This window comes from Thermobia domestica, chromosome 14, assembly GCF_964235325.1.
Source record: "Thermobia domestica chromosome 14, izTheDome1.hap1.1, whole genome shotgun sequence".
NCBI lineage: Eukaryota > Metazoa > Arthropoda > Insecta > Zygentoma > Lepismatidae > Thermobia > Thermobia domestica.
The window spans coordinates 174,746,863-174,807,810 of NC_137467.1; the positions used below are offsets into that span (position 1 = coordinate 174,746,863).

General features: G+C 36.0%; 1 protein-coding gene across 1 annotated transcript; it reads left to right on the forward strand.

Annotated features, from left to right (window-relative positions):
- Nucleotides 1-11,262: 11,262 nt before the first annotated feature.
- Nucleotides 11,263-52,903, forward strand: LOC145670751 (nose resistant to fluoxetine protein 6-like). The gene is made up of 8 exons (XM_081739520.1): nt 11,263-11,436; nt 20,378-20,510; nt 23,134-23,323; nt 26,351-26,493; nt 39,420-39,528; nt 40,156-40,206; nt 47,618-47,668; nt 52,754-52,903. Exons 1-8 carry the CDS (start codon nt 11,276-11,278, stop codon nt 52,798-52,800), a joined length of 885 nt encoding a protein of 294 aa, XP_081595646.1. The 5' UTR covers nt 11,263-11,275; the 3' UTR covers nt 52,801-52,903.
- Nucleotides 52,904-60,948: the final 8,045 nt, after the last annotated feature.

Genomic DNA, 60,948 nt, shown 5'->3' on the forward strand with positions numbered 1-60,948 from the left:
TCTTATTAAGTGGACTGCTGGTGACGTACAACTATTTGAAACAAACAGCTGAAAAAGGTTCAGTTAGCCTCTGGAGGTGGTATTTCAAACGATATTTGAGGTAAAATTTTGAATATATTAAATTGAAGGTAATGTTGTAATTGTTAGAACTAGGTATTTTAACCCTCGATTGGTGTAGTGAATTTTTAGTGCATAGTTAGTGACTTGAGGACCATGGGACCCCTTATTAATTATTAAATATAAAAAGGAATACAATTACTTTTGAAAGGCAAACTTGTTTTAATTATACATTATAGCTGCAGGACATAACGCACCATAGATATAATAAAGAAATATAGCAATGTGCATGGATATAACATGCTCAAACCAGTCTGGAATAAATTTTCTAATGTAAATAAAGATAGATTTATATATGACTACACTGACACTGATATACACATTATAGTAAACGAATTCCACAAAAGTATTGACAATGGGAGGCAATACTTTACAGATTTGTGAAATGTTTGAAGTATATATTATTTTCGCCAAATTTGCAAAGGTCTGTTCTACCTTACTTCTCACTGCACCACTTTCACTTTCTGAAACTAACTTTTTTTTCTGTAAATCATTTTCATCAGAAGAAATCGTGTGTAATCAGAATCATACACATTCACAGTAGATGGACCACGTTTGTCAACCATATTGTACGAGAAAAAACTGAATAAAAAGCTTTCCATATTTATAAAATATGAATACTGCCCTCGAATAAAATAGTAACACAATTAGTGACGCGTGGTCTCTCGGATTGCAAAGAAACGTAGCAGTGACGCTTAGACATCTGAACTTTACAGGTACTTGTAACCAATACGAACAAGAAAGGTATTAGGAGTGGCACGTGTTCAAGCTCAATCGTCTGCGAGAGAAAGAAGAAAAGGAGGTGTTCGGTGACCGTGGAACCTCACGTCACTAATTAAGGGTTAAATTAAAGCTATTAAAACGACCTCCTGGCGAGTATCACTTTCGGGAAATTAAAATATCTGATTAGTCACAGTCATCTTATGCAACAGACAAATCCTTTTGTAAGTGAGCAGCTAACGACTCGAATTCAAGATCAAAGAATTCTAAAAACTACAATGTGAGGAAGTCCATGATCATCGCCCGATCATCAGGGAAATTTCTTCTGGTCCAGAAATGATTTAGATGCCGCAAAAAGTAGTAGTCGATTGGAAAGACGTCAATATAATACGGTTGGTGAGGAAGGCTATTATATTATCGTATTTCTCACCCTGGAGATTCTGCATTGTCCTTTATGCTACATTTGGACATCCATTGTCATGCAACATTCGGGACATGTATAAGGGGATCAGCGAATTTAAGAAAGGCTATCAACCTCGTGCTTATATATTAAAGAAATCTGACGGGACAGTTCTCACTGATACGGATAGCCTCTTAAATAGATGGAAAGATTTCTGAAACGAGTTGCTGAACACGCAGCCAAAAACGAATGTGCGTGGAGAAAAGGAGATACACACCGCAGAACCGTATATTCCAGAACCCAATCGAATAGAAGTGGAAGCCGCTATAAAGAAATTAAAGAAACACAAATCTCCGGGTGTAGATGAAATTCCGGCTGAGTTAATTTTAGCTGGAGGCGAAAAATTGTGGAACAAGTTACACAAACTCATTCTCCTTGTCTGGAACAAGGAAGAATTGCCACAAGAGTGGAAAGAACCAATCATTGTTCCAATTCACAAGAAAGGCGACAAAACTGACTGTAATAATTATCGAGGCATTTCTCTTCTGTCAACATCCTATAAAATCCTTTCAAATATTCTGTTAGCAAGATTGACCCCATACGCAGACGAAATTATTGGAGATTATCAGTGCGGATTTAGACGAAATCGATCAACTATCGACCAAATATTTACCATTCGCCAAATACTCGAAAAGAAGTGGGAATACAATACCCCGGTACATCAACTATTTATTGATTTTAGAAAGGCATACGACTCGGTTAGGAGAGAAACATTATACAACGTTCTTACAAAGCTTGGAATACCGAGAAAGCTAATTAGATTAATTAAGATATGTTTAAGTGAATCCCAAAGTAAAGTCCGGGTAGGAAAATTTTTGTTCACGAGCTTCCACGTCGAAAATGGCCTGAAACAAGGAGATGCGTTGTCGCCATTATTATTTAACTTTGTGCTGGAATACGCCATAAGGAAAATCAAAGATAGCAACCAGGGCCTAGAGTTGAATGGCATTCACCAGGTTATGGCATATGCTGATGATGTAAATTTAATAGGGGATGATAGGAGAACAGTAGAAATAAATGCAGAGATATTATTAAACGCTTGCAGGGACATGGGTTTAGAAGTAAATGCAGAGAAAACTAAATACATGGAAGTGCGTCGGGACCGTAATACGGCAAATTGTGGATGCGTTAAAATATTAAATAATACTTTTGATAAAGTGGATACTTTCAAATATTTAGGATCAATATTAACAGACGAAAATCATATTCACGAAGAAATTAAATGTCGACTAAAAGCAGGGAATTCGTGTTACTATTCGGTTCAAAATCTCTTGTCGTCGCGAATTCTGTCGAGGAATTTGAAGCTTAAAATATATAAAACGATAATCATGCCTGTTGTTCTGTATGGTTGCGAAACATGGTCGCTTACTCTGAGGGAAGAACACAGACTAAAAGTATTTGAGAACAGGATCGTGAGAAGAATATTCGGACCGAAGAGGAACGAGAATGGGGAATGGCGAAAGCTTCATAACGAGGAACTACATAGTTTATACGGTTTACCCAACATTGTTAGGGTCGTCAAGTCTAGGAGGCTTAGGTGGACAGGTCATGTAGCTAGAATGGAAGAAAGTAGAAACGCTTTCAAAGTCTTGACTGGTAGACCCATAGGAAAACGACCATTAGGAAGACGTAGGCGCAGATGGGAGGACAATATTAAGATGGATCTCGCAGAGATAGGAATACAAAGTAGAAACTGGATCCAATTAGCTAAGGATAGAAGTCAGTGGAGAGCTTTTGTGAACGCGGCACTGAACCTCCGAGTTCCATAGGCCATAGAGTTAGTTTTTTTTTAGTTAGTTAATTGTCATGCAACATGGATACAATAGGTCAGGACGCCAAGCTTTTATCGTGCATTTTATTGTGTCGAGAGGTGTAACGATCCATAGTAAAATTCAGGTTGGGCTTACCCTATCATAGTGTACCATACCAGCAACAAAACCATTTAAGGTTCAAGAATTAGCTTTGGAAAATGTCCTGCACTCATCATGATCCAACTTCTGTCTTAACCATTTACCGTTAACGTAAATCTAGTTTTTATCTGAAATGCCAATCTGATGCAGGAAAATTTCTAGAAAGTTCTTACAGTTACAGAATTGCACACCACTAGATAGCCCGTCCTTGTTGAGAGGTGTCAATTTATATAACAACCATCAGGCAAAGTTTTTCATTTTATCAACTGCGTGAAACAGCCCAAGAGCTATAGTATGGTTTATAACTAGCTCGTCAACAATTGGAGTCCGCTTTCACGGTATTCCTAAGAAGCTTACTCAAACATTCTGTTGGTCGGTTGTGGCGAAACTTATTTTTCAATGTTGTCTTTTCGGAAGCAAAATGTAAACACCAATGGCTAGTGAAGTAGTGGGTTTATTTACTACTTCCGTCTGAAACGTACTGTAGATATTTTTGCTTCTATATATATACAGAATATCTAATTCGTTATAATTGAAAATTACTTGGAACTGTGTGTTCTACATTGTACAATTTCACATGACTCTCTTCAACAATACTTCTTTCAAACTAATGGGAACTACAACCTGATTTCTGAACATAGTAAAGTGCTCTCTTTTAGGGTTGAGCTAAAAGATGGTACACGAGCATTTTGACTTAATCACCTTTTTATTATAGAAGTTCCTTCTTATATAGAGTAGTAATAAATATTACAGGTAAAACATAAGTTCCTTTTAGGTATTAGTTGGTGAATTTGCAGATACCCACTGATATAGCGTGTTAGGGTGACAGGAACCAAGGTTTCTCTGATCAAGGAGTGTGTAGGTACTAGAAGTGTGCACGGACTCGGGCCTACAAGAAAAACATCACTTCGGGCCCGGGTCGGGCTCGGGCTATAAATGTTTAAATATAAAACCATATTTCTTGGGCCTTTTTGGCCCTAACTTTCTAAATATACTGTACAATGATGTTTATTGCACCGTTCTTTCTGGAGAACTTTTAAAACACAACTGCAAAATTAAACCTCTGATTGCTGTAAATAAAATACAAGTTTGTCTTAATTTTTAAGTTTCTGTAATTCGGGCTTATTTCGGGCTCATTTGATTTATCTCACGAGCTCGGGTCGGGTTCGGGCATAAGTGCTAAAACATATCTCAGATTCGGGTCGGGCATCACATTATAAATTCACGGACCGGGCTAAAAATTCCGGCCCGTGCAGACCTCTAGTAGGTACCTCTCAGAAACCTGGTGTTCTAGAGAGGAGGATAAAGTTCAAAGCCCAGGCTTCTTAGGAAGTTGTGAGATGTTTGCAGAGACCAGTCTTCCTAGAAAAAGGAACTGTCAAAGACAAGATGTCCTAGAGAGTGGTGAGGATAAAGGCTCTCAGAGACCAGACTTCCTAGCAAAAGGAACTGTCAAAGACAAGATGTCCTAGAAAGTGGTAAGGATAAAGGGTCTCAGAGACCAGGCTTCCTAGCAAAAAGGAACTGTCAAAGACAAAATGTCCTAGAGTGGTACGGATAAAGGCTTTCAGACACCAGGCTTTCTAGCAAAAGGAACTGTCAAAGACAAGATGTCCTAGAGAGTGGTAAGGATAAAGGCTCTCAGAGACCAGGCTTCCTAACAAAAGGAACTGTCAAAGACAGGATGTCCTACAAAGTGGTAAGGATAAAGGCTCTCAGAGACCAGGCTTCCTAGCAAAAGGAACTGTCAAAGACAAGATGTCCTAGAGAGTGGTAAGGATAAAGGCTCTCAGAGACCAGTCTTCCTGGCAAAAGGAAGTGTCAAAGACAAGATGTCCTAGAAAGTGGTAAGGATAAAGGCTCTCAGAGACCAGTCTTCCTAGCAAAAGGAACTGTCAAAGACAAGATGTCCTAGAAAGTGGTAAGGATAAATGCTCTCAGAGACCAGGCTTCCTAGGAAAAGGAACTGTCAAAGACAAGATGTCCTAGAAAGTGGTAAGGATAAATACTCTCAGAGACCAGTCTTCCTAGCAAAGGGAAGTGTCAAAGACAAGATGTCCTAGAGCGTGGTAAGGAAAAAGGCTCTCAGAAACCAGTCTTCCTGGCAAAAGGAAGTGTCAAAGACAAGATGTCCTAGAAAGTGGTAAGGATAAAGTGTCTCAGAGACCAGTCTTCCTAGCAAAAGGAACTGTCAAAGACAAGATGTCCTTGAGAGTGGTAATTATAAAGTCTCTCAGAGACCAGGCTTCCTATCAAAAGCAACTGTCAAGACAAGATGTCTTAGAGAGTGGTAAGTATAAAGGCTCTCAGAAACCAGACTTCCTAACAAAAGGAAAACTTAGAGACAAGATGTCCTGGAGAGTGGTAAGGATAAAAGCTCTCAGAGACCAGGCTTCCTAGCAAAAGGAACTGTCAAAGACAAGATGTCCTAGAGACTGGTAAGGATAAAGGCTCTCAGAGACCAGACTTCCAAGCAAAAGGAGCTGTCAAAGACAAGATGTCCTAGAAAGTAGTAAGGATAAAGGCTCTCAGAGACCAGGCTTCGTAGAGGGTAGAGTTGATGATGAATCCATGGGGATTAATGTCTTCTGTGGTGTATTGAGAACTTTTATCCAGAAATACTGCTGACTTCAATGTTTTTTTGTTACTTGACCATCGTTGACAGTGATAGATGACGTCTTCTTCGAGGTTGTTATCTGAAGTGTGTTTACAGCCAGCACATGGTGTTGGGAGCATATGTAGAATCTTGTACCTCCGTGACAATAAGCCATAGGACTATTTTTCCTGTTTGGAATTCTGCACATTGGTTATTGTATACATTGAAAAGAAGCACTAGAACACTGAGTATAAAAGATGAAAAAAAAAAAAAACACTCTTCACATATGCAACTTTAGTCATTACACTTTCACCAAGGTATATGAAAATGAAAGCAAACATCAGCTTGCCCTCTGTCCTAAGCAGAATCTGTAGAATACAGTACATCATCTCCTTCGGAGGAAAGGCTGACGAAGCTTTCAACTAATATTTGAACACCTCGGGGGGAAAATAATTACATCTTATACTGACATGATTTTGAGATAGTTTGAGTACGTATAGTGACACTATTGAGAAACCTGGAAAGAATTGGTCATACCTCTGTGATTTGTTGACCAAATTAGGTAATTTTTCGGCTCTCCACCAGATCCACCAGCATCAAGCAGCATAAGTCTGTTTCACTCAATCTTCACGATTTTGAGCGTTATCATTATTTTGCCCCCAAAGGTCTTCGTTTATATATTAACTCACTCATATTAATAGCCGTAGGATATTGTTGCGAGGTTTACACTTCTTTTGGAGATGTTGAACGAAATAAGTTGTGACGATCGGAAGAAGACGTTTATGCATACTGTAAGAGAAGGTAGTTTTCGTGATATTATCTGCTCTTTGTGACCATTCGCTTGTATAAATAATAAAGAAAGATTTTATTTCGAATTAATAATAAGACAATTAAGTCTGCTATTAAGATTAATGACCAGGGCAAAGTTGTTGATAAATGAAAATTCGAAAAGTGATCAGAAGGTGACTTCTTTCCATGTCGTAGCAACGAATTCATAGTTCGATGAAGATTTCGAAGATTGAGGGTAAACTTGGTATCTCTGGTAACGGAAAGATGCCTAAATTCAACTGTAAAATTAGCTGTATGGCTTGAAGGCAAATTTAAGGTGTCCCTAATCACTATTTCAAGGTCTTTGTATTTGAAAAAAGTATGTAGATGAAAAATTATCACCATCTGCAAGAATTGCATGATTTCGATGCCTTGTAATTTTAACTGGCCCCTTTCTGGTTCTCAGATGGAGTCCAGTTGGCAAATTAAATTCTTTATTTTCAGAGAGTGTCAGTGTCTTGAATTTCTAAATGTTAGATCGATAAGCAATCAGTTTTTTTTTTTTTGCGATCTTAATCTAGATTGGGTCTTACAAATAGATTATATAGGGTGAGGTTGACTGACATATAGAGAAGTTCAATTCGTAGATTCCTTAATCAAAATAGCATAATTTAGTATTTTAGGGCGGATAAAGACGGTGTCGCTTAAAAGTTTGTTATTAGAGATTTTGTAGAGCATACAATGATCCTGGTTGTTTCTGACAGGAGTCTGAATATTCACATCCAAATTTGCTAATGATGAGTCAAATGAGATAAGTCTTCGAACATTGGTAGAAGAAGCCTAGGTCGATCTCGACTAGCGAACCATGTAAATTTGGATTATTTTCAATCATTTTCCGGACAAGTTCTGGTTTGATCAAGACGTCATTGGCGTTATTCTGCAGTAGGCCCTGTATGAGGGAATCGAAATGGTAGTCTAAAATTTGGAAATTTAATAAAGTAATTAAGAATCTATCATTTGTAGTAGTGATGCATAGCAGCTGCAGAAACTCATGTCCAAAATTATTGTCGCATGTCTATAAATATGTTGTTGTAGGAATATAATTTGATATCGAATTCGCCCTGTATTTCTTATAATGTCAGTATGTGTGCGGAAAAGACATCTATGTGGCAAATTTCACGTCAAAAGAGCAGTAAATAATAACAATAAAACGAAAAAAAATCTTTTTTGTCCGTTTAGGAACATTTTGTTTTACTCATTTTAATTTTCGTATTTATCATTCTTTCCCCATGAAATTCACAACAAATATACATTTCCCGATTATACACATAGTATTAGTATTAAACGTACCCTGTAAAATCATTATCAAATTATATTCTTACAAGAAGACAGTTCTAGATATGCGACAATCATTTTGGAGTGTACTTAAGATAGTACTTTTTTTTAAACAGCTACTATAAGTTTATAACTAAGTGTGTGAATTCATAATTATTTCCTTGATTTGCCTATTTAAATACTGATTTTATGTTCGCATTTGATTAATTGCCGATTTCAATTTATGAACTTTGTGTAGGCTAAAACTATTGAGGTCGAAAATTCGCTGGTCTGAGCAGTAAATTAGAAATGAAACGTTTAGAACATTGTTTCCGAAAATCTCCAGGAATGATATCTATAAACTTGACAATAAAGTTCCTCTTTTTCGTGTAATCTTTTAAAGAGGTTCCCAAATCCACTACAAGGTTAGTTCCTAAGTTGTACCGCTGATTCGTAGAATTCCAATAGCAATTTTGTAACTTGAACAATGATATACCATGATTTTTGTTCTTTCAAATATCGTATTTGATTATTGTTTACATTTTTCTGATTGAACTTGAGTTAAGATACTCGTGAAAGTCTCAAAATGAAATGAAGTCTAACAGCTTAATGTCCCACGATTTGGCCCTTTTGGTCAAGGAAGACGATTATTAATGCAAGTGGAAGATGATGGAATGAGAATGTGGGAGGAAACGGGGGGGTAACCGAGAAAACCCACGGACACGATGTTGTCCACCACAAACTTACTTATTCGGGGATCAAACTAGGGGTCCCACGCACCAGAAGTAAGCACTCTATCACTGCGCTACTGTGCTCCCTGAAATTCTCAAGTTTCTTTGGGGTTGTCTTACACAACACGCCATTGGGCACTCATGGAATCTGCGACTGAAAATACCAAACATTTTATTTTATCGAAATGGCTATTTTAACTCACAAACATGTCCGCGTTGTTTAGAAACATCGTATATAATAACAAAAAAAAAAGGGTTGAGTTGATTTTAGTTTAGCGTCCCTTTTCAGCAGCGAGGCTATATGAGACGTGGACCTACTGATTAACGTGGAATCCGAACCACATGAGCTCCCGCCGGGAATCGAACCCGGGTCTCCCACGCCAAAGGCGCGACCGCTAACCGCTTAGCCACGAGGAGCTCAAATAACTAAAAGAGAAACACTCAATTTCTCCTTACTTAAAAGCGGTACAGCAGTATTTATTGTAAGTACATTTTCTTTATTTTTTAATACATCATTTAATTTGAGTTTTCTTGAATTCATCTTTCAGAATTACTCCTGCATTAGCTGTGCTGCTGTTGATTGCGAGTACATTACCATATGCTTCCTACGGACAATATGGCCTCGTCTTTCTAAATGATACAACTCTTCGCTGCCGAAAGCAATGGTGGAAATATCTGTTATATATGAATAACTACTTGCATGAACCATATGCGAAACAGGTAGTCAAAATTTTACGTATAATTAGTAAAATTAAAATTTTCAGAAACAGAAAGACGTAATGTCCATGCCTTTACTAAAAAAAAAAAAAAAAAAAAAAAAAAAAAAATGCACACACTTGTACACATTTCTAATTCAGCCTTTTTATACCTAGGTACAAACTTTCGGGCTCTAAATTGAATGTAACCTTTTTTTGAAAACATACATGTCTACGGGATCATGGGAGAAATGACTTCAAAATTAGATTACTTGAAATGCCCCTTATGCCAGTGATGAAAGTGTTCAAGTTGAACACATTTCTAATTGTGCTTTTTATACAAATTTGAGGATACTGAATCCAATACAACTGTTTTCAACCTGCATCCTTCCATTGATACAGCAGAACCGTGGGCCCTAATCTATTAATATTTGTGTTTAATGATGTATTAATTTTGAGATATTTTTTTTTTCATGATCCTAGGAGCGGATAAGTTAAAATATAAGACCCTTAAGATTTAGCATTGTCAACTTAGTATTTAAAAAGAGCAATTTGAAGCTTATTCAAGCATGTGTACTTTTTACTAATGGTATGAGCATTAGTTTTACAAAATCACTAAACTAAATAAGGCGAATTGGAAAATTAAGTATAGCAAGAATACATTTAACATTTTTGCTTGAAAACATAATGCGATATTTCTTTTATGCAGTGTTCGAAGTGGAAAGAAAGCAGAGGCAGTATGTCTTATTACGATTTTGACTCGACATACCGGGTATCTATATGTTGAAATACAGTGAGGACATGTTGCCTAAAATATTGCATTTCTATTTATAAAATATAATGACTGAAAAGCTTTTCTGAAGTTACGGGGGGATATGGAGAGACTTTGATCCCCGCCAACAACTTTCTGAAAAAAAAAAATAAAATAAAAATATCACTTTATTTTGTATTATACAGAATTGTACACGAAAATCCTCAAAAACTGAGTTTTTACATTAACAATTGCCTGCGGGAAAACTCCCGGACCGTCCACTCGACTGAGGGATATTCCAAACATCTGGGAGATTCGTCCCTACAGCCAGGGCCGGATTTCCCAATAGGCCCGGGCCTATGGTCGCAAGCTCCCAGGGGGCGCACGGCCGACAGAAAGAAAATAAAAAATATCTAGAAATAAAAATAAATAGCCATAACTTAACATATTTTTTGAATTGATTTTAAAAAATCAGGCTAATAAAGCATTCTGATTTTGAAGTTCATTGGAACAACAAATAATTGTTGGTAAAGTTAAAGATAAAATTGCATCGTGGAGTGGTGTTTAAGCAATTAACATATAGGCCTGATATAATTTTTTAATGAAGGTTTTTAAGAAAGTAACTTTAACCAGACTAGGGGCGGAAAAAATTATTGGGCCTAGGGGCGCCAAAATGCTAAATCCGGCCCTGCCCGCAGCAGACAACCACTAAATCCGTCCATGCTCAAAACACCATGCATTAAGACAAGAAGACATGCACATACATAAGAAAGAAACAATTCAATATGGTACATCAAAATACATATAAACTAGATGAACTTCTTTGAAAACATCTTATTTTTAAAAACAAAAGGTAGGAAAAAGATAACAAAAATATCGGTGTTGTCAACTTAGAAATTATTTCTACATATGAAATAAGATATTTTTACATGCAAATCTATTCGTCAATTACTGTGTATAAAACTGAATTTACTAAAGGTATTTAGCATTGATGGTAAGTCTTGATCACTGAGAAACCAGAGGCGGTATGCCTTCATCATACAAAAACCAAAGGCGGTATGGCATACTACCGCATACCGTCTCGCTTCGACCACTGCTTTTATGAATATGTATACAATTATATCAAAAATAAATAATGTGTATTGTCTATATTATTGATTGTTCGATTATTTCTCCTCAGTGCCTAGGAACAACGTGGAGTTTGCCTGTCGACATGCATTTGTTTTGGTTGTCTCCTTTATTTCTTTATCCTCTGAAGAAATGGCCAAGGATAGGATTGGCTTCGATTTCAGTCGCAATCATTTCGTGCAGTTGTGTTCTGTTTTACATAGCATTTACTGAAAAGGCACCAATCACAATTATGCCACTGCTAAAGTGAGTATCATGTAATTAATCTGTACTTGTTAATATTGAAGGTAAATGTTTGGTAAGAATTTCCTATAGGTATTTCATTCAATTGAGTCGCTTAATGAACGGGTTCTTTGCGAATCGGTTCATTGAACGATTCAATTGAATGAAATGCCTATAGGAAACTCTTGCCTATTTTTTTAAATACAGTACAATAATTAGGTATGTGTTGCATGTTAATAAGACACACGTACCTATTTCCATAACTTCATTTCGTAGACAAGTGAGTTTCGTTTCACGTTGCGAAACCTCCAAAGTAAGAAAATTGAATATTGAAACCGGAAGTAGAATTTCTATCGCAGCTTTTAGAGTCATAAAAATAGGTTTTCTTGATCTTTAAAAACTATGCATAAGAATATACCCTCAACCATGCCATTTTGTTTCACTCGATATGATGTATCAATTTATACAGGGTGGTAACAAACTACCTGAACAAACTTCGGACTGATTTTTGACACCGAAACAAGCAAGAAAAGTCCTTTGGAACTTTGGTCAGTGAGGAATAGCTTCGGCGATATAAGGTTCCGGAAGCGTGAGAAAAATGAACTTCAGAGGGCTTTAATTCAAAAACAACGCAACGTAGAGAGTGCGGTTTAGAACATGACATTTGAAGTTATTGAAAAATGTATGTTTCAAACCTCCGCAAGATGTGTGAGGTATTCCCCAAAGGAACGTAAGGATCTCCTAAAACCTGGCGAGTAATCTATACGTTCCTTTGGAGAATCTCTACGTTGGTTTGGAAAATTGAAGTAGTCTGTGCGCTTCATACGCATTATTTTTCCACAATACAGTATGTCCTCAATGAGACTCAAACATTTTAATGCAAAGAGCAGAGAGGGAAATCTATGTACTATACCTACTACACATGAAAATTATAATGCAGGCCAACAGGTTTTCATACCAAGGCATAAATACACAAAGCTCAGTTCAGTGTACTTCTACATGAGTACCTCAGGTGGCGCGAAAGATGTTAAGCCGATACTCCATTTCACGCCATGTGATGCGGACCTGTCTTCTGTGATAGAGTTTATGACAGCTCTTCTGCGCACTTTCAAGTCCAGTAAGTCATTTACTCTTGAAACATATACTCTGTGTTTAATGTACCGTCACAAGAAGAAATCTAGTTGGGTAATATCAGAGAAACGTGAAGGAGAAGAAATTGGACCGCCAGGCCAATCCAACCACGTGGGAATGTGTTATCTATAAACCGTCGGACTGCATGGCTCCAGTGGAGTGAGGCACCATCGTTTTGAAAGATTATTGTTGACTGCATGTCTGTTATCTCTGGCAGGCAAACTTGTTCAACATATCTAAGTAACTGTTACCACTGACAGTCTCCTCTTGGAAGGAAAACGGCCTAAAAATTCGATTTTCCATCACACCATATCACACATTGACTTTAGGACTGTCACGCTCGTGTTCTGTGAATGTGTGAAGATTTTTCTGTATCCTAAATACGCATTGTGGCGGTTCATTTGAACTAAAACATGAAAGGTAGCCTCATCTGAAAATATCACGCGCGATAAAACTGTCTTGTCCTCAACAATGCGATCTAGGATACTGCAGGCAAAAACTTCATGATTTGTTGAGAGAAAAGAAATTGTGAAAAAATAAAACGTTTCAAAATGGAGGCTCAAAAAGAGGGATGGTCATAACGTATGCCAACAATCAAGATCGAAATCCAGAGGCTGACATACATGTAATATTCACACTTAGCTCACACAATAATAAACATGTTAGCATGTGGGCAATTAGAGTGTAATTTCATAACAAACTTACCCATTTAATATAGGTAGAGCAATACTTTGTTAACCATGTCGGCCCCGGTGTACCCCACAGGGGACATGAAATATGACGACATTATTATTTCTTTACAACTTTAAAATCAGACTGGCAACATTGACAATTGTTTACAAGGACCCATCTATGAGCACCCCCTCTGCCGTGTCGTGACAAAATGCTGTAACTTTGGCGGAGCAGTTTTGCGAAAATGAGCCATAAAGTTTTCATCCGAAAATGTGATCTGTATCGTGTAGAACCAGTGTAACTAGGCAATAATGGTCAACCAATCAATTTTCACCAAATTTAATCACACAACATGCATTTACGTAACATTACATGTAACCACGTGTTTCCAAAGTCAAGATACACTGGTTCTACACGATACAGATCACATTTTCTGATGAAAACTTTACGGCTCATTTTCGCAAAACTGCTCCGCCAAAGTTACAGCGTTTTGTCACGACACGGCAGTCCTGTAAACAGTTTTCAATGTTGCCAGTCTGATTTTTAAGATGTAAAAAAATAATAATTTCGTCATATTTTATGTCCCCTGTGGAGGACGCCGGGATCAACATGGTTAAGATGATAATGCCATAATTGAATAAATAAAACTAGAGCCATTAGATTTAATTATCCAAAACTGGTGCTGTGGCCTTATGACAAAATTGATAATAACTGTCATACTGAATTAGAAGTTAGAATTTTGGTATAAGTGAGATTGGTAATTAAGTCGAATGATAAAAGTCTGTTATCAATTCGTAACGAGCATGTACTCACCAAGATTTGATCGAGTTCACTACACCTTTTGTCCACCTGCTTTCTCTTCCTAGGTTTTGGTGGCGCTATTCTTTTCCGCTTACCTTTATGTTATAAGAATCTTCTCATGACTCAAAGTAGGAAGTCTTTGTTATTGATTTAGGCATAAGGTTTCTGGGCTTTCGGTATTAATGACAATTTAGCCCGTTACGTATGAGGGATGACGTCCCTCGGCGAGCACACTATCCGGGGAAAGGGAAGGAAGGAAGCAGGTTGGGATCCGCAAGCTAGATACCACTCCGGCATTTGCCTAGTGTGAATGAGGAAAACTTCATTGAGGGTGCCTGGCCTGAAAAAGCTTTCTAAACTTTTTCAGTAGAGTGCTCCCACCTGGAATCGAACCCGGGACCGCTCGCCCCGAAGGCAAAAGCATTAGCGACTACCCTACGCGGGACCAACATGTTTGTTATTGAGTCGACATATTGCTACAAATGTTATATTGCTTATTAAAAGGAAAGGTTTTATTTGGACATAGTTTTTGAGTTGTTACGAGACTTCCTTAAATGCTCTAAAGCTGTGAATGACCTAACAACACCAGAAAAATGGAAATTAAGTTTTATTTCCATTTACAATATGAAAATCTATAAAATATTGATATCAAAGTTAATAAAGTATAATTTATCCTTTACCAGTTAAGTTCAGTCATATTACAATATAGGAACAAAAAAGTTACTTTTTAAATATTATTAAATTATCAACGGAACAGAGTGGAAAAGGTAGATATTAATTTGTAAAACGTAAGTAGCAGTTGCTTAATAAATATCATTTTCGTAAATGCAGAGAAAAAGGAAAGTTATATATAGCGATTTGGTTACTATAAAATCATAAACTATAATGCTTCTTTTACTTTACATTTGTTATCTTTTCAATGTTATTTACACAGGCTCATAATTAGAAACTCCAATAATCAAAGAAACAACTAATAATTATATAAAGGTAATCAAGAAAGTTCCGTCGCTTTCTCACCCACCACCTGCGAACATCGATATATCATCTAAGACGTACCTGCAAGATTAAAAACAGTTCCCACCACTATCTATGACCTTCTACCAACGTTCTGGAAGACCCTGGATGTCACCGCGCTAGAAAGAACTTGGTGGGCCGTGAAGAGAAGAAGGTATCAAGTGCATTTTGCACCTATACTAGGGATACGAACTGCCGTCCTCTAAGATGATGGTCCAAGAAATGGAACAGGTGATAATCGGACGGTGCAATGTCTGGGAAGTATGGCGTATGCAATAGTGTTTCCCATCAAAGGCGTAGAATAGTGTTCCGGGTCATCCTAGGAAAGGGGCTTAGTGTTGTCATGTAACAGGAGGACCCCTTTGCGATTCAGAAGTGCTGGCTCCAGAGTTTTGATTTTTTCTTGAACACGGCTCAACTACCGACAGTACACAGTTGAATTAATGCTCTGACCAGCTGGTAGCAGTTCCGGATGCACGATGCAGCGAGCAGTCTACCAAACACGCAGGGTGACCTTCTTCATATGCAGTGCTGGTTTCGGCTGCTTTTTGGAACCGGTTCATGGTATTCTAACGAATGACGATGGTGCCTTGGAACTTCCTACAGACCCGCTTCTCATCACATGTCAACACTCTGTCCAGAAATGGCTCCTTCCCCAGACAGGACTGCAAAGAAACACAGTTGTCTGCTCACGTTGCTTACTTGCCCGGAGTCAAATCATGTGCGGCCCATCGATCCAATTTGTAGTGCTTTCTACAGGCGCTGCCGAATGGTTTCCCACTCACACTGAATTGCAGTTCCAGTTACTCACGTGTGTGGACACTGATCGCCTCAATTGCTGCCTGAAGAGCTTCATTTTGTACATGTGTTGGTCTTCTGGCACGTGGTGAGTCTTCGAGTGTTTCACTGTCTTTAAACTTGTTAAACCATCGGAAGAGGCCTGACATATCTTCCGTCCCGCTGGAGAGCGTTTGACCCCAGTTTGAACTCGTACAGGATACACCCCCTTATGGCGCACTATGGGGGTTTCATGTTCACTCTATCCTTACGCAAGTTCACGGTGTACCTGAATTACCACAACCAGGTATTATTATGTTGGATATACGAATAGCAACAACTGACGTTTACGAATAGAAGGTCGTTGATGCTGATAGGCATATCGATGATCGAAAGTGGTGGCTGAAAAAGCGACGGAACTTTGTTGGTTACCTTTATACATGATTCGGAATGAAATATGTAATATTTTGAGTCTACTGATGTTGTTATGTTCCTAATACAAAATCAAAAGAAAAACAGGGGATATTTGAGTAGTTCTTGCTTTAAACCAGGCGCAAAGATTGGAGTGCTTCCCAATTTTATAGATATAACTTTTCAGGGATTTTCTTCGTTGTAGTTTCAAGCTTTGAAAGCTTTGATCTCAGCACTTGCTAATATTTTGTAAATTTCAGCACTTTTTCATTAATTTAATTTTATTCCCTCTAAATACATTTACTGGCTGTTTCATACCATCCTCATTTCAAAACTTCATTTTTCCGTCATAAGTTACTTCTAGTTTATTCTTGCGCACGTTCAACGTAACAACAATCTCCAGAGATTTTAATATGAATATTAGAGTTTTACTAATTCCAGCATTACTACCTTCACCGTTTTTCCGACAAACCTACCGAAATCTACTGCGTATTTCTCGAAATTTACTGCGTATTAAATATAACCATAGTTTTCTATATCAGTCTGCACTTCATAACATGGAATATGATACTATGATGAGAATTGAAAGTTTCCTGGAGACATGATTTAATTGAGTATTCTTTTGCTATCATCCGGGTGAAGATATTGATTTCTGAAGTATGGAATGCAGGAATTGCATTTATCTTTAGAGATTGTGATGATAAGACGGGAGATATGTGGACCTCTTCATGTGATGACTATTTAGAGGCAGGGCTATTAATGAGGCTTGTGTTTGGCTTAGAGCAATAGTAGCTCCTGATTGGGTGTTGTTGGGCTACGAGAAATGGCTTTGTTAAACTTCAGTTTTTTTCTGAAACGACGATTAGATGGGACTGAGTTGAGACCCTTCTCTCAATCTGGACTATTCCTTTCATGTGAGATGGCTTTGTCTCCGTTTATTATTGCGTTTCAAATTTGCTGCCCTTGGCTCCTATGGTTATTTGTAAAATTAAGTCTGTGTCACAGCTCTAAGCCACGCTCCGCCAGTCCTGACTTTTTGGTTTCTGAAGTCTTATGTAGTTGTTGTGTTCTTTGCATCCTTTTTCTATGGCACATCCAGTTTGCTCCATGTATTATCAGCTACATTCAAGTGGTATGCGATATACTCCAGGAGTGCGCAGGTGAAGGTTGTCTTTCAGTGGTTTGAGAAACTTTCTGGTGTCAGTTGGAGGTTTGTAAATATCTCTTATACCATATCTGCAAGTATTCTACTGAGTTTCTTAGAGGTTTAGCCGATGAAAAGCAATACGATAGTGAATGGATAATCCTCACTTTTGACTTTTCTGATTACTTTGTGTCGGAAAGTAGCGACCCTTTTTATAGTCATTAATATCTGCAAGACTGTAGTCATTCTGTTGTAGATAGAAGATGATTGATGATTGAATTCCTCTGTAAGCTTCTCTATTCATTTACCAAGACTACTTTTTGTTTCAAGGTATTTAGCGCTGTAAGACGTTGCGACTTGTGGTGTCAGGTATTTGTATTGAGATTAAGGTCCATATGTGCTGGCTTCCTATATACGCTATGTCCTAATGATGCGGTGAACAAGAATTCAGGTTTTCGGCTAACAAAAATATTAAAGAAAAGGGAGTCATCCAGACCGCTCAAATTCCATGGTGAATTTGATTTGAGGCTGACTGTTTAGAAATTCCAGAAAATTCTATAGTGTTTCAGGTCAATGTGACAAGATAGCAAAAACATCACCAACATATTTAAAGAAACAGGATCAAGAGCTTCATGTTCAAGACACCCCATGTAGAATTTGCCAATAGCGGAAGAGAGAGAAGATCCCATGGCTACATCATCCACTTGTTTATAGCATGGTTTCTCAACCTGGGGTCGCGAGCATAAGTGTAAGAGATAAATATAATTAAAATCTAATACGGTAAACATTCTTAAATATTATTTTTAACTTTGTTCTGATAAGCATTCTTTTATTTTTACACATACTGTTAAGAATAACAAATAATAAGTCTACGAAACACTTCAACTGGTGCAGAGTTATTTAAAAACCAATTTAAATGAAAGAGATACGATATGAAACCAATAAGAGCTGCATATTGAAATATCAGAAAAATATAAATACAACAAAACCTGCATCAAGTGACCAAATTTAGTTTTAATCCATTCCCTTTTAGCGAAGTTACCCTATCCACTATACACAAGAAATGGATTCTACTGTTATAGAAATAAATTAATATCGTGGGGTATATTAGAAATCCCACACAAACTTATTACAAACCAGAAATTATAAGGGAGTCGCTGGCAAAAGGATTTGATAAAATGGGGATCGTGAAAGTAATTAGGTTGAGAACCACTGGTTTATAGTAATATTCATCATAACAAAAAGTACTGGAAGGTTAGTATATGGTGAAACAGGTCAGTTTCGGGTTGAAGTCGTTTCGTATCAGCTTCATCGTATCCCTAACAGGGCTCTTGTAAATGGAGAAACTATGTACGTCGAAACTGACCAGTAGGTTGTTTGGATTCACTTTCAGGTTCTTCAGGATCTTAAGAAAATCAGAGTAGATTTTAGAAGTGATGTTCACAGTTTCCAACCAACGGATTTAAAATTTACGTTAAGTACTTTGCGAAGCGATATGTTGGGCTCCCTATGCTCTGACAATAGACCTCACAGGTACACCATTCTTGTGAACTTTTGGTAAACCATAAAGTCGAGGTGGTTGACTTCATTACGCGGACAGGGTCTTGCGCAGATCTTCGGGAAGTCTAAACTTCTTCAGCAATAGGCTGGTTTTCCTCTCAATGGCCTTTAGTTAGTTTCTTGTAGACAGAGTCATCTAGTATGTCATCTCTCTTCTCTTTATAAGCTTGTGTTGGCCGTAAGACGATGGCAATACCCTTGTTAGTTGACAGGGCTGTCAATGCAAGTATCTGCCACCACAAGTCCAAACGTCTTACAGTGCTAAGCACCTTAGCATACAGAAAGTCTCGGTAAGTGACCAGGAAATTTTACAAGAGGAATTCAACTGTCTTTGTTCGACGCTACTAAAGAATAGCTTCAGTAGTACATCTGTAAACATGGCCATGAAAAGGACCGTTACTTCTGAACACAAAGCGATCAAAAAGTCAAGTGAGGATTGTCTCTTTACTACTGTATTATCTTTCATGGGCCACACTTTTAGCAAACTTAGCAAAATACTTGCCATTATGGTATAAGAGTTATTCACAAACCTCCAGCTAACATCTGATCATTATTCAAACAATGAAAGACAAGGTTCACATGCGCACTTCTCGAGGACATTGTATACCATGTGAATGGACAGATCATACATAGGGCAAACTGGATGTACCACAGAAAAAGAATGCAAAGCATAGAACACAACAACTACATAAGACTTCAGCAAACTTAAAAGTCAGGACCACCAGAGCTTAGCTTAGCGTTGGGACACAGAGCCAATTTTACAAATATAACCAAAGTGCAGCAACTTTTGGGACAGAATAATAAATAAGCCATAATGAAAGCCATAACCGTAAGAACGGTTTCAACAGAGACAATGGGTCTCAACTCGGTCCTATATAATCAGCCCTTTTCAGGAACAAGAAAAAGGCTTTCAACAAAATTATTTCAACAGTTGATTAGAAGCGAGCATTTTCCTCGGCCAATCACAAGCCTGCATTCATAGCTCCGTCCCTAATAGCCATTATCCTGTATATATATACCTGCTGGGAGCCCGATTATCTTGATTTTACGATATATTGAAAACATAACTAACGCACCATCTTGCAAAAGTTTTGATAACATTGGAAACAATACACATCCAGTCATAAGCTTGTTTTATAAAAGACTGCAGCATCGCCTCTATTATAGAATGTGTGATAATTTTGTGTGGTTTTACAACTGTAGTTCTTCATTACGAATTATTGATGGTAATTTATAGCAATTTCTATATTACAACCGTCTCCTATATTATCCCTTTTCCTCTATGTTTAACCTTTGGATATCTTTCCGATCACAAGATGCTAACATGGTAGACTTTGACTTACAACCTATAATGATAATCTAATTTTTAAATTTTATTAAATACACGTATTAAACCATTCAATCATTTCACCAATATTCACAAAACATATTAGTATTTATTATTATTTTTTTCAGTGAGAAGACTGTTGACAGATATGCACAAGCTGTGTATGAACCTACGCATACAAGAGCTATTCCTTATTTCTTCGGAATGATCCTAGGGTATTTTTTATACCAATACAAAGGGAAACAACTTAATTTTTCAAAGGTTGGTACCATTCAATGACAATTTTCAATTTTTAACATTATGGAAACAGAACTAAATGTATTTTTTGATGAAGTAATTTATGTAAAGAAATTTCATATTTGAAAATTAGTGTAGGTTATTTACAGGTAACTGTGTCAGTTACATAATCATATTTGTCACTCAGGTGTATGAATTTTTTCCTTAATCGCTCCACTACACGCTGTAATTGACTACTCTGACCCTACATATATGATTTTCAACATCATCTGAACAAACATTAAATCTAAAGTTAATCTCTCTCTTGGTGTTTCTATAATAAATATGAGTATTTACATGTCAGTTAGCAGGCATTCTATTAAAAAAAGTGTAATTTTGCTTGGAATTAGGGACAAATTTCCCTCACAAGACTGCTCATACCTTAAGAAGTGAAGAATGTATTTTTAAAAATCGCAAATATCTTTCAAATAGTACAATTTAAGTTAAATGTTAAGGTAACTATTAGCTCGTAATCACCGTCCAAACGCGACATTTTGTTCCTGAAGTATAAATAAGTCAATTCCAGAAAGGAATGAAAACAATTCCTTTTAAGTAACACGATATGATATCTGGCATACTATGAGTACAAAAGACTTCAATTTCATCGTAATGGCGCATTAGTAGATCCAGTAGCACCTTTGTTTTGACGATGAAAGAACTTATACTCAGGTAACGAAACTTGAAAAGGAGAAAAGGAAAGATACGGTCAAGAATCAATCTGACTCGTTCACATCAAAGGGTAGCATGGTAGATCCATGGAAAGATGACATAACGTACCGCAAAATAAGTACGTGCCATGGCAGGTTGTTATGACAGCGGAGCGTGTGTGAAAGTAATGCACAAAGCAAAGCAGGATACAACGATGAAAGCGAAGTGCTCATCACGATTTGACCAGGACATGGAATAAGATTGTTTGTATGTCTTGCTCGCCTGGTCTTGTTGCTACAGTATTCTGCATAGTGTTAGCTCAAGTTGCCGTTAGTCGTAATGATTATGTATTGTCTGCTTCGACTTTTGCACGGCTTTTTTGCAGACTTACTCTTTACATTTGCTTCTACTGTTTTAGAACTACAAATGCTTGAAGCTACTATCTACGCGTGGATACAGCTAATAGCCTGGCGAGTGTCAGGTGGACGTGTTACAAATAAGTCCAAACTAAATCTGCTCTCAGATATAGTAACATACGTAAGCACAGTCTGTAATGTCAATTGTACCAATCATAGGGCAAATCAAACGATTTCAGCTCCTACTTATTAGGACTCCCTGAACAAAAACTGGTACAGCAAGGAAGTTCTAGGTGCACAGGTCACTCTCTTCGTGGAGATTTCAGTAGGACAATGATCAGTCAAATGCATTTCTAAATGTTGAAGTCTAATTTGAGGATCGACTGGTACATCTGTAACTTGCACGATCTCCTGACTTATTGTCCACCAAACATGTAGAATATATTTGGTGAACACACACCTAGTTTGTTACGGTCTTCAGCAAATATCGTGATTGACTTAGGGATTTGCATATAAGAAGCATAGCAAATTTGCATATAAGAAGCGCAGCAGTCTGGTTTGATTCGGTGAACTACGATTACGTGGAGATTTCACACTATACAGATTTATCAAGGTTAGAGCTGTTGCACAGTTCTGAAAATGTAAATGCTTCTGTATAATCATGTAGTGAATTTTCAGAAAAACGTTTCATTCTACTTTCATCTGTCTTTATTGGTACTGTGATTTTCGAAACCAGCTGCGTATTTACTGAAACAGTGTCAACGTTATATCCGAAGTTTTGTATGGGTTGTATAATGTTCGTGAAAGCAAGGGTTGATTTCCTTTCACCACAGTTTGTTTACACAGCAGTTATGGTTAGTGTTAGCCCCTGTAATAAGATAAGTATTTTGGAAATCAAAATTGGATGTAGGATTAAGTGGTACTTACTGGCTTTTTATAAGGACAAAGTGTCGTTTGAAGAGATTTAACTACTTTTCCAATGCTATTACGTTAATATTGGGATTTTCTTTACTAAAGGTGCCAACTACAGTTATATATATATATATATATATATCTATATATCTATATCTATCTATCTATCTATCTATCTATCTATCTATATATATATATATATATATATATATATATGCATCGGGAGAGCCAATGAAACCTTCCACTTTCTTATATAACAAAAAGTATTACAGATTGGAAGCTATTTATTCACAAATATGAAACGATATTGAAAACATTTGTAATTATTGCACTTTTCTTCTAAAATTCTTCCAACTCTTCCTTTACGAAGAGCAACAGCTGCAGCATGCTTTCTTGCAGAACTTTAAGGGAACTCCAAAACAGACTGTCTGACAGCCTGAATATTCTCAGGCATACGAGCACTTTTATTTCGGCTGAGTGATCTTCTTTTCACATCAAAGCGCTCAACTATTGAGCTGAAGTCGATTGAGCTCCAGAAATTGTTCTCAAGAGTTTGATCATCTTAGGACCTGACTGCTTCCAGTCATGAGCAATAAAGTGTGTGACATTTTCCATCACTAATTACCAATTCACAATTTTATCCACAATTAAAACCTAACAAGCTAACTCGATAAATTTTTTTGTGTTTTCAGCGACTGGCAAACTCTCTGTTGGTTCTAACATTTGCTGTGTGCACTTCAGTAGCATCTTATGCCAGCAGTTTTCTTTCACCCGATGTCAAATACAGTCCCTTACTAGCTGCATCATTCTCTGTTTATGGGAGATACGTTTTGAGCATAGGATTAGCTTGCCTAATATTCGTGTCAACGCTGGGTCTAAATGGTAAGTTGGTTTATTTATTCACGAAAAACAAAAAAAGACTACTTCAGCAACATTAGAAAATATTGTAAAGCTCTGAACCATCATGCTATGGGATTAGATTGTCTGTTATAGGGCAAGAAGTGTTAAATTTAACACGCAGTAGTAGATTGTATTCTGAGAGTTGTCATGATGCAAAACATAACGAGCATCATGTGCCATAAATGGCTATGCTAGACTCTAACCCTACATCTCTCATATGAATGATATCTATTCACAAGGAACGGACATGGACCTGTCATCCGGACATCGGAATCAAACCTAGTCTATTCGATAAACATAACAAAGATATGTTCATGTACAAAAAATTAGGTGAAACGGATAACGGAGTAAGTCCCTGGGGCCCATTAACCCTGTTAGTATAAAGAAAATCGTAGACTCAAAATGAAATAGCTATTGCATTAGCACAGTTGATTAGAAAGTTATGGTTTATAGTTCATTCTCTTCAGCATGAAACAAGCTTTCCGGAGGTGCTATGTATTGGGGCTATTAACGTACTTGAACAGGGAAAATTGGGAGAATGTCGGGAAAATTCCCACCAGAAATCCCTCCCATCAACTTTGCCTCCCTCTGGAGTGGCTCTGGGGTCAAAGCACACAATCCAAATGTATCTTGAAAAATAATATAGGGTATAAGAAATGTGTTTACCGAGTGCTGTATTGATAGACGGAATAGATATGAGGAAAAGGCCAATACCAATACACGTTTTCCCCTAATATCTATTCCGTCTATCAATACAAAACTTGGTACACACATACCCTTTACTATATCCTTTAGTACCATATAGTATTTTTCGAGATACATTTGGGCTGTGTGCTTTCACCCAGGGCCACTCCAGAGGGAGCCAAAGTTGATGGGAGGGATTTCTGGCAGGAAATTTCCCGACGTTCTCCCAATTTTTCCTGTTCAAGTACGTTATGGCCCCAACACATAGCACCTTTGGAAAACTTATCTTATGCTGAAGAGAATGAACTCTAAACCATAACATTCCAATCAACAGTGTTGATACAACAGCTATTTCACTCGAGTCTACGATTTTCTTTATACTAACAGCGACAATGGGCTTCAGAGACTTACTCCGTTGTCCATGACACCTAATTTTTTGTGCATGAACATATCTTTGTTATGTTTATTGAATGGACTAGGTTTGATTCGGATGTCCGGATGGCAGGTTCATGTCCGTTCATTGTCAGAAGTATCGTTGAAACCACTTAAGGCTGATTTACACACAAGGATAACATTATTAACATGTGTTATTAACAAAGTTCTTTTAAAAAAATTACAAATTCATGTTTTAAAATGTAAATAACACTTGTCATCAACATATTGTTATCAACATTGTTACATTTCTTGAAAGTAACTTTACTATCAATATTGATAACTTTTTGGTAACACGAGGTTGCTATAAGGATTTTGCGATATCTCTAGGAGCGGTTCAAATCAAAGGATGTTGATAACATTTTATTTTTGGTGTCTTGGATTGCTGATTTTTTTAATGGAAAAGAATTAGGAACGTTCTTCCCTAATATTTGGACACTTGACATGTATGAAACACTTATTTATTTTAAAGATGATGTACAAAGAACGATTATGGTAATGTAATAAGATGTTAAGGTTTCAAAGATAATGGTGTATTTTTTTTAACGAAATTTCACACTGTATCATAAAACCTGACACATTTAGCATAGGACAAGCAATATTTTTTAGAGGTACATTTCGTAGATATGCGTGAATTTGATGCCCAAGTGTGGGTACCCAAATTTAGAAAAATAATTTTCCTTGGCAAATTTTTTTGAAGGGATTTAGGTGTTGGGGACATTAGCTGAGTACCTTTGTTGAGAGAGAAAGAAAGTGCAGACACCTCTACGAGCGCCACATCTTTGGTAACTACAACTCATCTCTAATCCGGATGAAGCTTGAAATTTTCTATCCAATTTAGGTAAAATTCGCGCCAAAACTTATATTTTGACCGATCGAGAATCGCATTCAAAATTCATTCTTAATTTCAAGGCAACTTTTTCGAAAGGATTTATGGTCGTCGATACTGCAATAAGGGAATATTCTATATTATTCATAAAAGGCCTAGAAACTGTAAAACCAACTCTGCATATATCAAGAACAGATACTGACATTCTTTTTACAGAGAATACCTGCTTTGTCTGTATGGTAATACCAAAATTCTGTTTGCGCTAACACAAGCCCTCAACACAGGCCCGTATCCATGGGGGGGGGGGGCAAGAGGGGGCCGCCCCCCTAAATTTTGCCTGACCCCATAAAATTTCACGGTAGGCTTGCAAATGAACTATAATATGGTGATGAATATAATATGATTGGGTCGCCCCCCCCCTAAATTTTTGGGCTGGCTACAGGCCTGCCCCACCACATACATTTCATTCCACTAACAGATTTTTGCAACGAACGAAGACAACCACCTGCATCAATACTATCTCATTTGAAAATTTATCGTTAAAGTAATTAGGAGCGAACCCAATAGTTTTCAGAGGATTTGGTCCTATGAAGAGAGAACTTTCCGCCTCCATGCCTCTGGAGAACTTGTAAAGGGGAATGACAGAAGATTTCTCTTCTGGTATTTCAAAGAAGTTTTCTACGATGGAAGTTAACGGATAGAATTACTTTCAAGAAACACAGAGGCACAAGAGATCATCAGATGGTGGCACCGTGGCTTTACTTGAGGTACCCTTCAGTTAACAATGGGACAGATATAAGTGGCTGTAGCTTTCGCATCTACTAGGAATTGAACCTGTTAAAACGTACGTATAAGATATGCACGATAGTACTAATAATATTAACTAACTATTGGAGTATTAGTCCAATGCAAGAAATCAAATATAGCCGTGTATTCTTTTCAAGCTGTAAATGTTAAATTATTAGTGTGTAAATTTCTTCCAGTTTAGCCACATGTTCAATTTTAGTATCAAATAGCTATTATATTTCTTACTTGTTTGTTGTATCATCTCATTATTTTTGCAGATACTTTGAGGTCCATTCTTAGCTGGAAAGGATTTAGGCCTCTGAGTCGCCTATCATATTCTATCTATATGGTTGGCTACATGATTTTAATGAACAGAATTAATAATATGCGAGCCCCATATAAATTCAGTAGCATGACTATGGTAAGTACCATGTTTTGAGAACAAAATATATCAGTAACATTTGTAACCCTCGTATGGCCTTAGGGTCAATATGACCCCAAAGGACACCTATTTCTTAAATAATTTCTTTGTACGATGTTTTCAGTTACTGATTGTTTTAGTATTCCTCAACCTAGTCTAATTGTCTATACAGGGTGTTGGTGAACTATACCGACAAACAATAAGAGGTGATTCCTCACATCAAAATAAGAGGAAAAGTTCATTTGGACCTATGACAAAAAGTGCATAGTTTCAGTGCTAGGGCTGCCCAAAAGCGCGAAAATGCCCAATTTCAAGAGGCCCTATTTCGAATTCGAGAAACTGTGGATGGTGGTCCTTATCAGCATAAAGTAAGCCACGCATACACAATCCAAAAGTGCATATTTCATAAATTTTCACTAGGTGTAAGGTATTTATTACTTATACGGTGTCATCTCAGATATGTTCTCAATAGAGTTTTCAGATATACCCTGATTTCAAGGAAGATCCAAAGAAGACAGGAATTAAGCCTTGACAACAATGGACATCCAATGCTTCAGGGGAAGTCGGAGGTGTTAGGAACCAGCAGCTCCATGTTTTATTTTGTGTGTGTGTGTGTTCGAAAACGTGTGAGGCGATGTATATCGTTACTGTATATTTCAAATTTTTTCACTTATAAGAGTGAAAGAAAACATCGCAGTATGCGTTTTCCCGAGTACAAGAGACCGTGCTGGTGATGATCGTGAACACTTTCGACATCGCGCCAAATCATTGCGTGTTCACTGCCATCAAGATTTATCATTTGCCTACTTTGGACCAATCATAAAGTCAGAGAATGTATCAAAATTCGATTGATGGCATGTCTGTGAATTTCACTCTACAGGGAATACTCTGCACATCCATTGAACATTAATAAAATGTGCATGTTTCGACTGCGTATGCATGACTTCCTATATGCTGATAAGGACCACTATCCACAGTTTCTCAAATTCGAAATAGGGCATGTTGAAATTGGACATTTTCGCGATTCTGGACAGCCCTAGCTCTAAAACTATGCACTTTTTCCCACAGGTCCATATGAACTTTTTCTCTAATTTTGATGTGAGGAATCACCTCTTACAGTTTGCCGATATAGTTCATTAACTTCTTGTATAATCCAAATGCCAAAGTGAATTATTATAAATAACGTTGTTAAATAAAAAGATAACACATCAGACCTTGGGGTTATATTGACCCCAATGTTTAATATTAAATATTTCCTATTATTTTATTTTAGTTTTGCACGATATTTTCGGTTACGTATTACTTAACTATTCTTCGAGTTAGTCTGGTCCCTTATACAATCCAAATATTAAATGTTAATTATTTTAAATAAAATAGTGACACATCAGAACTTGGGGCCATAATGACCCCAATGTCTAATAGTTTTCCTTCTATTTACTATTTTTCTTGTTCTTCTCCTCCTCCTTCTTCTTTTTTATTCTTCTTCTTCTTCTCCTTCTTCTTATTTCTTCTTCTTCTTATTATTATTATTATTAAGCCACCTCAAGACACTAGATTAACTATTGTTTAGTCTATCTTTCATGTTTGCATGTCCTTATGAAAAATTTAATAATTGAAGTGAAATAGACCTTAAGGACGGTCTTGAGTGTAGATTTGAAGGACCATGGGAGGGTTAATGTGTAAAATACAACGTGAAGGTTAATAAGCTAGTCAATTTTCTGTGGTTTCAAATAACGTTATATGGTATTGGTGGCATTTAATACTATAAATCTCCTTCTTAGATGTGGTTGTTAATCTTTCTGCTCCCCCAGAGACTTATAGATAGACTTTTATATTGTGAACCCTGTTTGTCTCCTTAATTATCACAGAGTCATGTTCGATACATTATTGGAAAGCTTATGAAATGCAGATTCCAGCGAGGTAACATTTATACAATTCTCCCCCTATTCATAGAAGAAAAAGAAGAAGGAAGAAAAAGTCCTAAAACATAAGAAATACAATTTTGGGGGCCCTGGCAACCCTTGCAGTAACCCTATGCTAACAAAAGATACTTGTGACAATAAATATAAAATTGGTAGCCATTGCTGGAATAAAAACAAAGAATTATGCGTAGGAGAAAATTAATTGAATTTGACATTCGTTCCCTGCACACCATAGTGCCATTGTATGTGCTCATCATTTTCGCTACACACACCATGTTTAGGAACAAGAATTATGCTTCTAGACAAATTCAGTGGAAAAAATATCCAGTCTTATATCGAACCGTCCTGAAATTAAATGTAATTTATGTCAAAAACTATGACTCTAAAAGTTGGCTAATTTTCCTCCTCTTTCTCCATATAAGCAACACGTACACATGTAAGGTATTACCATGTAGTGGACTACTTCGTTGTTTCACATATCAATTTTTGTGCGTCTACCCCTAAGGGAGAGATGCTGTCCCAAAAACTCCCGATGCAAACGCAAAATATAATGCACGAATTTTACCCTCCCCGTCCGTCGTGATAGCCCAGGACGGAGCCGCTCATATACACAAAATACATTTCGATGAAAAGCTTTATCCTTCTGTAACACATTGATATCAAAATTATGTTCCTAGTTTAATTAGAGGCAGGGCTATTGAGGTTTAAAGCCGTGAGGTAACACTTGTGGCAATAGGCGTATAAAGGTTAATATATACGGGGTCCGTAAGAATGTGAATGAACAAGAAGTTATTCAAGATATAGAAGAATCGAGTTTAATTCAAAAATGTCGTCGAAGAACTCTCAAAGAACTTTTGAACTCACCATTTATTTAACTTTGTAAATAATTACATTGGGCGATTTGCACGATTTTTATATTCAGTGATTCTCCATAATATGTTGTTCGACTAGAACAGAGGCATCCTAACTTGTAAAGCTTTTGAGCTCCTATACTGTTTTTAAATGCTACTGTGTGCTACTAACGAAAAGAACTAAAAACTTTTTCTTAAAATCTTACATTTGCTTATTGCCTATAAACTTACATTTCTAGTAAAGACGAAATCAAACTATCAAAGTTAGCAAATGTCTAATATACACACGAAAAACATAACGTTTAGCAAATGTCTAATATACACACGAAAACATAACGTTTAGCATATGTCTAATATACACAAGAAAAACATAACGTTTAGCAAATGTCTAATATACACACGAAAAACATAACGTTTAGCAAATGTCTAATATACACAAGAAAAACATAACGATTAGCAAATCTCTAATATACACATGAAAAACATAACATTTAGCAAATATCTAATATACACACGAAAAACATAACGTTTAGCAAATGTTTAATGCACACACGAAAACATAACGTTTAGCAAATGTCAAATATACACACAAAAAGCATAACGTTTAGCAAATCTCTAATATACACACGAAAAACATAACGATTAGCAAATCTCTAATATACACATGAAAAACATAACATTTAGCAAATATCTAATATTCACACGAAAAACATAACGTTTAGCAAATGTTTAATACACACACGAAAACATAAAGTTTAGCAAATCTCTAATATACACACGAAAAATATAACGTTTAGCAAATGTCTAATATACACACGAAAAACATAACGTTTAGCAAATGTTTAATATACACACGAAAAACATAACGTTTAGCAAATGTCTAATATACACACGAAAAACATAACGTTTAGCAAAAGTCTAATATACACACGAAAAACAACGTTTAGCAAAAGTCTAATATACACACGAAAAACATAACGTTTAGCAAATGTCTAATATACACACGAGTATATTATCAACTATGAGATGAGGCTAGCAATGACAGTTGCACGGGAGAAATAAGTTGTCGTCAGCGCCCCCTGTTGTCATCGTCAACCCAGTGGTAAAATCAAGGTTAGCCAACCGGAGCGTTAATGAGATCTACCGAAAATGTCCCGCGAGCTAATGGTAGCTCGCGATTGACGGTTTAGCAATTACTGAACTAGAATATATTCAGTACATTGACAATTATTATGAACAATTAAGATAATTAAACCTACTACTCCTTAAGAAGCAGATTCAGAATTGTGTGTGCCGTTTTCGTTCCAGAAACTCTCACCACGAATTGAGCCCGGGTCTCCCGCGTCAAAGTTGCGTACCCCAACCATCCCAACACCGTAAACGTCGCCAAAACCTAATGGTCCACTTGCAGGTTAATGTCGATAGTCGATATAGCGACGCGTCGAAAAATTACAGCTGTTGGGCAACTGGTAGCAGAGTTTCGTCGAGTCGAAACAGATATCTAGAGTCAGGGTGTTGAAGTTACCACTGCGTCGCAGCGAGGACTTCATTTTGGCCAGCGCTCCTTCGATTCGTCGCAGAGAATCGCGGAGGGACCAACACGAACTATCGCTAGTCATGTGCATGCGGTTATTACTATATATAATTTTTGCCTGATGAATTGTTCCTAAAGTGAGATATAGGGGTCAAGAGATGGATATGGGGGTAACCATTGCCTCTACATCATGCAGTGAAAAATCTTGAGATGAGTGCGTATTGTTGTATGAATTTAGATGGCAACTGTCGCCGATCATTTGAAAGTGAATATGAGAGAACAATGAAATGAAGTAAGTAGATATTCGTCGTTTTGTTATAAAATTACATGGCGGACGCATTTTATCTGATCCCAAACGGTTATCGTCGAATATACATGGCTAAAGGAGCATTCTGATTAGCCAAATTAAAATGTCCTCAACAATTTATCCCTCTACAAGCGACATTTTCTTCGTCGCCTCCGTGCCCAAGTCGGAAAAACATGCGCCGAGTAATCACAGGGTTGTTGGTTCGCGCCCATTTCGGAGTACTTTGTGTTTCTAACAAGGGAACCTTCCGAAAATGATAGTTGCAGTGAAAGATGTGACCTATGCCAATTGAAAGAGCTGTAACAGAGATGTTCATTCCCAAAAAATTAGCTGCCCATAGCAATAGGTTCAAGAAATATAAGGGGTAGAAGTTCGGGGAACAGCAAGGTTGGACAAGGGGGGAAAAGTGCAAATTCCGCAAAAAAAAGGAGGGGCACGGCAAAATACAATGCTGACAAGTGATGTATAGAAAGAGACTTGCCACAATAGGGAACAAATGAAGGCCACCAGTGGGGTTAACAGTGTTGCCAACTGCAATGAAAAGTACATGTTTTGCAAAGAGCACTATATGAAGTGAGTGCAATATTCAGTGTCAATCTGTCATGAAGAACATAAGATATGACGTGTATAATCAGTGGTACAATCCAACAAAAGAGAATAGAAAAAAACAGAAGTACGAAAAATACGGAAAAGACGAAGTTGTCCATAATGTGCCACATTTGAACACGAGCTGTGCATATTAGAATGAACAAAACAAGAAAGCACCAACTATGCAGGAAACCGACGTACCTGGAGTCGAGAAGAAAAACGAGTTCCAAACTTGGCAACACTGGCCGTGAACATCCAGACAATTCTAATATAGTTAGGCCACTCGCTTCACAAAAAGAAAATTCCGGCAACAGGCATTAGCCTTCGCATCATTTGTACATGCTCGTCTACATAGTACGTGGAATTGTTCGATGAGACAATGGTACAAACAGAAGATACATTTGCAGTGAGCACAGCGGAATACTGTCAATCAGTCGCACATTGTACAATGAGCGCCTGTGAAGGTCTCGAAACAGTACTTTAGAGGTGTCGGAACCTTTGGTGGTCTTTCTATCACATATCCACACCTGTAGAAAGCAAACATAATCAAATGCTTGATCTGCTGTGTGTTGCTGTCTGCAGTACTATCACCGCCTATAAGATATATCCAGAGTGTCCCACCTAACTCTGCGACTAAAATAGTTTCAAAGCGAAAAAAAAATGTGACACATCCAGTTGTGCAGGAATATACCCATGTCAGCGGGCGACAAACTTCTGTGAGACGCATGTGCCCCCAAGTTCCCCATCATAGGGTCCCAGGGGCCAACTTCAAAATTTCAAATAGCACCATCAGGTCGAGTTATATTTCTTTTGATAAATCTTGGAATATGCAAAAACGCATATCAGAAATATTTACTATATGGGATTTCAAAATGACCGCCATTTTCATATAGCAAATGTTTCTTATAGGCGGTCTTATATCTATCGAGAGAAATATCATCCGCCCCCTGCTCCCATTTGAAATGTTGCGGTTGACCCCTCGAGTCTTATGATGGGGGCCCTGGGGGACTTGCTTCTTACAAAGTTTCCTTGGCCCTCGACATGAGTACATTCCTGTGCAATTGAATTTGCAACATCTCTTTTCGCCTCGCAGCAATTTGAGATCACAAGGTTCGATGCCATGTTAAGACACAACATATATTTGTGGCGGCCATTTTGAAAACATGCTTCATATAGCAAATGTTTCCTATAGGTGTTGTTGCACATTCCATGATCTATCGAGAGAGGAACCACTCGGTCCCTGTTGCCATTTGAAAGTTTGAAGTTGGCTCCTGGAGCCCTATGATGGGAATCCTGGGGGCACTTGCTTCTCACAGACTTTTATCACCCCCTAACATTGGTACATTCCTGCACAACTGGATCCGTCACATTTTTGTTCGTTTCGCAAATCTTTCAGGTCACAAAGTTTGGTGGGACACCCTGTATATTCCCACATAGACCAAACCATGACATAATGTTCACTACTTCTATGATTGGTTGTTGGCTCAACCCAACCATTTCATGTTCCCCGACTTGACATTACCTCAATCACTCTAGCATTGATGCATTCCAAGTGATGCCTGTTGCCGGAATTTACTTTTTGTGAAGCGAGTGGCCTAACTATATTAGACTTGTTTGGATAGTCACGGCCAGTGTTGCCAGCTTTGGAACTCGTTTTTCTTTTCGACTATAGGTACGTCGGTTTCCTGCATAGTCGGTGCTTCTTGTTTTGTTCATTCTAATATGCACAGCTCGTGATCAAATGTGGCGCATTATGGCCAACTCCGTCTTTTCCGATATTTTTAGTACTTCTGTTTTTTCTATTTTCTTTTGTTAGATTGTACCACTGATTATACACGCCATATCTTATGTTCTACATGATAGGTTGACACTGAATATTGCACTCACTTCATATAGTGCTCTTTGCAAAACATGTACTTTTCATTGCAGTTGGCAACACTGTTAACGCCACTAGTGGCCTTCATTTGTTCCCTATTGTGGTAAGTCTGTTTCTATACATCACTCGTCAGCATTATATTTTCCTCTCTGTTTTATTTGCGGAATTTGCACTTTCCTCCTTGTCCAACCTTGCTGTTTCCCGAACTTCCACCCCTTATATTTCTTGAACCTATTGCTATGGGCAGCTAATTTTTTTGGGAATGCTCATCTCTGTTACAGCTCTTTTAATTGGCATAGGCCAAATCTTTCGCTGAAACTATCATTTTCGGAAGGTTCCCTTGTAAGACTCACTTTAATGTTAACAAATTACACGTATAGGTGATTTAACATATTTTGTGGGATTAATTTTGCGATTCATTGGCATTTCATACAGTCTCTGCCGCTGGTGGTATAATTTTCAAAACGGCAATCGGGTCCCTGCAGATCGCCTCTGCGGGGCCGCCAACTTTTAGCGCGATGTCGCTAGTTGCCCATCTGTGATCCTCCGACGCTTAAGGCATGGGAATATCAGCTGCATGAGTACTCGATTAAAGAACAGACTTCGTAAGGACGCAGAATAATACGAACTAAGTTTCCGATCATTTCTACAGGATTTCATGGTAACTATAAATATAAAAAAAATGAAAAGTTAAAGGAAATAGTCAAATACGAATAAGTGCTTTATGATTTATTTGATACTGAACTCATTTGTTAAGCTTATTAAGAAGTATAATTTCAAAAACTCTGAGTTAGTAAGATATAACCATGACACGCAAGTTCAGCCTATCTTTCTTAATTGGAATAACGTAAAAACAAGTTCATGTCAAAACAAAAACAAAATTAGTAACCTAGGTACACATAAAGTTAACCCAAAAGTGGAAAACTGTAGCGTAACCAACTGCCATCATTGACCAACGTTGCAATTGTCCGCTTTGATGAGCCAACGCAACCAACGATACTAAGTGATATTTCAGAGTTGAATTTAGTTGCCACACTTACTTAGTTCTTACATCTAACAGTCTATGCTTTATTAAACGCTTGCACGGACATGGGTTTAGAAGTAAAAGCAAAAAATGCTATATACATGCAATTTCGCCGGGATCGCAATACAGCAAAATCTGGATTCGTTAAAATTTGAAATAATATTTTCGACAAAGTAGATACTTTTAAATATGTGGGATCAATATTAATAGATCAAAATCATATCCACGAGGAAATTTAATGAAAGCAGGAAATTCGTGTTAGTATTCAGTTCTAAACCTTTCGTCGTCGCGAATTCTGTCGAGGAATTTGAAGTTTAAAAATATAAAACGATCATACCTGTTGCGCTGTAAGGTTGCGATAAATGGTCATTTACTTTGGGGGAGAAACAAAGATTGAAAGTGTTTGAGAATAAAATACTAGAGACGAATATAGACGAATAGAGACGAATATTGTGATCTAAGAGGAACTGGAATGGAGAATGACGGAAAATTCATAACGAGGAACAGGATAATTTATACTGTTTACCAAATATTACAAGGTTCATCAAGTCGATGAGACTCAGGTGACAGGGCTTGTAGCCAGAATGGAAGAAAGGAACGCTTTCAAAGTCTTAACTGGAAGTCCAATCGGAAAACGTCCATTAGGAAGACCTCGGCGCATATGGGAGGACAATATTAAGATGAATCTCGCAGAAATAGGAGTACAAATTAGAAACTGAATTCAGTTGGCTAAAGGTAGAAGTCAATGGAGAGCTTCTGTGAACGCAGCATTGAGCCGCCGGATTCAGAGTGTAGCGTGGGTTAGTTAACAGTCTTTTTTCTTCTTATGTCACCATTCTTTTGATTAATTTGACCCAGGTTTTTGCAATTTCCTATCCTGATCCAGACTTCATGTCACTGTACTTTTTTTCTTTACATCTTGCATTATTTGGTCCATATATTTCAATCACTTCCTTCCTCTAAGTATATTTTCTTGTGTTATTTCCTTCGTAGCTAATAGCTTGATTCCTCTAGGTCTTACAATCACTTCAATCATCCTATTTCTTGTTTTGGAGCTTTTTCCGTATACTTCTCTTCATGAGCACCGGAAGGGGGCTGCAGGGGGCCTGAGCCCCCTTGGCAAACGAAAATGTATATGTAGTATGGTAAACAATGTATATTAAATTCCAGAAATACCAGATGTAATATAGCAACCATTTAGATATGCCCCTCTGAAAATTTTCTTCGGTCACCCCTGCTTCTCTTGTCTTTTATCATTAGCATCACTCTTCCATTTGATACCTTATCTACGCACTTAATTTTCAACATTCTGCTACAGGACATTATTTCGAAGTCTTTTGTTCTCTGCTTTTCTCTTACCCTGAACCCATAATTTTCGTCCCTAATACACTACACTACATACACATATGCTTTTATAAGCTTTTTCCGGAATTTTATATGAATGTTTTCGGTTGGAAAGTTTTGTTTCTAATCGAATGACTTCTTTGTCTGAGCTATTCTGGATTCTACTTCTTGTTTGTACCTATTGCCGCTTAGAATTTTGTTCCTTAAGTAACACAATTCCTCCACCTTCACCAACCTCTTCTCTTTATTATTGCTTTTTTCCCTGCACATCTCATTTCTTTCGTTTTCCTCTTGTTGATCTTCGTGTTAAATTTGATGCTAAGCAACTGTTGTATTCAGGTCATAGACCTACCACTAATTTTTGCTTACTGTTTGCCAACAGTACGATATTGTTTGAAGTTTAAGCGTATGCATTTTCTGTCAGTGAACAGTTATTCGTAGGCTTTGATTGTTACTGAAACTTTTTTATTGTTTCTTCAATGTAGAAATAACAGATACAGTAGATTGGTTAAAACAAAACACGGTCAAAATTCTAAACCTAAGAAAACAAGTTGATAATAGAAAGTAATGTAGTAGAGAGAGTTATGGAGATGCTATACTAGTGGCAAGACCATGCGCTAGTAGTCAGTAACTGAAGACCTCCCAATCAAAAGGTAATCCCTAAAAGAAACTTAACTGACCATGCACTGACTTTATCCAGCGCATATTAACAAAGCTTGGGAGCCACAACCAATGATGCCGTCGCTCTAATTTCTTGTTGGAGGGGGGCGAGAAGTGGAAGGGAAGATACATTTTGGTGGTACAGCTATTTTTTATATATTCAAAATAACAGTTTTGTATTACTTATAACCTACATTACCATATAACATATCGGGAAGGCAGTCAGGTGTTCTGACAATACCTGCGGGCATCCCCCCCTTACCAAGGATGACTGGCAACAACTATTGCTAGTAATCAGTTCATCATTATTACGGGTATGTGATTCACTATTGGGAAAACAAACAAGAATAGGTCGTCAGATTGATTATACGAACTCATACATAGATTCATGAAATATATAATCCTTTCTCTCTGAATTCGATTTTTGCATCTTCAGCGACCATTTCTGAGGTATCCATTTGCATTCTTCGGTGCAAATTCATTTTAAGAGGTGCAAAAACACTAACAAACCGGTGCTAGGTGGCCACTAAAAAGCACAATCGCTATCTATCCGAGTGAGAGCAGGAGTGCAGCAGGGAGCGGAACGGTAGTGTGGGGATGCATCCGCTGGGAGCATGCGTGTCAGTGAACGTGGTTATCGCTTTTAAAATCTTTGGTTTTGGGACGAATTTTTTAGACTTTTAGTCAAGCAGCTACTGCATCGTCACTATTTACCCTACGATCGTGGTTTAAACCTTATTTTCTTCACAATAAAGCAGGCTTTCAAGTGATGCTACTTACCTACCCATACCATATACCAAGAGAGGGAAAAATTGAGGAGAAAAGGAGAATATCCAGGAAAATTTTTTGTCACACTTTGGGCCTCCCTAGAACGACCCTGTGTAAACGTAGAGATCTGAAAAATCCGATAAATACTACTCGGTGGACTAAATGTGTGTACCAAATTTTAAGCTTCTATCTTGAATAATAAGGACGGGAAAATATTTGGAGGAATCCATGGCACACTCGATATCTGTTATCTCACTTCTGTTGCAGTCAACAACACACGGAACCTATCCAATGTATGTCAAATTTCTCCTGACATTCACTGCCATCTACCAGAAAAATCGCAAAGTTCTATCACTGGGAATAACTGCGCTCCAACCTCAGTCCCGCTTGCAGTTGGGCATGCCTTATACTGTTATCCATATCTCCACATCTTACTGCGCTTTCGTGCTGACGATATGTAACAACTTCAGAAATTTGTAAGAACTTCACCATAACTTCAATGGTTCCACTTCTTTACCCTTCACCTTTGCATATCCTGAATCTTCTTCGTCAAAGATTCTCCTTCTTAAGGTCTTCACCGTATACAATGAACCATCTTCATTCACTTTATGCACTGTATTCAATTTCTACATAAAGCAGAATGTGTGCAACATATTACATATCAATTTCTCTTTTTTTCTACGTATAAACCCGAGTTGGACGTAACAACACCATGTACTTCGATTATTCAAATACTGGTCTATTAGAATATTATTACTAATTTATTGTGTAAATTTATGAAATTGTCCATCTGTCACTACTTACTTTATGGGTGAATACTTGCATACCAGGCTCGTCTTTCATTAATGTATTTTCGGGTACATACGCATCTCACAGGTAAGAAGACTTTATATTTTTATTATTTAACACTATTCTATTAAAATATTAACACAAATTTCTTCTGTATATTTTAGAAATCTGTGGATCCGTATAACCAATTTGCATTAATTTAATCTGTATGACGTGGATATCGTCGTTTTCCTCGATTTTTGTAAAAGTTTGAGGGTTTACATCCATCCATATCATTTTGTGATGCTATCGATTGGCGTATGTCTCACTTTTGGATATTTTTCTGTTAACCCTTTAAGGATTTATGGTATATTTTCATACCATGGCGTAGTATTGTCTTTGACTGCTTATTTAGTTTCTATAAAAATATATAAGCCAGTTTTTATTGGTCAAGTCAAGGATAGACCAAACAACACCCTAGATGCGTTTTGAATCCGGATGTTCAACTTGGCGTCATGCGGGGACGGAAAAGCGTGACCTCTGTTTTTTCTTAAGTCAAAATTTAAAAAAAAATCACGCTTTTAGTTTTCAAGGTATCAGATTGAAACGTTGGAAACGAATTGTGTGCACCTTTAGGTAATTATCAAATGTTTTTGAGATCCCTACGTGAAACCAGGGCCAGGACTGAGAGGCGCAAGTTTTCTGAGGGAGTGTTTTTTTTTTTTTTTAGAAAAATTCTATTTTTTTGAATTTTCCTATACAGGTGTATATTACGAACATGTGAGTGGTGCGATTTGAAAGTGCTTTGTTACACTGAAGAAATTGGCGTTTGAACCATGACTCTAGGTGAAACAGTAATGACATAGTTCATTTTTGAAATGTTTATACATCTTTATATGAAAAACTGTGACACCTTCAGACTTTCAAAAAATTCTCAAGTTTTCAAGATACAAGATTGAACTTTTGCACATGTACGTACCGTATATTTCTGAAAAAATCTTAGGTCCCTACGTGAATTCTGGCCCGTGGTAGAGGGGCGCAAAAGCTTAAAAAAAAATTCGACAAATCTTCCAGTTATCCCGATTTTCCCGTTTTTGTTATACAATACGTCAAGCGAGTGGTACCGTTGGAAAGTGTGCTCCACCCTGAAAGTAACAAGGCATGTACCGTGATCCTACGATAAATTGTAAGAAAATAGTGGTCTAAAATTTATCTCAAAAGTGGAAATCCTAAAAGCGTTAAACGCTCATTATATTTTCGATATGTTTTTGTTTTTGATTTCAGGTTGATCTATTTGTAGCAGATTTGATACCTTTGTCAATTGCAGCCATAGTTCTTCATCTTACAGTTGAGGCTCCTTTTATTAAAGTAGCTGATATTATTACTAGAAAAGGTAAGTTCCTTCAACATTGAACAACCCAAATAAATTTATGATTTTTTTTGAGAATTCAAATATTTAATCATTTCTGCAATTCATAATTTTCTATTAACCTTCTGATTCATGGCCAATTATTTGTAAACCATGCATCTATTTTGCTTTACAGTGCACACACATTTGACGTAAAAGTATATTAAAGTTTTCTCCACCTTTTAAGTTTATGCTTTACACTGTTAAATTTCCAGAATGAAAGCAAGTGAACCATCTTTTAGCTTTTGCTTTTGATAAACGTATCTTACTCATAAACAGCACAAATTTCTGCATGACCCTCCGCAGTAGGTTGTGCCTATATCAAAATAAATGTCCAAATTTTGTGTCATTTTGAGGAACATTTACTTACTTTCACGGTGTAATACCTTAAATTGGATTGTGAGAATTCCAAGATTTTTTGCTGATCCACTGGCTGTAACTGTCACCTCTCAAATGACGTATGGTCTGATACACCGCTACTTAAAAACCATAGATTTCAATCACTGTCATTTAAGCAAACGTTTCAACACTTTCTCTATTACCTTATAACATTTTTAGAGTATTTTTGCTACTTTTCAATATACATATTAACTGTTCTTGTTTGTTTTCCAGATTGCTCTAAGAATGAACAGCCAAAAGAATCAATTACGAATGGACATTTAGGTATGCTAAATTTAAGTAAGATCACAAACGATTTATGTGCAGTGTTAGTGGATCTTTAGATTCGAAATTTGCAGAATTTGCAGTGTCATTTTCTATTGTTCGCAAACAGTGTGCGAATTGAAAAATTTTCCCAGGGGGGGATGAATTTCACCCTTATGCGCACCCAGTATTCCCCCCATATATATATATATATATATATATATATATATATATATATATATATATATATATATATATATATATATACTAACAAGTACAAAACAGTTGAGATGTGAGATCTTTCATAAATTTTCACTCAAAGTTACGCAAAGTAAGAATTCTTGTCTTTATGTCCATTTAAAAATACTCCAGAGGGGGAAAAAGTTATCCCTGCCAGGGATAAAATTTTTCTTCTCCAGGGTGGGAAAGATTTTTGTCAGGGGGGGAAATCCCTGGCATCCCCCCCGCCAATTCGCACCCTGTTCGCAAAATATCTACAAATTATTCCAGTGTATGATTGTCTTCAATAATAGATTATTATTTAGTTTCTTTGAGATTGTTATCCTAAAAGATCTAGGTCCAGCAATGAAATAAATATTTCGGTACCTCTATATAAACGAAAAAGATATCTTGTCTGAGTAATCAAAGGCCTCAAAACTGCATAAACCAGAAACTTAAAATTATAACATAAAGTATTTATAACATAAAATGCCACTAAGACAGAACGTCTGGAAATTCTGTTTTTCTGTTCCAGTACAGGAATAAAGTAACCCATGGAACCTAACGTTACGTTACTGAATCGATTTCAGAAAACTGTTTCTCATTTTCTATTACCATTTTCATTCTGTTGAGATCAATGAAAAAACCAGAAGTGGTTGTGGATTTCTAGTATTTGCGATTTTACCAGACAAGGCTTTTGAAAATATTTAGGTGAGGTTCAGTGATAGATTGTCCAAGTGTGCTGCCAGAAGAACATAGCGTCTTCTGGACAGTACTCACAGAAATTTCGAGAAATGTGTAATAGAGTTTATACTTTCTTCCTACTGGCAGAACGTTTGTGTCCTACCAACAGGACAAACACATATGAAGACCGTTCTCCTACTAACAGTTCTCTCAGAAGAGAAAATTCCTGAACGCTTAATTATTACGGATGTATTAAGAGGATGGTAAGTTAATTCATTCCAGAAATCGCTTCTCCGTGTCTCTTTCCATTCTCTTTCTGCTGCTCAAGAGAGGGCAGGATATTGAAACCTGCGAACTACTCGTTCGCAAGAAGCGCCAGGTGAAGATGGCGTCAAACTGAAAAATGAATTAGATGTTTTAAATTTGAATATTTATTAGAGAAAATGATGAAAAATTTTCCAAATAGCTTGAAATAAAAACTGTACACACTACGATACAGAAAAAAATACATCAAAAGGACATAAAGTCGAATCTTTGCATGATTATCCGTAAAACACCTATTTACAATTGAAATAGACACGTAAATCAATTGACGCCAACATCACACACAACTGATGCTAGTTTGAGGAAAATTTCCCGTGGCGCATGCAGATTTATGAAAGTTTTTTAAGGAGAGAAAAGGGCGATTTTACTAATATGAGATAAAATGTAGGGAAATTTAGCATTTCAATAGACGTTATATTAAGAACTACTTCAATACGACTAAAGACAGTGGCATTATTTCTACAATCCTACCATATGTACAAAGTACAAATATAACCGATTCTTCATTCCTTCCCAACAACCCTTCCGGGACCTTGCTAAAGAATATCATTACCCAATATGTCTTTGAAATGGGAATGGATCAGCAAACAAAAAAGTCAACTGCATGTGTTGCTTATGGATTGGGTGGCATTATCACAATAAAAATAAATGTCATCAAGGGTCCTCCGTGTTGTCATAAACAGTGTCCCTCATAATGCTTCGGTTCAATGACCACAGCTAAGGGTTATCAGCGTAAAAGAAATGCACATTAACGCGAATAGTGTTATTGACCTTCTTATACACAAGGTTCATAACACTCCAATTTCTGTATTTCTCGGAGATGGTGGAGCAATCATTTTTGCCATCTTTGGCCAATTTCAGATGGATTGACCCTATAGCAATATACTCTATGATTTTTCACAACTAAGCAAACTGTAAGATGAAATTCCTGCATATTAAAGTGGAATGTTCTATAAAAGAATCATAACTCATTGTTCCTATTTCTATCAGTACTTTTGCCACAGACTCAGAGCTACAAGACTTATAGAACTGGAAATTAGAGATTTCATTCTTTTTTACTCTCAGACTAAAAGACTTTTGATCTTGCTAAAATTGTTATTTTTTAAATACAAGTCCCCTTTCACGGTCTAATTCTGGCTACTGGGGTTTCGAGGTAATCGGTACCGGAAAGTGTAAAATGTTTCGACTCTCAAATCTCGATAGTTTCTTAAAAAGATTCACATTTTAAGTTGTTTCTCTCCGTTATAAAAACTTTTCTGTTTGACTCTATTCATGGTGAAATACATATTTAATATTATTTAAAAATGAATGTTTATTTTTAAATATAAAAATCATTACATTTCAGTAGAATGCATAAAAATAGGAAAGGAATGAAAATGTTGTTTATTTATTGAGACGTGAAAACTGAATGTGAATAATTAGTGTGTATCACCCACACTCTTGTGTGCCAGAATTTGAAGACATGGGACACGTGTGATTACTTATCCTGCTTTCTAAGGATGGGCATAGGAAAGTTGGAGCAAGTTGAAACTTGTCTTGAATCGCAAAATGTTCTTCAACTGAAGTCGAGTCCATTTAAAACGAAGCAAATTCTATGTGCAGTTCTAAATTTTCTGGAAACAAAACATAAGAGCGTGAGGCACAGGAATCGTACAAGACTTTAGTGTCCACTGCACTGCAATTATAGCAATAATAATAATAATAATAATAATAATAATAATAATAATAATAATAATAATAATAATAATAATAATAATAATAATAATAATAATAATATATTACGAATATATAGACGATGCTTAAAACATTCATTAAGTCAGTTTCTTCAAATGAGTACGAAACTTGGTGCTCAAATAAAATACTCAAATTCCACGAGAACTATAATTCTCCGACACACATCTAGGATAATGGTAACAGTATAACATGCGAATTTGTTTCCGTGTGGTTCGCTAGCAAATTCGGTAGTTCATTGGTCGCACTAATCCGAAATACATTTTAATAAACCCACTAGGCAGTGTAGCTCATACTTTCCGTTCCAGACTACTAATGCAAACTGAAGAAAATAAGAAAGAATGAAAAAAACGAAAAAGAAATGAATAAAAATTATTGAGTGCTATTGTACTGCTAAATTTCTATCAGAAACACCCTATATTAAAAGTCCAAATTGTATCATAAGGAAAAGTTACAAATATTCAAAACGAAAATTGGATGTTCTTAGTGATGTAGCAGATGTTGCATGTTTCAAATTTCAAATGTGAATAAAATACATTGAATTATAGAATAGAAAGAAATTTTGTGTAAAACTAATATAAACAAAATCTTGTTTTGAAATTACCAAAGAGGGGGACGTTTTCCAGTTATCTTCGAAGATATATTTGTTCCGAATATCAAGTGTCGATTTCATCTATTGCGGATATAACGTTGTAATTCGCACGGATAGAATGAACACGCTAGAGCCCAATCGGGTCATCGCGTCAGTCGGATGATGTGGTTTACCTTTCTGACCACCTCCGGGTCGAGGATTCAAACCCGTAGTGAACGAGTGATTCGATTGAGACTAGGTAACCCGGAAAATAAAAAATGATATTTTACTTATTTGCTTGCGTTTGAACAATACTTCTTTCATAGGTGACCTGAACTTGATATGTGCATAATGTTTATTCACAGAACACGAAAATCTTGATGCCGAAGTTCACAGATAATTAAATTTTTCAGACCGGGTAGACGTTATTTTTGCTCGGTTTTAACTCTCGAACACACACACGCACATAAAGCGACGAAAAGACAAAAGAAACTATGGCTATCGTAAAAAAAATCTACTTCATAATTTTAACGGATTTACACGTTTCATGGCCCACAGATAGAGTTTTCTTGACATTTGTCCCTACGTACACTCGCCTAGAATCCATACTGATTGCGGGAGTTTATACATATTTCATACATTAACGTTTCATTAATAACTTGAGAACATGGGAGACCTCATTTGTCCTGAAATAATGTTTGAGAGTTAGTTGATTCTCTGGGGGTTTTCGGACGATTTTCTCAAAAATGATTCAGGCAGTTTTATTCATATTTTATAAATAAATATTTCATCTTTATCCTCACAGAATGGCATAACATATTTGCCCTGAAAAATGTAGAGGAATAGTTTATTGTTGGAGGTGAACTTATATGGACGATTTTCTCAAATATCACACATGATCTCATACTTTGTACACTGAAAGGAAATGTATGTGGCGTACGTAAAAACATACGTTACAGTGCAATTCCTGTATTTTTTGGAGTTAACGAACAGCACCATATAAATGAAAAGGTATTTTATACTCACTTTCCGTATGAATGTTTCAAGTGAACGTACTTTCCGTGCGAACGAAACAATTGTGTATAGGCGGTCAGGATCTCACATACAGATACGCGTATGTAACATATAGCTGAGGTATTTAACACACATGTATGCATTATTATATGGAAGGCTGTTAGATGTGAGACATCCTTCAACGGCACAATGTAACATCTAAGGGGGGAATGTGTGTAGCACATGAATGACTTATGCTTTGTACTGATTTCTGTAGTAAGCAAGAGGACTGCATATATCTGTACAATATACTGCTGTCCGGATAACGGATTTTTCTCAGTGTAAATATATATTTCACTAATTATCTGACAATATGGCATAACTTGTTTATCCCGAAAAGGTATACAAGGGAAATTTGTATTTGGCGATGAGTTTTTCCGAATGATTTTGTCGAAAAAAAAGAACGATTTAAGCGAGTTTGTTTATGTTTCATAACGAAATACTTTATTAGTAACGTGACAGTATGGCGTAATTAATTTGTTTTCAGAAATGTACGAGGAGTAGTTTACTTTTGGGGTGTTTTTTCGGACAATGTTATCAAGAACGACTAAAATGATTTTGTTCATATTTCATTAATAACCTGATAATATGATGCTACCTACCGTTTCCCTTGGGCGCTGGCTTCCGAAGAACTGCCTAAGAAAACAGCTGATAACAATTCTGGTCCAGGCTCATACTCTGTTCAGGCGCAAATTGATAATATTGAAATATAACAAGTTATTTGACATGAGCAACGTTGGCGCTTTGGAGACTCAGGTTGTATTATACTTACTTTTGTGTACGCACACGTGTACATGTACGTAACTGGCAAGCCGACTGCTCGCAGGGATTCATACACAAATGAATGAAGACGATAGTATCTCCTTAGATGAATTCCTATTTATTAAATATGCATGTATGTGGATACGGAGTAAAATGAGAGATATATATTAACAACACACAATTTTCACTTTGCAGAGCTTAAACGCTCAAACAGAAGAAGTTGCGCTGACGCAATCAAATAAACGAAATAATGAAAAATGGAACACTTAACATTGCATAGTAAACGTAGATATGCGCACACTGTATAAAAACACTAGAAACATAGCCCTTGTATTTGATATCACTTGCACTATAAACTTATGATTCGCACTGAAATGAGACTTTCACTGCGTAATTAGGACAAGGGGACTGTAGAAAAACAGGAAGCACTAATTGATGAAGTTTCTTGACTCCAAAGAAATGCTACATCCCCAGAAGATGGTCGTTCACTTTTTAGCTTTACACCCAAAGTAAGATTCTTCTTACATATTTAAGTATTCACCACACTCCTTTATATTAATACAACGACAAAACGTTCTTCCTAATTATTCGTTCCTTCTTCCTACGACGACTTGGGCTCACTCTCCGCTTCTACTAACGCTTGGGAACAACCCGTTCGCTATACGTAGGGTTGGTAGTGCGTTGTACAAAATAATAAAGAAATATCAAAGTTTTCTGAATTCATACACAATGCAAATATGACGACGGTATAATGGAGAAAACTGGCAACATCTATTTCGGTCCCGTGGGAACGAAACTTGGAAGTAATAGTTAAAAAAAGTGTTGCAGTCTGAACTAGTAGATTCTTTCCATGACTATTGGATTTTTATACACTACTATGATACATAAAACAGTTCAGTGGAAAGGAGCGAACGTTGGTAATTGTGTGAATGACTCATTTCACCTACGACTCCTGCAAGCCATGGAACGAAGGATGACGTAATATGAGTACATGGGAACATGACAAACGACGAAAGTTCGTTCACACACAATATCAACTTCGTGTCCAAAAATATTCCCAATTTTAATAAATGTTGTTGTGGAGAAAATATATATGGAACAGTCATAGTAACGAAAACTATAAGTTGGTAACTATTTTTAGGGAAAGAAAAAAATGAGTCTGCCGCTACGAAGCACTTTGTCCAGACGAAAGCGTTGTTTTGAAAAACAACAAGTTCTTTGTTCCATCGTAAGAAACGATAAGAGCAACTGAAGAACACCTGCAGACAAAAAAAGAGTTGAAGTTCTCATCAAAAGAAAAATAGCTTTTCTTTTCTATGCGTAAAATAATGATTTCGTTGCATGAATAGAAGTTAAAAAAGAAATACACTGTTCGTCCAAAAACGTAGTTTTGTGGCCGGGCTGACGGTCACAATGACATAACTCATTTGTTCTAGAAATGTACGAGGAAGAGTTTATTCTTAGGATGAGTTTTTCCGGACAATTTTCTGTAGAGCAACTCAAGTGATATGTTTCCTATTTCATAATTAAGTACTATTTCGTTCATAATTAGATAAGGACATGTCTTGAAAAATCTACTAGGATAGTTTATTCTCTGCGAGAAATACGATGGTAGTTTATTTGAGGGGTACGTTTTTTCAGACTACTTTCTCGGAAACAACTCAGGTAAATTTTTGATAGTTCATAAATAAATATTTCATAAATCACTTTTATCAGAATATTTAGAACGGTTAGTTTTCTCTTGTCGGTGAGTTCTTTAGAGCTTTGTAAACTATTTTCGTACTATTTTATAAACAAATATTTCACTAATTAGCCTAACATACGACATACATAATTACTCAAGGAAAACTTACAAAGGATAATTCTGTTTTGAGTGTGGATTTCTTTGGGCGAAATTTACCAAAACCGACTTATAATTCGGATCATATTTTACAAGAAGTCGTTTGTTAATAGCTGCATCATAATATGATTTAGTTTAAGGAATTGGAGTGAAATGGTTTAGTGAGTTGGTCCGTACCTTTTATTTTATATTAATTTGTCTATCAATATAAATTTATATCATTCTTTTATTGCTTTTGTTTGTTTCAGATGATTCCAGTCATAAAGAGACAAACTTGTCAGCTTCAAATGGACACGTAGGTACGATAACTTTATATAAATCATTCATCACACAGCTATGAATGTTATTTCCTTTCCACACCAATTGATAGACTAGCATAGACTTTGAATAATTTAGGTGAAACTTTTCTGATTGCAAGAATGTTTTGATAAAATTGAAAACAGAATATTTTTCGATATTTGTAGTACTGCATGAGAAAATTGGGAAAGTCTCAGTTTAAGAATATGTGTTTTAGGAAGCGGCAATTGTCTTTAATTTACCAAATTTGTTTCATTTCTGCTTTGATAGAAGTCAACTTCAAACATGACAAATTCAAATTTGACTCTGTAAGATTCATATTTAATGAGAATGGCAATTGAAATATGACCTCTTAAGATATTACACACTATTTTTTGACAACAGGAAAAGTTCAATAAGTTCAAATATCACTATACAAGATATTCGTAAGGTTTTTTGTCTTTTGATAAAACTCTTAGTTGTTAAAGTAAGTATTTAAAACTTCCCCCTATATCTTTGTACACCATTGCTAGCTTGTGTTAATGACTTCATGACCTGTAAAGTGATAATTATCCAACACATCCCTCGGCAGGTCTGTAATTTCAATGAATTTGGTAAAACCCATCGAATGTGATGGATCGTCAGCTTGTCTGTGCGAGTGATCCATTAATGGCCTGTGAGTCACAGGACTTGGTAGCACATTAAGGCTTGTAGGCCTACATAAATTCCTTATTTACTCAAAATAGTGGGTTTGATGCGCCGAACTGTTAATATGATCTCAACAAGTACGATACCAGTTTCCTTTCAGAAATCCTGTATATTTTACCTTATATTTCTCTTCCTGTACACGTGATTGTGTATTGAAATAATGCACTGAACGATGGCCCCATGTTGTAATTATGACGTAAAAGGTAGTAGTTACATTGAGAGGAACCTGTATTTTTCTTGATCTGCGAATATTTATATGGATCTCGAAGTCTGCGAAATCTCCGAATCTTTGAAAGTCATGTGATCTTGAGAAATATGAATATGATTCAAGACGCTCAGTTAACACTAAAACCTATACTATCACATTTGTTGAAATGTTGGTACAGTTAACTCGAACACGCAAGTAGTACTTCCAGGGACACATTAGGCAGTATTTATAAGTGAATTAAAGTAATTTCTTTCGTATACTTTTATTTTTTTAAATTTTAAGCTTATGGATTAATAATAATAATAATAATAATAATAATAATAATAATAATAATAATAATAATAATAATAATAATAATAATAATAATAATAATAATAATAATAATAATAATAGAGTTGAGTTTTCCCATTCAAAAATGTAGAAACAGTCAATTTGTCTGACAAAGAACTTGTTGACAAGAAACAAAATTACAGAAACTGGGAGTGGTTAGCAACCATATGAAGAAGGTAATGTGGGTTCCATTGACTGTTTGTTGGCGTAAACACTCTTAGTTCTAAGATGACGAACAGATATCCTTTCGTGTCAATTCTCATCCTGCTGTCACGTTTTTCGACAACAAGGAGCGGAATTGATGAATTTACACAATGTGTTCCAGATACCACAATTACACACATCTTATGGTTGAAACAATAAGAACTATGTTTAGCGAGAACGATAAGTCCAAACGGGACTTCATAAGATGTGTATAGGGTTATTCTAAAAGCGCGCCGGTTTTGGATCGTCTGGCAAATTTTTGTTTCTCGGTTGCCGATATTGTTTGCATTGTTACTCTACCCACAAACATTGCGATTGTCGCCTTAGTCTGAATTTCTCGCATTTCTTCAATCTGTGTCTAGCCATGGAGCAGTTTGCTATAGCCCAACGTCTGCCAAATGTGAAAACTTTTTATCTGAACGGATCGCCTCATTTCGCGTAATGCTGTCCATTAATGACCTACGAGGTCATGCGACTTAACTACTTTTGACGTTTTCCTTTGAGGTACTCTTAATTCATTGGTATATGTCAATAAACTAGGGATGGGCAAAACCGGTTTTTATAAAAACCGAAAACCGGTTTCTATAAAAACCGAAAACCGGTTTCTATAAAAACCGAAACCAGAAAAACCGACATTTTGGTTTTCTCCAATACCGGTTCGGTTTTACACCGAAACCGGTTTCGGTGAAAACTTTTCGAAAACACATAAGACTATTTCTGTGGAAATGGATTCGGTTTCCGGAGAACAACGAAACACCATTGTGGTCAGAAATAGAACAAATTAAAAAAAACGAATCGGTTTTGAAGAAAACCGAAACCGGATCAGGTGAAAACCCGAACCGGTTTTGGAGAAAACCGAAGCGGTTTTGAAGAAAACCGAAATCGTTTTTTTGAAAATTTTCAAAAAACCGGTTTCGGTTTTTCTAAAAACCGAAAACCGAAAAACCGTTTTTTTGCCCACCACTACAATAAACCCCGTTCCACCCGTGAATTAAAGGAGGAAATTGGACCAGTCGTAGGCGAAATCCAAGTGGGAACTTATCAGGCACTCATAGAAAATTTCACGAACAGAGTTATTGCATGCCAGCGCAGTAGAGGGGGTCATATTTCCGACGTCATTCTCCATACCAGAAATCGGAATGGGTGATGAACATGTTTATGCATTTTGTTTGTGTGTTTTCGAAAAATAAAATAAAATTCATAATTTGATGTAACAGAAGCGGCACACTTTTTGAATAACCCTATATTTAACTAACTACAACTGTAAGTTCAAACATGAGTCCGTAAGATAAGTATTTAACGAGAGCAGTCAGTTTAATTATGTGTCTGTATGATCCGTAGTTAACGAGAACAGTGAATTCAAATATGACTACAATGTATTTAAGAAACACGGCAAGTTCAAATTTGAGTTGAGTTGATTTTAGTTTAGCGCCCCTTTCAGCAGCGAGGCTTTATGAGACGTGGACCTACTGATTAACGTGGAATCCAAACCACATGAGCTTCCGCCGGGACTCGAACCTGGGTCTCTCACTCCAAAGGCGCGTACGCTAACCGCTTAGCCACTAGGAGCTCTAAGTTCAAATTTGAATCCATCATATAAGCGTTGGGCGAAAATGGTACATTCAGATATGACTCCATTGAGAACGGCAAGTTCAAATGTAATATGAATTAATGAGAACAGAAACTTCAAACATGAATCCACAAGAACAGTAATAAACGAGAATGATATTTTCAAATCTGACTCTATAAAATGCGTATGATACGTTAAACGAAAAGAGCAAGTTCAAACATTACTCTAAAGAATGTGTATTTTACGAGAACGGAAAAGTTAAGATGTAAGTTCAGAAAGCACATATTTAAAGAGAACAGCAAGTTCAAACTTGGCTACACATATGTAACCCAAAGGGCAAGTTCAAACATGACAACACATGATATATATTTAACCCAAACGACAAGTTCAAATAAAGTATAAATGAACAAAAAAGTCAAGTTTAAACATGAGTTCGTAACAAAAATATTAAAGTAGAACAATAAATCCAAATGTGACTCCATGAGGTACGTTGTATTTACAAGAATGGCAAGTCCAAACATGACTCCATAAGATTCCCATTTGACGAGAACAGCAAGTTCAAGCATGACTTATTTTGATTCTTAAAACGTATTTAACGAGAAAGATAAGTTTAAACAAAGCTCTAGAAAATACGAATTTCACGAAAACGGCGAATTTAAATATGACTTTGTAAGATAAATACATTGTATTCAAAGAGAATGACTAGTACAAAAACCACTTCAAAAGATACGAACAATATAATTAAGAAACGGCGAATTCAAACATGACTCCTCCACACCATCATCATCATGGATATTCTGTCACTATTGGCAGGTCATTTGCTGCAACTGAGAAGCTTCCATGCTCCACGGTCTTCGCTAACCTCTCTGTCTCCACGTACGATTTTTCTGTTTTTATATCGTCCATTAACTGTAGTCTCCTTCTCCCCTTCCTCCTCTTTCCTGCCACCATACCTTCTAGCACATCGCTCGTGATAGTTCTTTCTTAGCCAATGTGACAACTAGTTTCTCTTTCTCTTCTTAAAAATGTCTAAAATTGTTCTTTTCCCCCCAACCATTTCTAGCACCCTCTCATTCGTTTTCCCCTTGACCCAGCTATTTCTCTCCATTCTTCTTCACACCCACATTTCGAAAGCTTCCAGTCGTTTTTTATCATTTCTGGGTAGTGTCCATGTTTCTGTGTCACACAGTACAATACTCCATACGAAGCATTCTATGAGTCTTTTCTCAACTCATTATTCAATGTCCCATAAAATAGTGTTTTCTTCCTCCTAAAGGCTTCTTTTGCCATTTCTGTTCCTATCCTTGCTTTTTGTTCACTTTCACACATCAAAACATCACAAATAATACTACCCATGTATTGAAACCTAGTCACATGTTCTATTTTCCGTCCTCCTACTTCTATATTTGACACTGATGTCCTTCGTTCGAATCACCATGGGTTTTGTCTTTCTAACGTTTATTTTCATTCCATATTCTTTAAACCCCTTTTTCAAGTTTTCTAACTTTTCATGGACTCCACAAGATAGTATTTAATGAGAACTATAAGTTAAAAAGAAAGAGTTCATAAGAGAAGTATTTAAGGGGAACTAAAAGTAGAACATGAGGACATAAGATACGTATTTAACGAGAAAATGTTAAATTTAAATATGATCTCATAAGATACGTATAATGCATTTATCTTGAACAACAAGTTTTAAGAAGACTCAGTAAGATAAATTTCTAACGAGAATCGCAAATTTAAATATGTCTTTTGAGTACGACAAGTTCAAGCATGATTCCATTAGCCGGTACCATATATTTAAATCTATAAACTTAAAGAAAATTTCATAAACTTAGTATTTAACAAAAACTGCCGTATTTCTACATGTAAACGTCTAACTGCAACCAAGGTATGTCTCATTTTAAGTGCATTCCTTTGGACTGAATCATAACTCTACCTATATAGGATGGAGTAAAGTAATAAATTGTAAATTGAAGCCTGTCCAAATAAAATGCGATATGCGATACTAACACATATATTTATTATTTTTAAATTTGAAATTTCAGTGTTCAAGTGTCTAACTACATGTTTTTCTTTTGTTTACAGAAAATGGGATATCAGAAGAGAAGTCCAGAAAGTGCAAGTTAACTTGATACAAGATCATCTTTAAAATTAAGTAGAAGTAATTATTTAGTTTTGTGTTAATTAATAATTTTGTTATGTATGCGTCTTATAGAATCATTTTCTTTATATTGAAAATTTAAGTTATGAGGTGGGAATGTAACTGAAAAGCATAAATAAATTACAAGCTTAATAGATGTCTTGTTTGAGTGTTCTACCCATAAGCTGATTTACCTAACACAGGTAGGCTAGACTGCTAGAACAGTAGAGCAGCAATACAACATTTGTGACTCTATTTACACTTTAAAAGAACGCTGATTCTGATGGATTAATAACAGCACGTGTGCATAAAACTGAATTATTATGCTTTAATAATACAAATATTTTTTAGACGTTTCAAATAACTTTGCGAAATATAAAGATTATTTATAGTCTATGAAAGGAATTTATCTAATCACATTTGACCTTATGTTTTGTCGTAAGAAATAAAGTTGCTTTCACAATGGAAGCAATAGATGTGGTTGTTAAATATATTTTTTTTTACCTAGTTACACCGACTAACTCATCATTTGCTATTTCTTTGCTGACACCGCACATACCTAATACTTAGAGGTTATAAAGGGTTCAAAAGAAACAGCAAATTGTTACTGTTTATTAATGAAACAGATATTACGGACTGATACCAAAGAAACTTGATGTCTTTATCTGGATTCTTGTTACTTACAAATGCAGGAGATCGAGATTGTCTGCTTGGTAAAATTATTAAAAATTACGAAATTACGTAAATCTCCAACACGAGATCAAAATTAGTGATGGGCACCAAAACCTGTTTCGATTTTCTATCAAAAATCGGTATAGGTTTTCTATCAAACAGGTTTCGGTTTGAAAAATCGGTCCGGTTTCCTACCGAAACATTCCTGCTCCTTGATTAATCTGTATGGAAATAAGCACTTCATGAACCGATACTGTCTACGACAAAATGCACACTGGTTTAAGTGCAAACCAAAATTCTTTTCAAGTAAACTAATTTGACGAAGACTGAAACCATTTTTTGAATGAAGGCTGAGCTGGTTTTAAAATTAAAATAGGTTTTTAGAGGTAACCAAAATCGATTATGAACCAAACTCGATTATATATATATATATAATGTATATATCTATACATCCAACAATTTTGTCCATCTGTGATCAATATCAACCCAGCCTCGATAAAATTTCAATTTGGAAAACATCAAAATCATTACGTAAGTTATTATTTATACAATAGATTTGTGAACAGAAATATGAGAAACATATGACGGAATATTAGACGTTATTGATAGTATATATATAAATACTCCTGAATGCCATTCTGAGCAAGTCTTTCTTAAAAAAGGTGCAGAAGCGGTACAGAAATAAGGTAACTTTTTGATAAATTACTTCAAATTTCAATACTTTACTGTTAAATTTAACGCCAACATTTTTGTCACATTCTTGAGACTTTTTTGTACTACATCCGATGCATACCTCGAGCGTCAAAGCACGTGTTTAAACCATCCTTCTAAGAAATAAACTCATAGCCAGTTTGATTACTATAATCAAAATTTGATTTTTAAGGTTATGTGTCAAAACAATATGGTAGCTTCAGTAAAATGCTTATTTACATTGTAGTAACATACTGTAAGTTGAAATTTGTGAAGTTTATTTCAATAAATCCTATGAAATTTTGGTATTACAAAAACAGTTTCGGAAAGACCAAATATAGCTTATAAATAATATATTGTAATTAAAAAACACGAATAACAAGGATATTTTAACAGAAATTATTCATCAAGATTTTTAAGCAAAACGTGAGAAAATAGTATGTACGCGTAATATTCGTTAGTGATGTCTGAACATTTGCCTGAAAATTTAGAGATTTAATTTCATCATCTTCGGATCTAGGATTTAACAGTGAAAATGTTAGAACTTTGAAATTGCATTCTGAGAAAACTAATTGGATTGGCAAGATTATACTGTCAGAGCTCGTGTAGCAGTCTTTGCTAAATGAGTATGAAGAAATACACATTTCAACAATGCATAAAAATTATACGAACTTATTACATTACTCTGGACTTATTGCATGAAACATTTTCCGAACGCATTCTGTCAAGAAATGGTAATGTGAATTGGTTGTATAGATCATGTGATCTCTACCACTTGAACTATTTTTTTCTGAATGGTAATGTGAACTGGTTGCCCAGATTATGTAATCTCTACCACTTGAAATATTTTCTCTGAAGTTAATTGAAGTCTCAAATTTATGATAGTAAAGGAAGAACGAACAATTCCTAAACTGAAAGGGAATAAAATAAATGCAAAATTGCGAATTTACCACTCAATATATGTGCAAAAGCGGACCTTACGAATCCTAGCTATCCACGGGACTAGAGATGGTCTTTGGAACTATATTATCTTGAAAATATAATTCCATTGATTACTTTTCCAATCAACCTATATAGGCAGTGGCGTATTTACGATTTTGTTTCCGGAGGGGCTTTGCTAACTTTCGGGGGGGCTTTGCCTGAAAATGTGAAAATTCTGCAAGATATTTCATACATTTGACTATAGTAAGTAATATTTCTGGGGGATTAAGCCCGGAAGCCCCCCCCCTAAATACGCAACTATATACAGGGTGTATGAAAAGGACTTTACGACTTTCAAAATTCATATTGATTTATTTATTTAGCTTACAGACATGGTTTTAGTGACACTTTGTAGCAAAATACATCAAGCTTTTTACCTTATATGTAAAGAGGTTTAATGTGTCTTCCATTGGTGATGCAGCGTACATTTCATCTGAAGTCTCACTTGCTCTACAACGTCTACGGACGTACGGGGAGAACCTGAAGATTTGTTGTGTCTTACCGAACATCCAGTTTCAATAAAACACTTATGCCACTTATAAATAGTACGCGTACTGGGAGACTGTTTATCATACTTTCTACGGAAATTACATTGTACACTTGTCACAGACTTGGTTTCTTCAAGCCCAAACTGACAGCTAGCACGCTCGGAACCAGTCAAGGTGCCGCTATCGCTTGCGGTAGCTTGTTTCTAAACTAGCGTACTACGTGATTCAAAACTTGATGTATTTTGCTACAAAATTACACCAAAACCATGTCTGTAAGGTAAATGAAAAAATCAATATGAGTTTTCAAATTGTAAAGTTCTCGTTGATACACCTTGTATTAAATCACCATATGTGGTTTATGTTCTATCTAACTTTTAAGTTCTGACGTTCTTAATTCTATTTAGTTGTAGTCTAACAATGTTGGCTTTCTGTTATTTTTCTCCTAATATAAATGTTTGTAGCAAGGAATAACAAACTCTTTCTTATTATTTGGGCGGTGTTAATCAAGAACCAATTAAACTACAATTTTTTTTAAAAAATCAGTTAATCCTGCTGGAGAGTGATGGAATATATAAAGAACATATTAAAAATTCCGGATAACACGTTTGCGACCTGACTGCTGTCTGTGAAAATAAATGCCAATTCACATACGATAATCTACCTACTTTGTCACAATAAAATTTAGATTAATACAATTCCTTGTGTGACAATAATCTAACCCAATCTAATCGAAACCTAAACCGTGTGTTTCTAGGTTGTATGTGTGCTAAACTAGCCAAATCTAAATTTAACCTACAACCTAAACTAACAGAAACTTAACTTAAACTAATCGAACCTTACTTTAAAATATTTGTATGTTACAAATAATAGCTTACTTAGGTTTCAGAAGAGAATATCAATTTAATTTCTTGAAATATTGAAATATATTAAATCAGAATTCTTTTCCAAAATCAATTACATACAAAAAATCTTTTATTATCTAACATACACAGTCGATTGCATAACTCAATTTTTCAAATTATTCTACACGAGTTCAGTGAATATATCGTGTACCGCATAATTAATGTTATTTGTTGATGTTTCCATTTCTCAGTTTCATCAATACCAAGCAATAGAATCTTTTCACTAAGTGATACCAAAACTCAAATTACAAAAAATATAATTACAATCATTTGCCCAACCCCGTAAAATATTGAAATTTTATAGTAAAAATCATACAGAAGTAGAAAAAGGTAAGCAATTTCAGAAGTATTCTTTATCATTATACTTAAGTTATGGATTTGACGACTAATTATCACAAAATTTCACTCCTTTCTGTAAGTAATACAAAATTATTATTATTTGTACTCAAAACTTAATATCATATACTTAGTTGCTATAAGCTAAAAAAAAACTTACGAAGAAACGAGTTAATCTTAATATTAGGTGAATCATTGAAGTGAAACGAAAAGCTGATAAATTCTATGAAAATCTAGTACACAGTACTTACCAAACTTAAATCTCATATTCGCTACGTAACTCGAATTGAACTTAACGCTTTATGTACCCTACATGTGAGCTACTCTTCATCTACAATAATTGTTACGTTATATACCATAGATGTGTGATATTCCGTTGTATTATCATAATTGTAGATATGAACATTATAATTGTTCTCACATGCATCAAATATATGCAACATATCATTTCATTATACTTATTGGTATGGAAATGGCTGATAAATCGATAATGAAATCAAATCCACAATATTGATAATATAGGAGAAAACACATAAATTTGAAAAAAAAATAACAATTGGAACTGATATCAATAGAGAGCGTAATTAGTCTTATTAGTTGAAACGTTTTAGTATGTAGACTAGAAGTTACAGTTATCGGATGTATGATAACTGTATATTATCTTAATTAACAATTTCTATCTTCATCTTTTACTTGTACTCTTATCATATATTAACCTTATTTTCCCTAATAACTCCTGACCGATCACATCAATAGCTAGAGCATGGAGCAAAAATGACAAAACTTTTTCTCTACGACAGATATTGATCACTGTTTGATATGGTATGATTTAAGGCACTCACTCATCACACAATGTAAACGTTGTCGAAAGCTCCTATTGATCTCGGAGATAAACATTGACAGTTTCAGAATTCATTAAAAAAATGGTAAGATAACCATATTAAAGTCCTTTTATATTTTAGCAGAATAAGAATGGATTACACAATCTTTTATAGGTATATCACAATATCTTTACTAAAGGGCGTCACTAATGTTATGAAATTACATTTATTTACAATCTCAAAAAGAAATGAAATGAAAACTTTAAGTTTTACGTCCCACGGTTATGCCGGTTAGGCTAAAGGAGACGGTGATGATGAGAGATGAGTGAAATGGTGGAATGAAGAAAGTGGGAGGAAACGGGAGAACCCCGAGAAAACCCACGAGCACGGTGTTTGTCCACCACAAAGTCCACACGGCGCGAGCTGGGATCGAACCAGGGACCCCAAGCACCGGAGGTGAACGCTCTACCACTGAGCCACCACGCCCCCAATCTAAAAAAGAAAAAGTAGAATTATAAACAGCACAAAACACACAATAAGTGGTTAGTGAAAAATTTCCCCGAATAGGGAAGTGTTATGAAATTACATTTATTAATCGCAAAATAGGAAAAGTTTAATTTCTGTATTGCAATAATCTCCCCAAAGAGACACTTTCCTCTCATATTCAAGAAAAAAATACCAGAACACAAAAAGTATATACAAACGAAAGTATATAGCTGGTCTATTCTGAAAGAAACCAGCCAGCCTCTTTCCAATAAGCCTACGTATTGTGCTAGAGTTAATTTAATATTGAGTTTAACGTCCCGTTCAGCAGCGAGGTTATATGAGACGTGGACCTACTGATTAACGTTGGATCCGAACCATATTAGCTCACGCCGGGAATCGAACCCGGGTCTTCCATGCAACAGGCGCGTACGCTAACCGGTTAACCACGAAGGAACTCCGTACTGTGCTAGAGATTACGGTTTTACCCACTGTAGTGTATATAAACAGCACCTTGGATAACTCAAGGAATAGATTAGTCGCGGTCGACGATCATACTACGTCGAAACTACAGAACGTAACTTGAGGATACTCTTAAAATTTTTGTATCAGCTGACTGATCAACTTCCAGTCAAATCTCTACCTCAAAAAGGTACACTCATGTCCAAAATGATTGTCGCATATCTATAACTGTCTTCTTGTAAGAATATATTCTGATAATGATGTTGTAGGGTACTTTTAATACTATGTGTATAATCGGGAAATGTATATTTGTGGTAAATTTCATAGGAAAAGAATTATAAATACTAAAATTAGAATGAGTAAAACAAAATGTTGTTAAATAGATAAGAAAGTTTTATTTTCGTTTTATTGTTCTTATTTACTGCTCTTTTGACATGAAATTTGTCACATACATGTCTGCCGTTTATGCACATACTTACGTTATAAGAAATACCGGGCGAATTCATTATGAAATTATATCCCTACAACAACATATTTATAGATATGCGACAATAGTTTTACACATGAGTGTATGTGCACAAGTACAATTACATCATATAAAGTTCAGTGTAAGCTCAAATTTGCGAATCAAGGGATGAAGACAGTGTGCGTGTCTGAATTATAGAACAACAGTTTATAAAAATCGAGAATCCTCATGGCGTCATGATTTCTTTCTATTTTCACGAATTGATTACTGCTTGTACTCGGAGCTAGTTGTTGACTGTTATGTTAGCGTGGTACAAGCAACAGTCTTAGTCAACCGTTACGGTTTACATTCTTTTGCATGCATTTCCCAGGGTTTACTTGGTTAAGGTGGATAACTAGGTGTTCTTGTTGCTATGCTAAATAGTGGCTTGAATAGTGTGGCGTTGCCAGATAGTGTCGAATGTTTACTGATGCTAGATAATAAAGGAAGTAATCATGGAATTCTGCTTGGATACTTACTAGAGAAGTTAGTCTTCGACCCTTACAGCAATTCCACTTCTCGAACTGCAACGCTAAAATCCAGGAATTTTCTTATTGTGACTACCACAGTAAACTTACAAATTTGGCAACAACGCATTATGGCGTTCTGCGCAAGTTTTGTACCAAAATCTATTTCCTTAAATGTAAATTAATATTTAAATAAAATATGAATTATAACACCAAAAACGGTCAAACAATATATCTATTTCGTAGTAAGATCGTTACTTTAAAATATTTTACACATAGATATAAATATTTCATAAAACTGAGCACTTCTAGTAAGATCTAACAGCAGGTGTCATCTTGTGTGCTCATTATAAAACTAAATAAGTTTTTTTTCTCTTATTTGTTACCTTTTTCGATATCACAATACATAACCAAATCAATCAGTGTCTTGTGTTGTAGCTGAAACATGACTTTATCTTATAGTATAGTATTTATAATATGAAACGTTTCATTGTGCAGTGGTTAAGGCAATGAACTAAAATATGTACTGACTTCCGGGTGGTGATCCACCTTAACATCCTCTGGGATTATCAAAACTTTGAAAGAATATATAACTGTGATGTCATCTGACATCAGCACTGTGGCGATCATTGGTGCTTAGCCGTCTGCAAGGAAGGAACGAATGCGATAAGCTTTATTGATCCAGAGAAAAGTCAAGATCATTTTACAAGGGAAAATATTGTTATTGATCTACATGATTTCCTGAGGAATTGTCATCAAAAGAAAATAGGGCAATATATGCCTGTGCATATGCTCATTTTCGTGATATAGTTCCTTGAAATAATAATGACTATTTATCAAAATGCGGACATGGTTGAAGACATACCTGAACTTCGTGCTTTGTTAACATACGACATATCTGTAAATAATTTCCTAATATCTAAGCTCAAGGGATTGATTCACATTGAATAACATTCTTTTCATCACACAAATGCTCTTGAATGAAACATATGCAGACAGCTTCTTAAAAATCTATAAAATATACCAGAGATTCATAATTACTTCAGAGATACTTCTTTTTTTATTTTTCAGGCAAGGTGCGGACTAAACATTTTTACACTTTTGTATCTGCATGGTAATAGCGGGTGAGATGTAGATAGCAATAATAACACAAATTTAATTATATTACAAAACTTTATTTGTGATATAAACATACAAAATAGAATACATAGATATAAAGAGGCCATTACATTATTTACATCACATATAAGCTTAAGTTATGGGATCAAAATAATGAGACGACCCTTAGGGGTTCGCGGACAACCAACTGGGAAAGACTTATATACATTGTTCT

Excerpts from the sequence above, each read along its gene's own strand:
- LOC145670751 (XM_081739520.1), top strand. The coding sequence starts at position 11,276 with ATGCATTTGTTTTGGTTGTCTCCTTTATTTCTTTATCCTCTGAAGAAA. Across the intron at positions 20,511-23,133 it reads AACAACTTAATTTTTCAAAG|CGACTGGCAAACTCTCTGTT; the intron begins GTTGGTACCATT and ends TTGTGTTTTCAG. Across the intron at positions 40,207-47,617 it reads AATTACGAATGGACATTTAG|ATGATTCCAGTCATAAAGAG; the intron begins GTATGCTAAATT and ends TGTTTGTTTCAG.